Source organism: Schistocerca piceifrons, chromosome 9 (assembly GCF_021461385.2).
Source record: "Schistocerca piceifrons isolate TAMUIC-IGC-003096 chromosome 9, iqSchPice1.1, whole genome shotgun sequence".
Classification (NCBI taxonomy): Eukaryota; Metazoa; Arthropoda; class Insecta; order Orthoptera; family Acrididae; genus Schistocerca; species Schistocerca piceifrons.
In genome coordinates, this window is record NC_060146.1 from 212,227,644 (window position 1) to 212,299,732 (window position 72,089).

Sequence of the window (72,089 nt, forward strand, 5' to 3'; positions counted from 1 at the left end):
GTTTTTTATTTCTTCTCCACGGATTTTAATACCTACTCGTAACTTTTCTTTTGTTTCCTTTATTCCTTGCTCAATAAACAGATTGAATAACATCGGGGATAGGCTACAGCCCTGTCTCACTCCCTTCCCAACCACTGCTTCCCTTTCATACCCCTCGACTCTTATAACTGCCATCTGCTTTCTGTACAAATTGTAAATAGCCTTTCGCTGCCTGTATTTTACCCCTGCCACCTTTAGAATTTGAAAGAGAGTATTCCAGTCAATATTGTCAAAAGCTTTGTCTGAGTCTACAAATGCTAGAAACGTAGGTTTGTCTTTCCTTAATCTTTCTTCTAAGGTAAGTCGTAGGGTCAGTATTGCCTCACGTGTTCCAACATTTCTACGGAATCCAAACTGGTCTTCCCCGAGGTCGGCTTCTATCAGTTTTTCCATTCGTCTGTAAAGAATTCGTATTAGTATTTTGCAGCCGTGACTTATTATTCGGTAATTTTCACATCTGTCAACACCTGCTTTCTTTGGAATTGGAATTATTGTATTCTTCTTGAAGTCTGAGGGTATTTCGCCTGTCTCATACATCTTGCTCACCAGATGGTAGAGTTCTGTCGGGACTGGCTCTCCCAAGGCCGTCAGTAGTTCTAATGGAATGTTGTCTACTCCCGGGGCCTTGTTTCGGCTCTGGTCTCTCAGCGCTTTGTCAAACTCTTCGCGCAGTATCATATCTCCCATTTCATCTTCATCTACATCCGGAAACCAATTCGATACCCTTCTCTCTCTGTCTCTCTCTATCTCTCTCTCTCTCTTTTTTTTTTTTTTTTTTTTTTTTTTTTTTTTTTTTTTTTTTTTTTTTTTTTTGAGTCGGCACTCTCCTTGCTGGTTTGTTGCTGCCCACAACGAAATCTTCTCCTGTGCCAACATCTCCATCTGATGGTAGCATCAGCAACCCATACGCTGACTCATTTTCTCGATATATTCCAGTCTCTGTCCTCCTCCACACATTTTATCCTCTACAGCTCCCTCTAGAACCTTGGAAGTTATTCTCTGATGTCTTAAGAGGTCTCGTGTCATGCTGTCCCTTCTCTTTGTCAGTGTTTTCCTCATGTTACTTTGCTCCCCGATTCTGCGCATGGTCTCGATTTCCTCATTCCTTACCTTATCAGTCCACCTAATTTCCAACATTCGTCTGTAGCATCACATCTCAAACGTTTCTATTCTCTTCTGTTCCGGTTTTCCCACAGTCCATATTTCATTGCCATACAATTCTGCGCTCCAACCGTACATTCTCAGAAATTTCTTCCTCAAATCAAGGCCTATGTTTGATACTAGTAGACTTCTCTTGTCCAGGAATGCCCCTTCTTGCCAGTTCTAGTTTGGTTTTTACATCCGCCTTCCTCCGCCTGTCATGGGTTATTTTGCTGTTTAGGTGGCAGAATTCCTTAACTTAATCTACTTCGTGATCACCAATCCTGATCTTAAGTTTCTCATTGTTCTCATTTCTGGTGCTTCTCATTACTTTCGTCTTTCTTCTGTTTAACCTCATTACATATTCTGTAATCATTATACTGTTCATTCTATTCAGCAGATTGTGTAATTCTTGTCCACCTTCACTGAGGATAGAAATGTCTTCAGCGAATCTTATCGCTGATATCCTTTCACCTAGAATTTCAATCCCACTCCTGAATGTTTCCTTTACCTCCATCACTTCTTCTTCGATGTATATGTCTTACACCCTTCTTAATCGGAGCACTTTGTTCTTGGTCTTATACTCCTGTTATTTCCTCTTGGCACTTGTATGTGTTGTATATTACCCGTGTCTCCCTTCAGCTTACCCCTATTTTGCTCCCAATGTCGAACAACATGCAGATTTTACTTAGACGAACGCTTCGTCCTGATCTACAAAACGTATGGACGTGTCTTGATGTTTCTTTAGTCTTTCATCCATTATCTACCGCAACGTCAGAATTGCCACTCTGGTGTCTTTACCTCTCCTAAGGCCAAACTGATCCTCATCTGACACATCCTCAGTTTTCTTTTCCATTCTTCTGTATATTATTCTTGTCAACAGCTTGGATGGACTAGCTGTTAAGCCTATTGTGCGACGATTCTTGCACTTGTCGGCTCTTGCAATCTTCGGAACTGTGTGGATGATATTTCTCCAAAAGTCAGATGGTATGTCGCCAAACTCATACATTCTACACACCAACGAGAATACTCTGTTTGTTGCCATATCTTCCAATTATTTTAGAAATTCAAATGGAATTTTGTTTATTCCTTCCGTCTTAAATGGTTCAAATGGCTCTGAGCAGTATGGGACTTAACTTCTGAGGTCATCAGTCCCCTAGAACTTAGAACTGCTTAAACCTAACTAACCTAAGGACATCACACATCCACGCCCGAGGCAGGATTCGAACCTGCGACCGTAGCGGTCGCGCAGTTCCAGACTGTAGCGCCTAGAACCGCTCGGTCACTCTGTTCGGCCCTTCCGTCTTATTCCATCTTTCAGTACTCCAAAGCTTTCTTAAGCTCTGATTCTTATACTGGATCCCCTATCTCTTCTAAATCTACTCGTGCCTCTTGTTCTATCACATCAGAAAAAATCTTCCCCCGCAGAGAGACTTTCAATGTACTCCTTCCAGCTACGTGCTCTCTCCTCTGCATTTAATTGTGGAGTTCCCTTTGCACTGTTAATGTTACCACCCTTGCTTTTAATTTCTTCGAAGGTGGTTTTGACTTTTCTATATCCTGAGTCAGTCCTTAGGACAGTTTTTTTTTTAATACATTGTGGGAGTGAACAGTGATCAATGTGTTACAAATATTTACTATCAAAAACAGTCTTGAACACAATTTATTTATTACCGTGACCGGTTTCGACCACTACTGTGGTCATCTTCAGACCAATGAGTAAGAACCTACTTCTGGTGGCAGTGATTTACCACCAGAAGGAGGTTCTTACTCATTGGTCTGAAGATGACCACAGTAGTGGTCGAAACCGGTCACCGTAATAAATAAATTGTGTTCAAGACTGTTTTTGATAGTAAAAAAAAAAAGCATTATTTCTTCGATTTCTTCATATTTATGTACAGGAGATTTTCTGCCTCCCTCTCTCGTGCTCGCGCGAACTCAATGTTGTCTTATTCGGAGAACAGAGGAGGAACAAAGGAAAGTTCCAGACTCCAGAGACCAGCGTAGTGCCGAGAGGCCTGTCAAAATTGCAGCACCGCCGGCGCGTTATCGATCTGACACTTTATGGAGAGCATCGCGGGGCGCAACCGATGGCGACGGGCTGCCATAGCCGGGATGCTGTTGCCATGGCAGCATCGATCGACTGTTACCAGAGGCCGCTGTGGAGGGGCGCCGCTGACCATTCGCGGCCGCCCATTTCGCGAGCGGAATAAAAGAGGTTATGCGATCGCTGGCTGAATGGCCGGGCGCTGAACTGGGGCGCGCTCTGCGCAACAGCGCGGGGACACGGGTCCAGGCCTGCCACGTCACGTCTGCCCACCAATGTTTTCGCCACTCCAACCATTTACGAATACGCCGTGTAGCGGCCAGAGTCTTCACAACCTGTTCATCGTCGCTGCCAACGTCTTACCCATACAAGAAGATGTGAGCAGGAGTGTTTTTGTTACTGTTTTATATGCGTCTACCAAGGAGAAGGACAGGTAATACCGAAAAGTGGATTCTGTCCGACAGGAGCTATTCCTGAGCTACACTGACTGGAACATGAACGAAAGTTGGTAGGAGTGTTTCTGCGTCTGAACGGTGATGTCTCGTCAAATTTCGCACCAGTCGCACAAGAGTGCTATAAACACACACTGTGACGGTCTTGAGAGTTAGGTACCTTTGAGATTTGACACGGTGAGTTGACGTTAGTCGAGAATGCCTATAAGGCGACAACGACGCCACTGTCAACACCCCAAAGACTTCGAATGAGGTCTTGCGACGGGGCTGCGAGAAGCTGGATATTCCTTCTGTACTGAACATGATTGCTGCCAACTGTGGTCACCAAAATGTACAGTCGCAAGAAGACCACCCGCTTGGTGCTATCGTCAGGAAACAACACCGTGCTCGGCATGTGGCTCCGGCGCATCATACTGCCTCTGCAGCAGTAACTTTTCTTACCAGTCAGCACCACAGTGGCACACAGGTAACTTTTACAAATCGGTTACTTCGAGGATAGCTTCGAGCAAGATACTGTCCCGTGCATTCCACTGATCCTAAACACCGCCAATTGTGACTTGAGTGACGTCACGCGAGGCATGTGTATAGTATCCGCAACAGCACTTTTTTATGGGGTGGGGCTGTTAGCCTCACGCCCGACCCCCGACTTGGAGGACCTGGATTTTTTTAGGGTTTACTCCCTGTGGTGTGCGTACTGTAAGACCTTCGGTACACACACCATCAGTTTATTCGACTTGTCGCTCTAACGAAGTAGGCAAGTGTCAGCAATATGCCTCGTGGTCTTATCGTGGCGTGTTTCTCTTCTGCCGTTAGGTCAGACGATAGAAATGCCACTTGCATGCTTAGAGTAGCAGATTGACGGTGACCAACTTTAAACAGAACTTGATTAATTTTCACACACATTTATTAAAATAATAACTATAAAAATTACTTAACTTGCTTCTGGATGCTATTTACAATTGACAATGTGAAGTTCCTTTGGTTTTGGTACGTTAATCTTATTCTCACATATCTCTGATACTTGACAAAAGTGTCTATACATTTATCTTCATGGCTATGTACAGGAATATGATAATCTTATTAGGCGCAGACTGAAACTTGACTATAGGCTGGTACAGACTAATGCAGACTGGCACAGACTGGTGCAAAAAAATGCAGACTGACTAATCGGAGGTCTGTACACTCGTTATATTACCTCGTGCGTTCAGGTATCACTGCGCGAGTGTGATCCGCGAGGAGAAAACATTCTACGTTAGCAGCAATCTCATTGGCTGCGTTACATATTAATACGCGGATCGGCGGAAGCAGAATTTGATCCGTCTCTAAGGCAGCGCCATCTCGTAGTGCGGAGACGGACGAGCGCTGCGCCTGCGCTGTTGTGCTTAGCGGGGCGCGCTCTAGTGGGAAACTTGTGTACGCGCTGACTACGCGGAACTATGTACACAACATTCCCCTAGGAGGGTTGCCTTCCCTACGCCTATAGAGCCCCCCCCCCCCCCTGCCCTACGTTACGACCATATTAAGACCTATAGTAATATATGGATCAGAAGGCTCGGTACTGACGTTAAAAGAGGAGAACTGGTTACTGAGATGGGAAAGAAAGATACTGAGAAGGATTTTTGGAAAGGAAGATGGCTGGGCAGTAAGGACAAATGTAGAACCACAAACACTTCTTTGGACAGATGGATATTGTAGTTAAAATGAAGCAGGGAAGAATAAGATGGGCAAGACATGTACAGAGAATGCCAGAAACTCGGAGTGTCAAAGTTTAAATGGGAAAACCTGACAGGAGAAGGAGAAGAGGTAGACCCAGGAAAAGGTGGCTGAACGATATGGAAGGAGATCTAAAGGCGATGGGAATAAGAAAGTGAAGAAAGAAGGTGATGGACAGAGAAGAATGGAGACAGGTTATACAGGAGGCCAAGGTTCTTCAAGGACTGTAGAGCCATCCAAGAAGAAGAAGAAGAAGAAGAAATTGTGTCAAGCGAGAGTTCATTGAAGATCTGGTGTGTTACCTGATGAAAGTTGGAGCTGCCCTGGTGCCAATGATGGCAGTGTTTTGGTTAGTGGGGCGTTAAGTTGTAGCCCTTCGACCAACCTCTCTGCAGGCTAGACGCACTGGAGGTCCACGAGGAACCATAGTCTGCGGTTGGATTTCGTATGACTGCAGCAGTGCACTCACGGTTATCCCACGCACCCTGACTGCAAATTTGTACATCACTCTGGTTATTCGACCTGTTGTGCTGCCACTCATGAACAGGGGATGTTCTCCAACAGGATAACGCTCTCCCACATACCTTTATTGTAACACAAAGTAACAGAGTGTCGACGAATCGCCTAGGTCTGCACGATCACCAAATCTCTCTGTAATCGAACACATGTGGGACATTATCGGTTGACAACCCCAGCGTCATCCACAAGTAGCATGACCTGTCCCCGTGCTCACCGACCAAGTACAACAGTCATGAAACTCCAACCCCCAAACTGACATTCGGCACCTGTACAACGCAAAGCATGTACGTTTGCATGCTTTCAGTCGACACTCTGACGATTATACCAGTTATTAATGTAGCAGCATTTCACATTCGCAATGGCTTATCTCGCGCTTACACTAACCTGTCAGCCTGAAATGCTAATCATGTAAATGTACCCTACTGTCCATTAAAATTGCTACACCAAGAAGAAATGCAGATGATAAACGGGTATTCATTGCACAAATATATTATACTAGAACTGACATGTGATTACATGTTCCCGCAACTTGGGTGCATAGATCCTGAGAAATCAGTACCCACAACAACCACCTCTGGCCGTAATAACGGCCTTGATACGGCTGGGCATTGAGTCAAACAGACCTTGGATAGCGTGTACAGGTACAGCCTGCCCATGCAGCTTCGACACGATACCACAGTTCATCAACAGTGGTGACTGGCGTATTGTGACGAGCCAGTTGCTCGGCCACCATTGATCAGGCGTTTTCAATTGGCGAGAGATCTGGAGAATGTGCTGGCCAGGGCAGCAGTCGAACATTTTCTGTTCCCAGAAAGGCCCGTACAGGACCTGCAACATGAGGTCGTGCATTATCCTGCTGAAATGTAGGGTTTCGCAGGGATCCAATGTAGGATAGAGCCACGGGTCGTAACACTTCTGAAATGTAACGTCCACTGTTCAAAGTGCCGTCAATGCGAACAAGAGGCGACCGAGGCGTGTAACCAATGGCACCCCATACCATCACGCCGGGTGATACGTCAGTATCACGATGACGAATACACGCTTCCAATGTGCGTTCACCGCAATGTCGTCAAACACAGATGCGACTATCATGATACTGTACACAGAACCTGGATTCATCCGAAAAAATGACGTTTTGCCATTCGTGCACCCAGGTCCGTCGAGGAGTAGACCATCGCAGGCGCTCTTGTCTGTGATGCAGCGTCAAGGGTAACCGCAGCCATGGTGTCCGAGCTAATAGTCCATGCTGCTGCAAACGTCGTCGAACTGTTCGTGCAGATGATTGTTGTCTTGCAGACGTCCCCATCTGTTGACTAATGGACCAAGACGTGGCTGCACGATCCGTTACAGGCATGCGGATAAGATGCCTTTCATCTCGACTGCTAGTGATACGAGGCCGTTGGGATCCAGCACGGCGTTCCATATTACCCTCCTGAACCCACCGATTCCATATTCTGCTAACAGTCATTGGATCTCGACCAACGCGAGCAGCAATGTCGCGATACGATTAACCGCAATCTCGATAGGCTACAATCCGAGCTTTATCAAAGTCGGATACGTGATGGTACGCATTTCTCCTCCTTACACGAGGCATCACAACAACGTTTCACCATGCAGCGCCGGTCAACTGCTGTTTGTGTATGAGAAATCTGTTGGAAACTTTCCTCATGGGAGCACGTTGTAGGTGTCACCACCGGCGCCTACCTTGTGTGAATGCTCTGAAAAGCTAATCATTTGCATATCGCAGCATCTTCTTCCTGTCGGTTAAATTTCGCGTCTGATGTGTGTGTGTTTAAGTGTTCGTTCCTGTGTATGCGTTTTGTTTACGTCGGAGACATGGTTATGCTAAGACATTATGATTTCCTTGGCAGATATTAAATCCAGATCCAAATTTCAGCAACCTCCTCCCTGACCACTCACATTCACACGTGCCTTCAAAATGTCTGAACAGAAACATGAGAGAGAGAGAAAACAGAAACGAGCAATCGTTAGGTTAGGATAATTTACCACGTTAGGTCGGCAACACCGACCTAACAAATAAGAAAAGAGGCACCAACTGATCGAATAGTTTTGTCATAAGTCACTTGATATGTTTCCTGTCTCCTCCAACTAAGCATCGTGAACGCAGTTATGTGCAATCTCAGTTGCAGTCGCATCGTGAACCTCAGGAAATTAATAGTTTGTATTGTCTTTAAGATCTCGTCTTCCACGCATAATCGTCCTAGCTAGCCACACAAGCCGCTGCAGTACTTGGCCCGTGTGGAGACGCGCTACAACCTAGACTTAGCATTCTTTGAATAGCCAATCAAAAGATCAAAAGACGAGTGAGAGAGGGAGACAGAGACCGTGTGTGCGTGTGTGTGTGTGTGTGTGTGTGTCCGCAGAGGCGCTCGCGAACTTGTTCAAGCGACTCACACAAGGCGGATGGTCTTAAGGAGTGAGCGACGAGGTGACGGTCGAAAAACCTCTAAAAACTTTTTATTGCCGAATTCGCATGTATATACATTGAAGAATTATTCCCCAAAATGTTTTGCGCTAACTATAAAATGTGACATTCTGTGAGCGTCTGAAGCCAAGTTGCGCATAACACAAAACGCCATTTCCACGAGTCTTCACCCCTATTTATACCGATTTGAGAAAACCTGATTAGCTGGAGCACTGTTTGGGGCGGTTTCAGTCAAAATATGAACGAGAGTTTGAGTAATCTCATTTGGAGATGCGTTTCAAAAATAACATCCAGCTGAAGCGAAATTGTCAACACGGCTTCATATTTGCCCAGTAGGCCGTACTGCATTAATGCCTGTGGCAGATGCCCTTCGAATCTAAATCGGCGACGAAATACGACGACTCTATAAAGACAGGGACGCCAGGGGCGTTGTGCTCAGCGACGGCTTTCAAGACGAAAATGGGGGCTTATCAGGTCAAAGTAGCAGAAAGCGGCCACCCAACTAGCCGGGGCGACAGTTATTATGGAACAGGCATCGATGCTATCCCGTAAGTTTCAACCTTTGTCCCTTTCTTTATATGATAAATACTTTCCAAACTTTAACACATTGACTGCCACGTGAGTTAAATATAACTCACTGGAAGTGTTCTCTTCGGGCCACGTGTAGTAAATACAACTCACAGACATTTTTCCGTTTAAAGCTCCGTGGTGCAGTTGTAACTCACAGGAGCTTGCTGTGACTCTGTGTTATAGTAGGTTATGGCTCCAGTAACGAATCACGTACGCGACCTACGGTTGTCAAGAGCTCAAGAGTAGTTATTGACATTTGAATTCGTGAGTTATATATAACTCTCATGGCTCAGTCGTATTGGACTTTTCTTCTTTTTGCGATTTATTTATTATTTAGTTTGACATATTACTTACACAGTAGATTGCAAATCACATACAGTTTTATTTACATTCTTCAACTCTAATTGCAACAACAATGAAACTGAAAACTTTGATGTCATTCCACTTTGTTTCTCTAACACCTGTATGCACTGTGCTTTATGAAAAAACACTCTACGCGAAAATATGAGTCACAGGTCTTACATTTCGATGCAGTTTGTTTGCATTTCTTGACAGCTTGGTCTCGTCCAAATTCATTCATTTTTTCGTAGCACACTGTACACATACGTCTGGCTGTGCTCCCATGTACAAATTAGTTTGTTGAGTCAGATATTCTAAAATTTCGTCAGTTACAAAATATTTGAAGAAATCGTATGGTCTCTTGCCTTTGAGAGTTAGTGCAACAGAAGCATTTACACCAGAACTGGAATGAATAAATGTAAAGTTTTTCATATTTTTATACGTAACTGGCGCCCAGACAATCTCATTAGAATTTGATCTAAGCGTGTCATCTTCATCCTCAGAACTTTCTGATATTACGCTTGCTTCAGTTGAACCTGAATCAACTGCAGTAGTTACGGCACTAACACGGTTAGAGGTGCATTGTTGCCTGGTTTTTTTACAGCTGTGAAGTCTGGTTCTTTGACTGAATGTGGACATGAACCTCTTCTTCCTACCTTCACTGATGTGATTTTATCATCAGAACTTCCGGTTTCGCTTCTGGTCTCCTCTGGTAAAAATTCGCCTGAGCTATCACCAAATAAAGACACAGAATATCCATCACTTATGTCCATAACTTCATCTAAAAGCTGCTGTACATGCCTTTGTTCATCTTCATAACTTCTTCCTGACATTTTCTTCTGCCTCAATATCACTTTGTTACGGAGCAAAGAACACTGAATACAGACTGTACCAACAATGCAGGAAAGCAATAATGGAACTGTACACAAATAATGCTGTGGAATGAAAAACTGACAGGAGTACAAACCTAAAATTATTAGTGACATAGCAAATGACACACCTGGTACCTTTACTGGAAGCAGGTTTGGATGGGGTTGGGATTGTTTGGGGAAGGAGACCAGACAGCGAGGTCATCGGTCTCAACGGATTAGGGAAGGATGGGGAAGGAAGTCGGCCGTGCCCTTTCAAAGGAACCATCCCAACATTTGCCTGGAGTGATTCAGGGAAATCACGGAACCGTCTTCCTCCCGAATGGGTACCTTTACTCTGCGGCCGTGTGAATCACATGTAATTCACCCAAAATAATTTCAATAAAGGTACTGAAATGCCATATTTTCACTTTATTTGCACTTAACAAGTTTACTTGGAGCAAACTAAAGCAGGACTATACCATGGCAGTCAATGTGTTAAACTCGTTTGTCTCAAACCCTCTTTTTCGGCATGGCTGCCGTTGCCCACGCTACAATTTTCATCTGATTTTAATGATTTCTGGTCTCCCTTAAAGCAAACAGAATTCTCTTCAGTTCATCCTAGCCGATTTTTTTAATGTTGATATTTAGTATTTTTTCGGCCAAAAAAGAGGGTTACAAAAAATGGCAATTTTTTGACATATTTATAAATTAGGAAATGAGACACTTAAAGTAGTAAAGGAGTTTTGCTATTTGGGGAGCAAAATAACTGATGATGGTCGAAGTAGAGAGGATATAAAATGTAGGCTGGCAATGGCAAGGAAAGCGTTTCTGGAGAAGAGAAATTTGTTAACATCGAGTATAGATTTAAATGTCAGGAAGTCGTTTCTGAAAGTATTTGTATGGAGTGTAGCCATGTATGGAAGTGAAACATGGACGATAAACAGTTTGGACAAGAAGAGGATAGAAGCTTTCGAAATGTGGTGCTACAGAAGATTGCTGAAGATTAAATGGGTAGATCACATAAGTAATGAGGAAGTATTGAATAGGATTGGGGAGAAGAGAAGTTTGTGGCACAACTTGACAAGAAGGAGGGACCGGTTGGTAGGACATGTTCTGAGGCATCAAGGGATCACCAGTTTAGTATTGGAGGCCAGCGTGGAGGGTAAAAATCGTAGAGGGAGACCAAGAGATGAATTCACTAAGCAGATTCAGAAGGATGTAGGTTGCAGTAAGTACTGGGAGATGAAGAAGCTTGCATAGGATAGAGTAGCATGGAGAGGTGCATCAAACCCGTCTCAGGACTGAAGACAACAACAACAACAATAGTTTCACTTTTTTTTCTTTTGCAAATCCCTACGATGAGTTAAAATTACATCTGTAAGGACCAGAGTGATGTGTTAATTTCATGTTCCAAATAAACACAACCGGAGTTACGGCGACAACCGTCGATCTACCTCCTTTCAGAGCTGCCTCGGGAAAATCCCTATTACACAGTGAAAATATTAATATTTTTCAATAAAAAAATACCAATTAAAACTTCAATGTATGCTTTTATCATTGCAGCGAACCTCATTTGTCTGTTGCAGTCCGGTAAGGAGGGTAAAAACCCTGAATGTGAGCAGTAATTTCGTCCGTCACCTTGTCGTTCCCCCTCAACGCCCGTCTCTCTCTCTCTCTCTCCCTTGTCGATCGTTCCAGCTCCAGGGAGACGGCTCTGTGCCGCCTGTCTCTGACTGCCCCGTGTCTGAGCTCCACTCCAGGGCGGAGGGCTTAAGTCATCCGCTGCTCCTGTCCCCTCCAGCTGCGCCCCGCCACGGACAGTCTTAAGCCGTCCGCACACATACGTTGCTTTCGAACGTCAACGTTGAGCGTCGAATGTGGTGCTGGCCGCTGAGGAACCATGCGACTTCGACATGGTGGCGCAGCTAAAAATAGCGCGCCTCCCTTCCGAATGCGAATGCAATATTCCGACTTCTGAGTGAATGGACTACAACAATAGACAGTTTTACGCAGTAATCGATTGTTAGCATTCATCTGTCGGCATTTCAGTTTATTTCATCAGTGAAGTTAGACGTTCCTCTTGCTCGCCTACAAAATGACTTTCTCGACAGAAGAAACAACGGAAACTGTGGATACATATGTGAAAACAGGTTCGATTAAGGAAACTCGCAAAATTTTCGGGCCCAAGTATTCGGACAGAGAACTACCAACAAAGAGGGCAATACGGAGTATGTATCAAATTTGGTGCACCTAAGAATCAGTGCAAAATGTAAAACGGCAAAGAATTCCTTCAGTTGGCACACCAGAAGTTATTGTAGACATTCCCCGAAGAAGTAATCAAAGCTCAGAGAAGTCTACTCGTAAATTGGCCCAACAGGCGCATGTGAGCAGGAGGAGTTGCTAGCAGAAATAGGGAGTCTTAATTTGAAGTCATATCGAGTGACGATTGTGCAGCACTTACAGGAGGTGGCAGTCAGAAACGTGTAGATTACGGTACCTGTCTTTTGAATAACACCAACGATGGTTTTTTACACCCTTTCGACTACGTCATGAGTAATGAAGCATGGTTTCATCTTTCCGACCATATGAATTCACAGAATACGAGGTACCGGGCGACGGAGAACCCAAACATTGTGTGTCAGCAACTACTCCATGATGAAAAAATCGGCGTTTAGCACCTAAGTTACCACTGGAACGAGTACACGATGTCTTCGCTGAGGAACGAACTGTCAGCAAGCATTTATGGCCACCAAGTTCGCCGGACCTAACAACATGAGATTTTTTCCTGTGCGGACACTTGAAGAGCAAGCTGTATGAAACAAATCCACACACAGTACAGAAGCTGAAAGACAACATCAGCCCTCAAGTTGCCGCCGTCTATATCAGAACTTTACGCCGGGTGTATGTGAATAATATGCCTAGACGCGCACAGCTGTGTATCGATGTTGCAGCGGGTCACTTTCAGAATCATGTATAAATGTATTTTTTGCTGTATCTTTCACTGTAAATAAATGGTAAGGTCATTTCAGCTATTCATTTCTGTAATTTCACTGCATTGCTGTTGTACTTACATGGACTTCTCTTATCTGCACCCATAGTATTACAACATTAATGTAATTTACTAACCCTTGTTACAAAATGTAGACACAGAATTTGAAACTGACTACCCCTGTAATCTGCATTTGTGAAGCTATGTTAATTCTGTGTCAAAGTTCATATAGTAGGTGATCCATTATGTGTGTGGATACGTGTGTGTGTGTTTGTGTGTGTGTGTGTGTGTGTGTGTGTGTGTGTGTGTGTGTTCTACATCTCCTGTTAACCCCTAGATCAATTTCAGCCCAACTTGGTACACATAACACTTATTGCCTGGAAAGAAGTATTGGGGGGGGGGGGCGGTGGGGAGGGAGGTTATAAGTACCACATATCTCCAATTGGATTGCAGGTGACATATAAGGTGGAGACAGAGATTAGAGGAAGAAGGACTCAGACAAGACAGATTCACAGAGAAAGGTAGGAGAAGGAGATGAACAGACAGAGGAGGACGACATGGAGAGAGAGGTGCGGGAGGATCAGATGGATGTAGAGAGATGTGACGAGGAGATGAACAGAGAAAGGTGGGGGAGGAGAGGGACAAAGTGAGGATGGAGTAGGAAGTAGAGGGGGAAGGGCAGATGGACAGAGAGATAGGGCGAGAAGGAGCTGCAGAAAGTGAGGGCGGAAGAGGACAGACAGAGAGAGGGGCAGAGGAGATAGGCAGATACAGGACAAACAGAGAGATGGGAGAAGAAGATGGAGAGAGAGGGGAGGAGGAAATAGAGAGAGAGGGAAGGAAGAGATGGACGGAGGCGCGTGGGGGGAGCGGCGGAAGATGAACAGAGCGGCGATGGAGGGGGGAAGAGGGGATGTAGCAGGTGGAGACGTAGAAGGCAGGTGGAAGCTGAAGAAGGCTAGTTGGCAGGTGGAAAAGGATGTCAGGGTGTAGAGGGAGAGGTGTGCAAGATGAAAGAGAGAGGATGTGAGGAAGCGGGGATGAGAGAAGAGAGGCATGCGGAAGAAGGACAGAGTGTGATGAAGCAAATGGAGGAGGAGAGAGAAGCAGAAGAGGAAACCAGGATATCATCATCATCATCATCATCATTTAAGATTGATTATGCCTTTCAGCGTTCAGTCTGGAGCATAGTCCCCCTTATAAAATTCCTCCATGATCCCCTGTTCAGAGCTAACATTGGTGCCTCTTCTGATGTTAAGCCCATTACTTCAAAATCATTCTTAACCGAATCCAGGTACCTTCTCCTTGGTCTACCCCGACTCCTACCCTCTACTGCTGAACCCATGAGTCTCTTGGGTAACCTTGCTTCTCCCATGCGTGTAACATGACCCCACCATCTAAGCCTGTTCGCCCTGACTGCTACATCTATAGAGTTCATTCCCAGTTTCTCTTTGATTTCCTCATTGTGCACACCCTCCTGCCATTGTTCCCATCTAGCTACTTTCACATCCGTAACCTCAACCTTATTGATAGGGTATCCTGGATCCACCCAGCTTTCGCTCCCATACAACAAAGTTGGTCGAAAGATTGAACGGTGCACAGATAACTTAGTCTTGGTACTGACTTCCTTCTTGCAGAAGAGAGTAGATCGTAGCTGAGCGCTCACTGCATTAGCTTTGCCACACCTCGCTTCCAGTTCTTTCACTATGTTGCCATCCTGTGAGAATATGTATCCTAAGTACTTGAAACCGCCCACCTGTTCTAGCTTTGTTCCTGCTGTTTGGCACTCAATCCGTTTATATCTCTTTCCCACTGACATTACTTTCGTTTTGGAGATGCTAATCTTCGTACCATAGTCCTTACATTTCTGATCTAGCTCTGAAATATTACTTTGCAAACTTTCAATAGAATCTGCCATCACAACTAAGTCATCCGGATAGGGAAGACATTAATTTTTCTGCAGATTATTTTGATGAAACCATAGCCAACACGTACCATAATGGAGTTAGATGACACGGCACATTTTAAAAGAATGTGTTGGGTCTAAACAAGGCAGCCTAGACACAATGAGAGGAAGCCGAACGGCACGCGCTAAGCCAAAGCAGGGTGCGTGAGGTCTGAAACAGGATACGTAATGAATGCTATAAAGAAAAGTACGTAGCTTCTGGAATACTTAACTTTAATCCATCCTTTTGGTACATCTGGAGATTGTGGCGATACAAGTGAGACTCTTTAGATACATGCAATGTTACTAATGGCGCCTTGCTAGGTCGTAGCCATTGACTTAGCTGAAGGCTATTCTAACTATTGGCTCGGCTAATGAGCAATGCTTCGTCCATGTAGTAGCTAGTAAAGTGGGCTGTACAACTGGGGCGAGCCTAGTCCGTATCTCGAGACCTGCCTTGTGGTGGCGCTCGGTCTGCGATCACTGACAGTGGCGACACGCGGGTCCGACATGTACTAATGGACCGCGGCCGATTTAAAGCTACCACCTAGCAAGTGTGGTGTCTGGCGGTGACACCACAGAATGAAGTGCAGTTTACCTTTTACTTGCGTTGTTCAGTGTGTCAACCAGGTCGGGAGAATGTGCACTACAGCTAGCAAATATTTTTTGTCGGCGTTTTTCGGAAGCAAAAACCATGCTGCACGGCTGAATACCGTTGATAAATTCAGTAGACTCTCTGGAGTCGTATGGTTTAAAACGACAGAGACTCAGCCGTATACGCGTGTAATGTAAGTGGCCGACGTGCACGCATCCGAAGCGACGGGTAAAAAGCTAAAAATTCGACTGAAATCCGCGGCGCGCTTGATTCTGGAAGCACGCCGGCTTCGGGACGCAGTTTGACGACCACTGCCCTTCGCAGTAACGTTTAACGCGACTGGGTTACGTGAAGTGGCCGCGCTGTGCGACTGGGTTCCTCGCAAATGCATCAAATGCTCTGTGCAATGCGAGACGTCTTGTGCCGTCTGTAGGGGCACTGCTCCCTAACACTGTGCCAGCTGCTCACGAGACTCGATGAGGTGTGCCCACCGAGCTCCGCCGCAGAGTTTCGTTGCCTTTCGAGACTTCTCTTGGGAAGGGGTGGACGGGTCAAGTTAAAGTTTACGTCACATAATAACAGCTACGGTCCCTTGGCGGTATAATGGTTCAATGGTTCAAATGGCTCTGAGCACCATGGGACTTAACATCTATGGTCATCAGTCCCCTAGAACTCAGAACTACTTAAACCTAACTAACCTAAGGACATCACACAACACCCAGTCATCACGAGGCAGAGAAAATCCCTGACCCCGCCGGGAATCGAACCCGGGAACCCGGGCGTGGGAAGCGAGAACGCTACCGCACGACCACGAGCTGCGGACACGGTATAATGAAAATTAGCTTCTCTAAGTCATTGGAATCAAAAGATACGGCCATTTATGTCAAAGAGTTTGATACAAACTCACTCATCGAAATCTATAGGGTACTTCTCCTTGACGCATAATCATGAAATTTGGCAAGAAACAACGTTTCGCAGTACAAGCAAAGGTGAAAAAAATGAGAAAATAGTTAATTATTAATTATATCACACGAGAAAATATTTTTTGTGTTATTTCTTGTCCGACTTTAAACCTGAAGACGGGCCACTGTGGCCGAGCGGTTCTAGGCGCTTCAGTCCGGAACCGCGCTGCTGCTAGGTCGCAGGTTCGAATCCTGCCTCGGGCGTGGTTGTGTGTGATGTCCTTAGATTAGTTAGGTTTAAGTACTTCTAAGTCTAGGGGACTGATGACCTCAGATGTTAAGTCCCATAGTGCTCAGAGCCATTTGAGGCTTTTTTAAATTTTTTTGAAACTTGAAATTAAATATTTTCGCAGGTCTTGGAATCCCTGAAAAGCGGCATTTGAAGCTGACTGTGGAACGAGTCTACTGCCGCCAACATACATTGCGCGGAAGGACCACGAAGATAAGATACCGGACAATAAGGCTGATACGGAGGCATATAGACTGTCGTTTTTCCCTCGGTCAATGTGCGAGTGGAACAGGAAAGGAGATATATGTGAAGACAGTAACTTGTTCTCGAAAGAACAGTTACTGTTGGTGAACGTGCAGCTTTTCCCTGGAATAAATGATGACTAACTAACAACCTCAGCTGCCGACAGGTGCTGTTGATATACCTCGATGTGAACAGCTGAAAATGTGAGCCCCGACCGGGACTCGAACCCGGGATATCCTGCTTACATGGCAGACGCTCTATCCATCTGAGCCACCGAGGACACAGATGAATAGCGCGACAATACATATGTAGAATTGTGGACGGTTGGGAATGTGAGTCTCACGGGGAGCGTGCAAGGGATAAGTCCCTGCAGTCGCGCTATTCATCTGTGCCCTCGGTGGCTCACATGGATAGAGCGTCTGCCATGTATGCAGGAGATCCCGGGTTCGAGTCCCGGTCGGGGCACACATTTTCAGCTGTCCACATCGAGGTATATCAACAACACCTGTCGGCGGCTGCGGTTGTTGGTTAGTCATCATTTATTCCAGGAAAGGAAATGACTAGTATTGACCCAAGGTACCCTCCGCCACGCACCTTGCAATGGCTTGCGGAGTATCTATGTAGATGTAGGTGTAGGTGTAGATCGACAGATTGCCAGTATCACTGTCGATAGGAGGTTAAAAGAGGATCACTGTCTACACACCCAAGTAAGTTTGTACCGAAACCTCAGTTTGCGAGTCTTACTCGGATCTGGATAATTTTTTACTTATATAAACGCGTGTGATCTGTGATGTCGATAAGTACACTACTAGCCATTAAAACTGCTACACCAAGAAGAAATGCAGATGATAAACGGGTATTCATTGGACAAATATATTATACTAGAGCTGACATGCGATTACATTTTCACGCAGTTTGGGTGCATACATCCTGAGAAATCAGTACCCAGAACAACCACCCCTGGCCGTAATAACGGACTTGATACGCCTGGGCATTGAGTCAAATAGAGCTTGGATGGCGTATACAGGTACAGCTGCCCATGCAGTTTCAACACGATACCACAGTTCATCAAGAGTAGTGACTGGCATATTGTGTCGAGCCAGTTGCTCGGTCACCATTCACCAGACGTTTTCAATTGGTGAGAGATGTGGAGAATGTGCTGGCCAGGGCAGCAGTCCAACATTTTCTGTATCCAGAAACGCCCGTACAGGACCTGCAACATGCAGTCGTGCATTATCCTGCTGAAATGTAGGGTATCGCAGGGATCGAATGAACGGTAGAGCCAGGGGTCGTAACACTTCTGAAATGTAACGGCCACTGTCCAAAGTGCCGTCAATGCGAACAAGAGGTGACCGAGACGTGTAACCAATGGCACCCCATACCATCACGCCGGGCCATACGCCAGTATGGCGATGACGAATACATGCTTTCAATCTGCGTTCACCGCGATGGCGCCAAGCACGGATGCGACCATCATGACGCTGTAAACAGATCCTGGATTCATTTGGAAAAACGACGTTTTGCCATTCGTGCACCCAGGTTCGTCGTCGAGTACACCATCGCAGGCGCTCCTGTCTATGATGCAGCGTCAAGGGTAACCGCAGCTATGGTCTTCGAGCTGATAGTCCGTGCTGCTGCAAACGTCGTCGAACTGTTCGTGCAGATGGTTGTTGTCTTGGAAACGTCCCCATCTGTTGACTCAGGGATCGAGAAGTGGCTGCACGATCCGCTACAGCCATGCGGATAAGATGCCCGTCATCTCGACTGCTAGTGATACGAGGCCGTAGGGATCCAGCACGGCGTTCCGTATTACCCTCCTGAACGCACCGATTCCATATTCTGCTAACAGTCATTGGATCTCGACCAACGCGAGCAGCAATGTCGCGATACGATAAACCGCAATCGCGATAGGCTACCATCCGACCTTTATCAAAGTCGGAAACGTGATGGTACGCATTTCTCCTCCTTACACGAGGCATCACAACAACGTTTCACCAGGCAACGTCGGTCAACTGCTGTTTGTGTGTGAGAAATCGGCTGGAAACTTTCCTCATGTCAGCACGTTGTAGGTGTCGCCACCGGCGCCAACCTTGTGTGAATGCTCTGAAAAGCTAATCATCTGCATATCACAGCATCTTCTTCCTGTCGGCTAAATTTCTAGTCTATAGCACGTCATCTTCGTGGTGTAGCAATTTTAATGGGCAATAGTGTATAACGTAAATGGTAGATATATTTTCATTTTCAACACAGTACCGAAAGGGAATTACATGCGATAAAAATAATAAGAAATTAGCACTTGAGAAATGAGTCATCAGACACGAATACCACAACAGGCAAAAAAATAACGAGAAAATTGGCAAAAAAATAAAACCAACATTGACGTAAATTAAAATTGAATTTGGCAAAGAATAACACCTTAATTCGCCAAAAATAACACCGAAACTGACCATAAAATAAAACGATTTTTCGTGTCACCTTGACAATAACGCATAAATATCGCTTGGCCAATGGCTACGTCACATTATGCTAGGAGTCAACATTTCATTGGTAGTGGAGTAGCAGAGTCCTGTCAGCAAAATTTTGATTCTTGTACGAAATGGTTCAAATGGCTCTGAGCACTATGGGACCTAACTTCTAAGGTCATCATTCCCCTAGAACTTAGAACTACTTAAACCTAACTAACCTAAGGACATCAGGCAGGATTCGAACCTGCGACCGTAGCGGTCGCGCGGTTCCGGATTGTAGCGCCTAGAACCGCTCGGCCAGATTCTTGTACGTTTCTAGGCAACCGACACATAAGCAGTAGTTGTAACCTACTGGTAATGGTTAGGCAGGGGAATCCGGCATAGCCAATAAACAGTTTTGTGACCACTGACGGAAACTTCGTAGTGACCAAGGTCTGGCGCTCCAGATTCTGCACGGGCACAGTTGCTGCTGGACTACCTGCGGACTCGTCTCGAGTGGAGTTCGCCAGGCCGCTTCGAGAGTCGCCCATTAGCGCCCCCGAAAAGATAATTGCCCCAGATGGAAAGGGCCCACCGCAATTGGGCAACGCGTCGGCGGCCCCTTCCTGGACTGTCGTAACGCGCGCTGGAGGAAAGCTAACGAGCGTGGTTCCGGTGCGCTCGGCCGTACCATCCGCGCCGTGGACTCTCCAGACAGAGGCTCCAGTGTGTGGGAGGGAGAGAGCTGCGGGCGGCCGCCGGGTGCTTGGCACCAACCGGGCTATAAAGGGGCTCTCCAGCGCTGGAGCGACACACTCCAGCACGGGCCACACTCCGCACGCTCCGCAGACCAGCTCGGCCGCTCGACCAACCCAACCATGAACGGTCTCTTGGCACTGGTGAGTACTTGCGTATTGCGTCCTCCTGTAGTTCAAAGCACCAAATCATCTGTTGGTTGCGAGGCGGGCAGACACCAATACACCCCTCCGTGGGTCTTCTCTGGTGACGATATTATTCAGCAATACTGGCCCGTGTTTTGATCAGAACCGAAGTGGAATCTTCCTGTACGTCCGTCAGGGATCTGAAGATGACGTACTAAATCGCTGAAACTGGTAGTTTGGAAACTAGACGGCTGAAAGGTTTTTTAATTTGACGTCCTGTATCGAACGGCCGAGTCCCGCAACCATCTCTGAAGAGAAGGACATACAGGGTCTCATACATTGGGTTCTACAAGGTGGTTCAGCCGCCCTCGCATCTGGGTGTTATGCAACCTGTGACGCCTTCAAACAATATGCGCAAGATTTTCATATTCCGTTGCTCGCAATGCCCAAACTATTTTACTCCCACAGAATAAAATGAACGGGACCTTTTTTTGTAGCGAATTTTGTACTGGGAAACGTTTTCACTGGAAGCCACGGTTTTCAAGTCATTCGAGAAAAACGCTTTTGAAGGTCACTTTGTACGATTTCCTTCAACAATTCGAAAACTACGGCCTCTAATGAAAACGCATGTTGGTATAAAATTTAACTATATAAAATGTCCCACAAAAAGGACCCAGTTATTTTTTCTGCAGGACTAATAGGCAGGGCGTAGAGAGCGAGAAAATATGAAAATCTTTCGTGTTGTATTTGAAGGTGTTGCAGGGTGCGTTAAAACCCAGTGGAGGAGGCAAGAGAATCATCCACTATAAGTCTGCATCTAAACCCATGCACCGTAAGTCACTGCGAAGTGCATGGCAGGGAGTACTTTTCATTGCACCGCATAACGCAATTTATCCTCATTCCATTCGCGTGCTGATCACAGGAAGTCCTGCGGGCGTCATTTCAGAAGTTCTGCACACTGTAAGATTGAAGAAAATAATTATTTTCAGAATACCTGTACAGGCATTAAATGTAATCTCCATTGTTGCTTATGACAGCTTCCCAAAGTTATGACAACTTCCGTATTTCCGAATAGGGCAGCGTTATTGTTGAACTGTCTGATTACTCGCGTCACCTCACTAGAAAAAAAAATGGCTCAAATGGCTCTGAGCACTATGGGACTTAACATCTACGGTCATCAGTCCCCTAGAACTTAGAACTACTTAAACCTAACTAACCTAAAGACATCACACAACACCCAGTCTCACGAGGCAGAGAAAATCCCTGACCCCGCCGGGTATCGAACCCGGGAACGCGGGCGCGGGAAGCGAGAACGCTACCGCACACCTCACTAGAAGTTTCATCAGTTGTGTCAAAACGTTTTCCACTTAGTTGTTCCCTCAATTCCGGAAACAAATCAAAGTCTAGTGGACTTATATCAAGAATGTATGGTGAGTGGGGAAGTATTTGCTACCCATATTTGTCGAGCGTTTCTTTCACTGGTAGGGGAATAAGTGGTCTTGCATTAAGGTGCAAAATGAGGATATCAGGTGCAAGCATGTGAGGCCTTCTTTGGCGAATTTTCGGGCTCAAAACATTTTGGAGAAACAGCTTGTAGCACGCACTTGCTACAGACGTCCCCTAGGGCACTGTATCAGCTAATCGCGTTCTCGCTTCCCGAGCACGGGGTCTCGGTTTCGATTCCCGGCGGGGTCAGCGATTTACACCTGCCTCGAGATGATTGGGTGTTTGCGTTGTCCTCATCATTTCATCATGATTCCTGATAGTGGCGAGTTTGGACTGAGCAAAGGTTGGGAGTTTGTACGGGCGCTGATAACTGCGCAGTTGAGCGCCCCACAAACCAAACATCATCATCATCATTATCATCATCTACATCTACATCTACATCCACACTCCGCAAGCCACCTGACGGTGTGTGGCGGAGGGTACCCTGAGTACCTCTATCGGTTGTCCCTTCTATTCCAGTCTCGTGTTGTTTGTGGAAATAAAGATTGTCGGTATGCTTCTGTGTGGGCTCTAATCTCTCTGATTTTGTCCTCATGGTCTCTTCGCGAGATATACGTAGGAGGGAGCAATATACTGCTTGACTCTTCGGTGAAGGTATGTTCTCGAAACTTCAACAAAAGCCCGTACCGAGCTACTGAGCATCTCTCCTGCAGAGTCTTCCACTGGAGTTTATCTATCATCTCCGTAACGCTTTCGCGATTACTAAATGATCCTGTAACGAAGCGCGTTGCTCTCCGTTGGATCTTCTCTATCTCTTCTATCAACCCTATCTGGTACGGATCCCACACTGCTGAGCAGTATTCAAGCAGCGGGCGAACAAGCGTACTGTAACCTACTTCCTTTGTTTTCGTGTTGCATTTCCTTAGGATTCTTCCAATGAATCTCAGTGTGGCATCTGCTTTACCGACGATCAACTTTATATGATCATTCCATTTTAAATCACTCCTAATGCGTACTCCCAGATAATTTATGGAATGAACTGCTTCCAGTTGCTGACCTGCTATATTGTAGCTAAATGATAAGGGATCTTTCTTTCTATGTATTCGCAGCACATTACACTTGTCTACATTGAGATTCACTTGCCATTCCCTGCACCACGCGTCAATTCGCTGCAGATCCTCCTGCATTTCAGTACAATTTTCCATTCTTACAACCTCTCGATACACCATAGCATCATCTGCAAAAAGCCTCAGTGAACTTCCGATGTCATCCACAAGGTCATTTATGTATATTGTGAATAGCAACGGTCCTACGACACTCCCCTGCGGCACACCCGAAATCACTCTTACTTTGGAAGACTTCTCTCCGTTGAGAATGACATGCTGCGTTCTCTTATCTAGGAACTCTTCAATCCAATTGGACTGTTAGTCCATATGCTCTTAGTTTATTCATTAAACGACTGTGGGGAACTGTATCGAACGCCTTGCGGATGTCAAGAAACACGGCATCTACCTGTGAACCCGTGTCTATGGCCCTCTGAGTGTCGTGGACGAATAGCGCGAGCTGGGTTTCACACGATCGCCTTTTTCGAAACCCATGCTCATTCCTACAGAGTAGATTTCTAGTCTCCAGAAAAGTCTATCAGCTAAGACTCCACTCATACACACATAAAGGTCATCATCACTTTCACCTTCGATTGTTCGCATGGAGAGTTGATACTTTTTCATTGTGCTGACCGAGTCTTCAGTTCTGGCCCAAAAAGTTAGTACCCAGGTTCCAAGCGCAGCAAACCTTTCCAGAAACTGTCCTCCTTCTGTTCGATAACGTTGAAGTAGTTCTTGTGCGATTCTCCTGCGACCTGCTTCCTGCTCTTCACTGGGACTGTTTGGAACCCATTTGGCAGCAATTTTTCTCATTTTTAACGTTTCAGTTATGATTCTCTAACCTGAAGTGACACGCATCCTGCCCTTTTATGGAATTTCGTCACTTGTGTTTCGTCGATCCTGTCCCGAACTGTCATTAACAATAACCTGAGAGGCGTAGTCTGTTGCAGTTGATGGCCTTCCAGTTCTTGGGTCGACCTCAGTGCTTACCCGACCTTCACGGATACAAGCAGACCAGCGTGATACTGTGCTACGATCCGCTACACTGTTCGCACGCAACTCTCTCTAAGCATTCTAAATTCCCCTTGGGTTCCTTCGACGCAGCGATTCGATTTTGATGTAGGAAGTGTGGTCAGTACGTGGAATACGGTTTCAGCTTTATGCTGGTTGATTTACTTGCCGCTTCCTCTGGGTTTTAATGCATCCTGAAACACCTTCAAAAACCACACGAAAAATTTTCACATTTTCTCGCTCTCTACGTGCTACGTATTAGCCGTACAGAAAAAAATAAATGGGACCATTTTGTAAGAAATTTTATGCAGTTAAATTTTATACCGGGATGCGTTTTGATTAGAGGCCGTAGTTGTGAAATTGAGCCGGCCGGGGTGGCTGAGCGGTTCTGGGCGCTACAGTCTGGAACCGCGCGACCGCTACGTTCGCAGGTTCGAATCCTACCTCGGGCATGGATGTGTGTGCTGTCCTTAGGTTAGTTAGGTTTAAGTAGTTCTAAGTTCTAGAGGACTGACGACCTTAGAAGTTAAGTCCCATAGTGCTCAGAGCCATTTGATTTTTGTGAAATTGAATTACTCACGACATAGTCAGGAGAACCAGCAAACACATGTACGACCATCACGCCTGAAGTCTCACTGACAATCAACACGAATTTCAACCTGACCAGGCCACCATAAAGATCGTGCATGCACAGTATGCAGTACTTTTGAAATGGTCCTCGTGAAAATGCCTTTTCTCCCGCTGCAGTTAGTCTAATCTTGTTTCTGCAGACCCTGTTGAATACATTCGCCACTGAAAACATTAGTCACCCTCTTAAAATACGGCTTTTTAGCGCTGTTAGCAAGTGGACCTGTGACTCCCCGTTGCTGAGGTAATGCATCGCAGTGGAACGGTGTGTATATGTCCCGATTGACTGTATGAAATGAATGCAGTAAGATTGTTTGATGAAGAGACGCGACACAGTGTTTAAGGACGTCTCCATGATCACATCTTGATGGAAACAGCCTGATCTGTTGATGTGTCAACGTGGACCATCCAATGCGTATACAAGCAATTGTGGGCCACCACGCAATGTGTGTACAAGGTGTGTCTCCTAAGAGCCGTCAGGCGCATTTTCCCTGGTGTTTCGCCGGCTTTTTTTTTTTTTAACAGTGTGTCCCTGGAGTCAGCCGAACCAACGTCTCCCATGCGACGCCTGCAGAAAGGTTAGGTTTTACTGATCGGCGACTCCATGGAGTGTTCTGTGCACCACGACCAAATATTGGATAAAATTGGAAGGAGAATCAGCATTGGTCGTTTTTTTTTGTTTTATCATCCGCAAAATCGATTTTCGGTCACTTAGTGACCATCCTCAGTGCTAGAAGTTAAAAATTTCACATAACGATCAGAGAGTATAAAACAGAAAATCACAACTACACCTGTGTATGAACATAACAGTTGGTAGGAACATACCTGTAACATACAATTAAAATTGGTAGGCACTGGTATCAACAAGCTTAGAGCGATCACATAAACTGAGGCCGCTGTTTACATGCACCTGTTCGAAATGGTTCAAATGGCTCTGAGCACTATGCGACGTAACTTCGAGGTCATCAGTCGCCTAGAACTTAGAACTAATTAAACCTAACTAACCTAAGGACATCACACACATCCATGCCCGAGGCAGGATTCGAACCTGGGACCGTAGCGGTCGCGCGGTTCCAGACTGACGCGCCTAGAACCGCACGGTCACACCGGTCGGCCATGCACCTGTTCAGCAGACCTCGGTGTGACAGGGCTTGGAACGCCCTCTATGTGACATGTGTCACGTGAAGACTTAATATTACTGCTTTTGCGAGATATTAACACAAAATAACTCTTGTGCATTTGTGAATCATGAAGTAATTCAAATTTAAAATGTACGTAAAACACATAACAGACGAAGGGGGAAGGAAACATCTAAAATACGCTGGCGTATTGTTTTTAAAAAACCAACTTACAAAACATAAAAAAGATCGATAATAAGTTGTCAGAGTGCAGGACAAGTAAAAGAGAAAAAGAGAGGGAAAAAGAATAATATATGAATAATATGAAATGAGGTATAACACAGTTTTTTAAAAAGCATGATACCCACCATCTGGCATGGGAAGTTAGAAGTACAACGTACGTAATTTACGTAAAATTTTACGTTAAGACTAAGGAGTCGAATATATAAAAAAATAGTAATAGTACGAAAATGCCATTACGTAATAATTAAAATGCCGTGAAACACAGTATTCATTACAAAAAAGTCTGTAGGTGTGGATAAACACGTCTCGGTCACCTCTTGTTCACATTGACGGCACTTTGAACAGTCGACGTTAGATTTCAGATGTGTTACGACCCGTGGCTCCACCTTTCATTCGATCCCTGCGAAACCCTACATTTCAGCAGGATAATGCACGACCTCATGCTGCAGGTCCTGTACGGGCCTTTCTGCATACAGAAAATGTTCGACCTGCTGCCTTGGCCAGCACATTCTCCAGATTTCTCACGAACTGAAAACGTCTGGTCAATGGTGGCCGAGCAACTGGCTCGCCACAATACGCCAGTCACTACTCTTGATGAACCGTGGTATTGTGTTGAAGCTGCATGGGCAGCTGTACCTGTGCACGCCATCCAAGCTCTGTTTGACTCAATGCCCATGCGTATCGAGGCCGCTATTACGGCCAGAGGTGCTTGTTCTGGGTACTGGTTTCTCAGGAACTATGCACCCCAATTGCGTGAAAATGTAAACTCATGTCAGTTCTAATATACTTGTCCAATGAATAGCCGTTTATCATCTGCGTTTCTTCTTGGTGTAGCAATTTCAATGGCCAGTAGTGTATTTGTGGATGTCATCGAACTGTGTTTCTGGGCAGTTACGTATCACTAGAAAGTTACTTCCGTCTTTACGTTTTGCACGCACGTGTACTTAAGGGTTCGCGGACATTGCGAGCGGACGTCGCCACTTTATGTTTCGCTGACCACGCCGGCAGAGCGGAAAACGAAAGCGGAACGGAGCGGTCGGCCGCAAGAGCGCCCCCCCCCCCCCCCCCTTGACACCGTCTCGCACACGCACGTCACACAAGCACGGCAGGGCACGCCACGGCTCGCGGCGGTAATTAAGTAGGCGCGACGTACCGGGCACCCGCCAACTGCCGCCCCGCCTCGCAGCAAAGCACGCGCTTCTGGAGAAAGCCGCCCAACAATGCCGCCGAATGTGCCAATTCCCTCCTCCCACACTTTCTCTGTGCGCGGCTTCCCAGGCTGTCTGACATTTGCCTGACAGCTTCCGCGCTCCGAGTACCTTCGCCACTCTTGGTCTAGTGCCGCACAAGGCAACCAGAGACAGGAAGCCTTAAAAAAACAATACCTCGCCAGCTGGTATTTTTGTGTGCTCTTTCCAAGACGTCTGATCATGTAGGTCACGTTACTCTCTTAGAAAAACTAACATTTTATGGAACTGATACCTTTACGCACAGCGTGTCTGAACCATACTTAACAAAATGGTTCAAATGGCTCTGAGAACTATGGGATTTAACAGATGTGGTCATCAGTCACCTAGAACTTAGAACTACTTAAACCTAACTAACCTAAGGACATCACACACATCCATGCCCGAGGCAGGATTCGAACCTGCGACCGTAGCAGTCGCGCGGTTCCTAACTGAGCGCCTAGAACCGCTCGGCCACAACGGTCGGCCATACTTAACAAACAGAACGCAAAAGGGTTGTGCTAAATAATTCAGACAGACAGTGTCAGTAAGGTAGAAAATTTTAGTGACAGAGGAGAATAAGGGAGTCCCACACGGTTTAGTTTTGGGGCCACACCTGTTTGCTATGATATGACTTCTCAGTTAACAGTTTGGATTCCTTAGAAATATTGGAACACGTGAGGCAATACTGACCCTACGACTTATCTTAGAAGAGAGATTAAGAAAAGGCAAACGTACATTTATAGCATTTATAGACTTAGAGAAAGCTTTTGACAATGTTGGCTGGAATACTCTCTTTCAAATTCTCAAGGTGGCAGGGGCAAAATACAGGGAGCGAAAAGCTATTTACAATTTGTACAGAAACCAGATGGCAGTTATGAGTCGGGCGGCATGAAAGGGAAGCAGTGGTTGGGAAGGGAGTGAGACAGGGTTGTAGCCTCTCCCTGATGTTATTCAATCTGTATACTGAGCAAGCAGTAAAGGAAACAAAAGAAAAATTTGGTGTAGGTATTAAAATCCATGGAGAAGAAATAAAAACTTTGAGGTTCGCCGATGACATTGTAATTCTGTCAGAGACAGCATAAGACTTAGAAGAGCAGTTGAATGGAATGGAGAGTGTATTGAAAGGATGATATAAGATGAACATCAATAAAAGCAAAACGAGGATAATGGAATGTAGTCGAAATAAGTTGGGTGATGCTGAGGGAATTAGATTAGGAAATTAGACACATAAAGTAGTAAATGAGTTTTGCTATTTGGGGAGCAAAATAATTGATGATGGTCGAAGTAGAGAGGATACAAAATGTAGACTGGCAATGGCAAGGAAAGCGTTTCTGAAGAAGAGTAATTTGTTAACATCGAGTATAGATTTAAGTGTCAGGAGGTCGTTTCTGAAAGTATTTGTGTGGAGTGTAGCCATGTATGGAAGTGAAACATGGACGATAAATAGTTTGGACAAGAAGAGAATAGAAGCTTTCGAAATGTGATGCTACAGAAGAATGCTGAAGATTAGATGGTAGATCACATAACTATGAAGGAGGTATTGAATAGGATTGTGGAGAAGAGGAGTTTGTGGCACAACTTGACAAGAAGAAGCGATCGGTTGGTAGGACATGTACTGAGGCATCAAGGTATCACCAATTTAGTATTGGAGGGCAGCGTGGAGGGTAAAAATCGTAGAGGGAGACCAAGAGATGAATACACTAAGCAGATTCAGAAGGATGTAGGTTGCAGTAGGTACTGGGAGATGAAGAAGCTTGCACAGGATAGAGTAGCATGGAGAGCTGCATCAAACCAGTATCGGGACTGAAGACCAAAAGAACAACAACTGTTAACATTCAACAAGCAAAATTCGAACTTTTTACAAACGATAATAGTGTTACAATAAACCCCATTGAAGAGAAACTAACACAACAATTAGTAAGGGGTTTCAATTTTTTTTGTAAAGTATTATTAAGTTCAGTACCACGAAAAACTAGTCAAAAGTTGCAAATTTTACTGTTTTTATTCACTCGATTACTAGTTTCGGCCAGATATCTTCATGCGCCGTAATGGTTCGTTGCACGTTTTTGACATGGTTTTCACATCTTCGGAAACGCCATTTTTGACTATGCTACGGTGATCTGAAAATGTATATCGACCCGAAACTAGTCATCGAATGAAAAAAAGAGTAAAATTTGCAACTTAGGACTGGTTTTTGGTTGTGCTGATTATCAGAAGTTGCTGACTCACAGCTACCCCAGTTGTTCTCTGAAAACGGACTCTCTCAACAATTGATGTAGCACATGGGCAGGAGCTAATACGTAAGGTAGAATGCTCCAAAATTTTTGGGTGAACATATTGATGAAAGTTTGAACTGGAAAAAGCGTATTACTGAGCTTCAAAAACAATTAAATTCAGATGCTTTTCCTTTTCGTATAATTGCGAATCTTGGAAACAAATGTATCAACTGCCTGACATATTTTACATATTTCCACTCAATAATGTCTTATGGAATAATTTTCTGGGGTAAATCACCACTTAGAAAGAAAGTACTGATTGCACAAATACGAGCAGTAAGAATAATATTGGTGTTTACATACAGACATCATGGATCTACCTGTTAAAGGAGTTAGGCATTTTAACTATGCTTTCACGATACATATATTCGCTTGTGAAATTCCTCATAAGTAATCCACCACTATTTGAGAAGAACAGTGATGTCAATGCCTACAACACTAAAGGGACAAATTACCTTTATTACCACTTGTTAAACATTCTGTAGAATGTCTGATAGGTAGCGAAGAAAGTATTATATCTAATTTAAAGTCAGTTCTCCAGGAAAACTCCTACTATTCCTCTGGCATATTTCTGCTTAAACACTGGTATGTGGTAAAAAAAGTAGAATTGCATGAGTATGACAAAAATAGTAATGTATTCATTAATGTCAACACTAATAATGTATGCATATCCTGTAAAATGCATTGTTTGAGATCATTTCGATAAAAAAAAGGATCTTTCAAATGATCAATGGAACATGTGAGTAGCTAACTAACATCTACACCTACTTCTACTGAATAGTAATGTAATTATTATTTATTAGATTCTCCATGTTCAGTTAACATTTATTCTGCAACTGTTGTTCAGTTAATGAAAACCCATACCAGCTACTTGATTAGAACTGTATGAAGTCCATACACAACTGGTTTCATTCTTTATATTCAGCCATTATCAAAATGTAAATACATCATATGATAAATACATAGATGTCTATAATAGGAGATGAGAGACAATGCTTATATGAGGGACATTCAATAAGAAAAGCAATACTTTTTTTCTAAAAGTATGTGGTTTTATTCAGGATTCTATTACACCACATTATTCCCCAGTCCTTCGCTACAAAACCCTATTTTTCAACATAATCTCCTTGCAATGCGACAGCCTTACGCCACATTACTGGGAGGGTCTGTACGCCCCCATGGCACCACTCTAGTGGTCTACGCCGGAGCCAAAGTCTTGATGCATCAAATACCTGTCCATTATCCACATATTGGTTCTAATGGAGTGCATCCTTCATCAAACCAAACAGAAGGAAGTCAGAAGGTGCGATATCTGTGCTTTAGGGTGAATAAGGAAGAATAGTCCAATGAAGTTTTGTGACACCCTTCTAGCTGTGCAAAACTGTGTGAGGCTTTGCCTCTAATGAGGGTGTCCACACGTTCCTACAGTGCGGGAGTCACAACTGTGTGCGGACGGTTGGCACGCCGGAGATCGGACAAGTTTGCGCCACCTTCTTGCGATGATGACAGGTTCCTCGCCTAATGACTCACTGTGCTTTTGTTCACTACCATATCTGCATACACATAGCGCAAGCGCCTTTGAGTGTCTGCAATGCTCTGGTTTCCCATCAAAATGAACTCAGTGACAGCTCTCTGGTTGGAATGCACCTTTGTTACGCCATTTTCCAGGGTACATATTGCACCACCAGTTACTGGAACTTCATGAAACTATATGGGCTGAAGCAGGAATATTCCAAGACGTCCCACAACAAATTCTGCAGCTTTCCAACTCAGATTGGCCGAGAAAAAAATTGTTGCATTGCTTATTGAATGCCCCTTGTACACTGGTGAACGCTTTTTCCACATCGACAAATCCTGTGATGGGTTCTTGATTTCTCCTAATTCTCCCTCCTATTATCAATGGCAACGTCTAACTGCCTATCCAATGCGTTTATGTTACTTCAGATGAAACTGATAGTTTGTGTTCAAGTGCTCGAATGTATGTGAATTCCTGAGGGACCAAACTGCTGAGGTCATAGGTCCCTAGAATTACACACTACTTAAAGTAACTTATGCTAAGAACAACACATACACCTATGCCAAAGGAAGGACTCTAACCTCCGGCGGAAGGGGCCGCACAATCTGTGACATGACGCCTCTAACCGCACGACCACTCCCGCCCCAAAAACTGATAGTCATCCAACACATCCTCAGTTTTCTTTTCCATTGTTTTAGTTATTATTCTCGTCATGAACTTGTATGTGTGAGCCATTAAGCTGCGTTTGCAACAGTTCTCGCTCTTACCCTCCAATAATAATACACTCCTGGAAATTGAAATAAGAACACCGTGAAATCATTGTCCCAGGAAGGGGAAACTTTATTGACACACTCCTGGGGTCAGATACATCACATGATCACACTGACAGAACCACAGGCACATAGACACAGGCAACAGAGCACGCACAATGTCGGCACTAGTACAGTGTATATCCACCTTTCGCAGCAATGCAGGCTGCTATTCTCCCATGGAGACGATCGTAGAGATGCTGGATGTAGTCCTGTGGAACGGCTTGCCATGCCATTTCCACCTGGCGCCTCAGTTGGACCAGCGTTCGTGCTGGACGTGCAGACCGCGTGAGACGACGCTTCATCCAGTCCCAAACATGCTCAATGGGGGACAGATCCGGAGATCTTGCTGGCCAGGGTAGTTGACTTACACCTTCTAGAGCACGTTGGGTGGCACGGGATACATGCGGACGTGCATTGTCCTGTTGGAACAGCAAGTTCCCTTGCCGGTCTAGGAATGGTAGAACGATGGGTTCGATGACGGTTTGGATGTACCGTGCACTATTCAGTGTCCCCTCGACGATCACCAGTGGTGTACGGCCAGTGTAGGAGATCGCTCCCCACACCATGATGCCGGGTGTTGGCCCTGTGTGCCTCGGTCGTATGCAGTCCTGATTGTGGCGCTCACCTGCACGGCGCCAAACACGCATACGACCATCATTGGCACCAAGGCAGAAGCGACTCTCATCGCTGAAGACGACACGTCTCCATTCGTCCCTCCATTCACGCCTGTCGCGACACCACTGGAGGCGGGCTGCACGATGTTGGGGCGTGAGCGGAAGACGGCCTAACGGTGTGCGGGACCGTAGCCCAGCTTCATGGAGACGGTTGCGAATGGTCCTCGCCGATACCCCAGGAGCAACAGTGTCCCTAATTTGCTGGGAAGTGGCGGTGCGGTCCCCTATGGCACTGCGTGGGATCCTGCGGTCTTGGCGTGCATACGTGCGTCGCTGCGGTCCGGTCCCAGGTCGACGGGCACGTGCACCTTCCGCCGACCACTGGCGACAACATCGATGTACTGTGGAGACCTCACGCCCCACGTGTTGAGCAATTCGGCGGTACGTCCACCCGGCCTCCCGCATGCCCACTATACGCCCTCGCCCAAAGTCCGTCAACTGCACATACGGTTCACGTCCACGCTGTCACGGCATGCTACCAGTGTTAAAGACTGCGATGGAGCTCCGTATGCCACGGCAAACTGGCTGACACTGTCGGCGGCGGTGCACAAATGCTGCGCAGCTAGCGCCATTCGACTGCCAACACCGCGGTTCCTGGTGTGTCCGCTGTGCCGTGCGTGTGATCATTGCTTGTACAGCCCTCTCGCAGTGTCCGGAGCAAGTATGATGGGTCTGACACACCGGTGTCAATGTGTTCTTTTTTCCATTTCCAGGAGTGTAGATAATTGAAGATTTTCCAGACGGGCAGTAGCGCTGACGGTGTTTTCGCTTTGTAGACCCTGGTCGCGACGCTGGTGGCGGCGTGCAGCGGCGGCCTGCTGAACCACGGCGGGCATTATGGCGGCGCCACGTCGTACCAGAACGTGCACATCGAGAGCCACGGCTCCGTGCCTGTGCCAGTGGCGTCTGGACACCACGGAGGTTTCGGCGGCGGACACGGCATCGCTCTCGCTGACGGAGGTAACCTCGACACGCAGCTGCCATCGAGAATTAATTATACTGCAGGGGATAGGCAATATAATGTGACCAGTGGTAGTAATGGGATGGTTGCTTGACGGTCTACAACGCAGGTAAGGCACCTGTTGCCCTGGACTGTGCGTGTTCAGTATGGACTAGGCACCAGTGCACGATCTTTACGAGTAGTGCACATTTCCAATTTGCGTTCAGAGGCCGAGGTCGAAGTGCAATGAAAGACTTAACAGAGTTCCAAAGAGGTCGGATTGTGGAGGTCCGATTAGCTGGAGCGCCAGTAAACAAGACAGCCAACTTACTGAATGCTTCGAGACCAACTGTTTCAACAGTCATGATAGCCTACACAAAATATGGGAAGACATCATTTTGTAAACGTCACAGTGGGTGCAAATCACAACTAAATGACAGAGATCGTCATATGCTGCAGAGCTCAATAACCATCTTATCGACACTGTCCGTCAAAAACTCCATACAGCGAATATTCGTGGACGAGCTGCTATACCAGAACCATTAGTGACGACAACCAACGCAAAGGCGCGAAAAAAATGGTGTCAGGAGCATAAATCCTGGAGGGCTGATCAGTGGAAGTACGTCATACGGTCCGACGAGTCAACGCTTTCGTTATTTCCAACAACGGGCCAGGTTTACGTCTGGAGGACGCCAAAACAGGCCTATAATCCTGATTGCTTGATTCCAGCTGTTAAGCATGGCCGGCCGGTGTGGCCGTGCGGTTAAAGGCGCTTCAGTCTGGAACCGCGTGACCACTACGGTCGCAGGTTCGAATCCTGCCTCGGGCGTGGTTGTGTGTGATGTCCTTAGGTTAGTTAGGTTTAATTAGTTCTAAGTTCTAGGGGACTGATGACCGCAGATGTTAAGTCCCATAGTGCTCAGAGCCATTTTGTTAAGCATGGAGGTGGAAATGTGACGGTGTGGGCAGCCATATCACGATATTCTGCTGGCCACATCGTTGCTCTCAAAGGCCGTGTTACAGCCGACGATTATGTGAACATTTTAGGTGATCAGGTGCACCCCATGATTCAAATGTTGTTCCCCAACAGCGATGCCATATTTCAGGACGATAATGCACCCATTCAAACAGCCAGGGCAGTACAATCGTGGTATGAGGAGCATACGACAGAATTGCGACTTCTTCCCCACCAAGCACAGTCCCCGGACTTGAACATTATGGAACACTTGTTGGGCGGTATTGGAGGGCAGACTCCAGAGCAGATTTCCGCCTCCCTCGCCACTACAGGAGTTAGAAGAGGTTCTGTTCGAAGGGTGGCGTAACATTCCACTGGAAACTATAGAGTCATTATATGCCACTATTCCAAGAAAAATCGCAGCTGTATTACAGGCAAATAGGGGTCCAACTCCTTATTAATAAACCATTCCAAAGTGAATACACGTGTTCACATTATGTTGCCTATCCCTGTATGTGAATAACGGCTTTTGCAGTGAATGCTATTGGTGAGATCTTCTCGGTTTATGAGCCGAGTCGTGGTGTCGTGTTGTCAAAGCATTTCGACGAGTTTCCCACACTTCATCTTTAGGCGAAGTGTCAGGTACATGACCAGTTCGCTTCTTTTACACACTGTTTAAAATCAAGAGTATACTTGTTTCAGCTAAACGTCGACATGGCTACAGGCTGCTGGTGTATACAACAGCAGATGCGACTGTGCTATGCAGTATATGAACCAGACACAGCGATGGATCTCTCAGTGCTGTTTGGAACGTGGCTGGAGCTTTCGCCACATACAAATTATCAGGTCTACAATGGCAGAGAATGGCATCAACAAAGTATACATGTCTTTGAACAGATAAGGTCCTGAGCCAGGCCTTTGGGTTCTGGGAGTCAGTCATCAAACTATACTATATACTCCGTTTGAACAAGCCTCAGAAGGCCAAATTATACTGGTCAACCACCATGTCATCCTCAACCAAAGAGACGTCACTGTATGTGGATATGGAATGGCATGGAATGTGGTGAGCACACTGCTCTCCAGACTGTTGTCAGTTTTCGTGACCAGACCCACTACTTCTCAGTCAGGCAGCTCCTCAATTAGCCTCACAAGGGCTGAGTGCACCCCTCTTACCAACAGGCCTCGACAGACCCAGACGATTAGCCATACAAGTGCTAGCCAGGCGTGACAGTGCTGAACTTGAGTGATCTGATTGGAGCCAGTCTTACCACAGCATCGAGGCCATTGGCCTAGACCATCTAGACACTATGGAAATACATAATGATCTTGTCAACTGGGCAGCTGTTTCCAACTGACCTCCACATGGAATGTGGCTTTAGCAAAAATTTGTCAGGAACGCTCTGATGTGACAGTGGGGGAGGCAGTAGTTGGAATAGTCAGGCAGCATCAGGATTCTGTGTGAGGATCCCGCTCCTCCCCGGCCAGCCAAAGTGGCCGTGTGGTACTAGGAGCCGCAGTCTGGAAGCGGAGACCACTACAGTCACAGGTTCGAATCCTGCCTCAGGCATGGATGTGTGTGATGTCCTTAGGTTAGTTAGGTTTAACTAGTTCTAGGGGACTAGTGGCCTCAGAAGTTGAGTCCCATAGTGCTCAGAGCCATTTGAACCAACCCACTCCACCCCACCAGGAGAACCCACACCCCACCCCCTACTCCTGTCACGATATCTCCTCCAGAGGTAGGCGATTGTCCTATCAATTTGGCATTCTACGTTCAAGCAGCTGTAAGGGAAGATAGAGAACATGAACCCAACACTTTGTCTGGTTTTATACATTCTACCTCCAGGACAGAAAAATGTCTAAGACTCCTCAAGAGTCTCTCGTCCAAGTGAAATACACTACCGTTCATGAAAATCCCAACACCAAGACAGATCATTAGAATGTTAGTATTCCACAGATTAGGACATGAAATTATGCTGATGACCATATTTACAGAATTGCACATGTGCTTTGACCATGAGAATTCACTATGGCGTGAAGCTGCAGTCGGAGCCTGTAGACGTCGTCGCATGAAATTAAACAGGGACTGGATATGCTGCCGGGGAAACACACTGCTTCCCAGTTCGTAGGCTCGTCCACAGGTCACTGACAGTGGTTGTATGAGGACCAGGGTGAAGAAGCTGCTGACTGAGCATACCCCAGACATTTTTGATGGCAGACATGTCAGACGAACGTGCAGCTCAGGGAAGCAGTGGTAAACGTTGACCTTCGAAGATGGCTTGTACACATGTCATTGTAGCCAGGCATTGTCCTGCTGAAATATGGCATGCAGAGGGACAGTGCATCAAGCTCTAAAACATCCCTGATGCACCAGTCGATGTCCAGATACGTAGGAGACGAGTTCACGTACTGTTGCCAATGGAACCACAAACCATCGCACTCGGTGTCTGTCAATTATGCCGCTCAGCAATTCAGTATGCCCGATCATGTTCGCCATGCTACCTTCACACAAGCACGCGACCATATCTGTAAGACAAACTGAAGCGAGTTTCGTCCGAAAACAGTACCTTTCGCTACTCAGCACGCCAGTGATTCTGTTCGCGTGCCTATTGCAGTCTGAGGCGCTGGTGGTTCTGGTCAGTGGAAGCCGACGCAATGCCATGCGTGCTGATGGTCCAGCCCGCAGCGGACAATGTTGAGCTCTCGACGCAGACATGTGCACACTCGTTGCAGTGCTGCATCATCGAGTCAACACTGATACTAAAATGTAGACTTTCACGGCCGGAAATGTCATGTCCATTACAATTATCCGGGCTGTTATGCCGTGGTGGGTTGGTAAATTCTTTGTCAAATCCCAACGTTTCGTCCCCGTCTACGGGAGACATCTTCAAGGGGGTCTGTAGCTCGATGCAAGGTCCAACACACCCACTGGCTGGCTACTGTAGCATGTCATGGTACGACAAACCCATTTCCCAGAGACCACTTGTTCTGCCCCATTGGAGCTCACTCGCAGGACGGTATTACACCCTTTGATGTCGACCAAGAAAACCGGACACTTCTCGCACGTTTCCACTCCGTTCGATGGCTCTCCACTGACCAAGCCTGGCGTAACACTGGCATGTCCCGTCACACAAAAGAGGGCATTTCTGATCTACATGCACACCATCTCTCTGTGATCTTAACCAGCCTTTATGGGTGAAGTGGCCTACACGTCCTCCGATTTTGGAGTGATTCATACCATATCTTCTAGGTGCTCCAATTTTCCCAAACATTTGTAATGTAGCTATCCAAAATGTCCATTATCTTAGTTTTATGTTGCAGCCACCAATAATAGCATTCACACATTTCGTTAAGCACACGACTCCATTCTTGTTTAAGTTCGGCGATTTCTGCTGTGTCACGGAAAAACCGCATAATTAGTAATGATTTGCTGTCCCTGAAAAAAGATACCTACATCTTCCCTGACTGGATCTTCAACTTGCGAATCAGTTATCAGTTATGACAATGGGCACATCTGCATTACACATTTCCTGTTTTACCAGTCGCTTGCACCAATCTGTCATTGCTGTCAGCTGTTGGTGAAGTCAGTATTTACTTAGCACAGATCAGCGCACTTTATGACCTGCCCAAAGGTCCCAGAAATGAGTTACTGCATAGCAGCAACTCCCTGCATGGTGAAGAGTATTTAAACCGACAAACTCTGGGAGGTTGTAGGGGACATAAAAACAAATATTTTTCCCTAATGTCATTTTTTTGTATGTGGAGTAGTTAAACCGGTAGAGGAAGATTTCTCTGGCTGCAAATTAATTAAACCAACAAACGCTTTTCATGGTGTGGGTTCCTGTAGTCATGTCCTAGTTCATGAACCACAGGCAACGTATGAGTGGCCAAGTAAGTGGTCCCGACAGTCGGGATACCAGTTACTCTGGAATAAAGCTGGGCATCTCGGACATATTCTGAGGCGTGGTCACCTTTGCGCTCATACGGCAAAGACTACCAAATCCACCGGTTAGTCCCTCAACCGTTAGGGGTAAAACCCAATGGGACTCGGGGCAAGTAAGGCTAGCAACCTGCTTCCCTGGTACTTTAAATATGATGCTGGCAACAATCAGAGCAAAATGCCTCGGACCTTTGGAGGTGACGGAGTCCCACCTCTAACTGACAAACCAGGGACTCCTAAAATACGACTTGGCAAACAAATGGTAATGAGATGGGGAGCTATTAATATCAATGGAGGCTACTCTGGGAAGAAGGTAGAGCTGGCAGAGGCTGCAAGTAAGATGGGGCTGGACGTTTTAGCTGTTAGTGACATTCGGGTAAGGGGTGAGAAAGAAGAGGAAGTGGGAGAATACAAGGTCTACCTGTCAGGAGTCAAAGCAGGAATAGCACAATGGGGTGTAGGGCTTTACATCAGGAAAGAAATGCAACCCAGTGTAGTTGCAATAAGGTATGTAAACGAACGACTGATGTGGATAGATTTGACAGTGTCTAGCAAGAAAATTAGAATTGTGTCAGTATATTCGCATTGTGAAGGGACAGATCAAGATAAGATGGATAGTTTTTATGAGGCACTCAGTGATGTAGCTGTTAGAGTAAAGGACAAGAACAGTGTTTGCTCATGCGTGATTTTAATGCCAGGATTGGAAATCGAACAGGAGGGTATGAAAAGGTTATGGGTAAATTTGGAGAGGATATGGAGGCCAACAGGAACGGGAAACAACTCTTGGATTTCTGTGCCAGTATGGGCTTAGTAATCACAAACTCCTTTTTTAAACATAAGAACATTCACCGATATACTTGAGAACGCAGGGGAACCAGATCTGTCATTGACTATATAATAACAGATCAGGAATTCAGGAAGGCTGTGAGGAACACACATGTATTCAGGGGATTCTTTGATGACACTGATCATTATTTAATCTGCAGTGAAATTGGGATTGTGAGGCCGAAGGTGCAGGAGGTCAGGTCCATATGTAGGAGGATAAGAGTGGAGAAACTTCAGGATAAGGAAATCAGGCACAAGTACATAACAGCGATCTCAGAAAGGTACCAGTTAGTTGAATGTAGTCAATTACAGTCATTGGAAAAGGAATGGACTAGGTACAGGGACACAGTACTAGAAGTGGCTAAAGAATTTCTTGGAACAGTAGTGTGTAAAAGTAGGATGAAGCAAACAGCTTGGTGGAATGACACAGTCAAGGCAGCCTGTAAAAGGAAAAAGAAGGCGTATCAAAAATGGCTACATTCTAGAATTCAGGTAGACAGAGAAAGTTATGTTGAAGAAAGAAACAAAGCCAAACAGATAATTGCAGCATCCAAGAAGAAATCTTGGGAAGACTTTGAAAACAGGTTGGAGAGACTATGGGTCAAGCTGCTGGAAAACCATTCTGGAGTGTAATTAGCAGTCTTCGAAAGGGAGGTAAGAAGGAAATGACAAGCAGGTGTATTTTGGACAGGTTAGGAAAACTGCTGGTGAATCCTGTGGATGCCCCTGGCAGATGGAGGGAATATTTTGAAGAGTTGCTCAATGTAGGTGAAAATACGATCAGTAATGTTTCAGATTTCGAGGTAGAATGGGATAGGAATGATGATGGAAATAGGATCACATTTGAGGAAGTGGAGAAAATGGTCAATAGATTGCAGTGCAATAAAGCAGCTGGGGTGGATGAAATTAAGTCGGAACTCATCAAATACAGTGGAATGTCAGGTCTTAAATGGCTACACAGGATAATTGAAATGGCGTGGGAGTCGGGACAGGTTCCATCAGACTGGACTAAAGCAGTAATCACACCAATCTTTAAACATGGAAACAGAAAAGACTGTAACAACTGCAGAGGTATCTCTTTAATCAGTGTTGTGGGTAAAATCTTCTCAGGTATTGTTGAAAGGAAAGTGCGAGTATTAGTTGAGGATAAATTGGATAAAAATCAGTGTGGGTTTAGGCCTCTTAGAGGTTGTCAGGACCAGATCTTTAGCTTACGGCAAATAATGGAGAAGTGTTATGAGTGGAACAGGGAATTCTATCTATGCTTTATAGATCTAGAAAAGGCATATGACCAGGTTCCTAGGAGGAAGTTATTGTCTGTTCTACGAGATTATGGAATAGGAGGCAAACTTTTGCAAGCAATTAAAGGTCTTTACATGGATAGTCAGGCAGCAGTTAGTGTTGACGGTAAATTGAGTTCATGGTTCAGAGTAGTTTCAGGGGTAAGACAAGGCTGCAACCTGTCTCCACTGTTGTTCATATTATTTATGGATCATATGTTGAAAACAATAGACTGGCTGGGTGAGATTAAGATATGTGAACACAAAATAAGCAGTCTTGCATATGCGGATGACTTAGTTGTGATGGCAGATTCGATTGAAAGTTTGCAAAGTAATATTTCAGAGCTAGATCAGAAATGTAAGGACTATGGTATGAAGATTAGCATCTCCAAAACGAAAGTAATGTCAGTGGGAAGGAAATATAAACGGATTGAGTGCCAAATAGGAGGAACAAAGTTAGAACAGGTGGACGGTTTCAAGTACTTAGGATGCATATTCTCACAGGATGGCAACATCGTGAAAGAACTGGAAACGAGGTGTGGCAAAGCTAATGCAGTGAGCGCTCAGCTACGATCTACTCTCTTCTGCAAGATGGAAGTCAGTACCAAGACTAAGTTATCTGTGCACCGTTCAATCTTTCGACCAACTTCGTTGTATGGGAGCGAAAGCTGGGTGGATTCAGGTTACATTATCAACAAGGTTGAGGTTACGGATATGAAAGTAGCTAGGATGATTGCAAGTACTAGTAGATGGGAACAATGGCAGGAGGGTGTCCACAATGAGGAAATCAAAGAAAAACTGGGAATGAACTCTATAGATGTAGCAGTCAGGGCGAACAGGCTTAGATGGTGGGGTCATGTTACACGCATGGGAGAAGCAAGGTTACCCAAGAGACTCATGGGTTCAGCAGTAGAGGGTAGGAGGAGTCGGGGCAGACCATGGATAAGGTACCTGGATTCGGTTAAGAATGATTTTGAAGTAATAGGCTTAACATCAGAAGTGGCACCAATGTTAGCACTGAATGGGGGATCATGGAGGAATTTTATAAGGGGGACTATGCTCCAGACTGAACGCTGTAAGGCATAATCAGTCGTAAATGATGATGATGATGATGAACACTTTTCCATTTTTTATGACCAGGAGACAACACATTAACACAACCCAATTTCAATTACAGTAGATTTTCAAATATGCCTCCATTGACACGTAAACAAAGGTTACACCGTCGGATCATGTTCTGACACGGGCAAAAACCCCAGGAGTATCCTGAATTGTTCCTGCTGCCGCTACTATCCGGGCAACCAGATCCTCTTCTGATGCAACAGGAGTTGCGCATCTCTCCCCACACAAAAAAGTCGAGAGGGGACATATCTGGGGATCGAGCAGGCCATGGTACAGACCACCTCTACCAATCCACATTTCTGGGAAACGTCGGCCCAGGAATCGACGCACACGACGACTGAAAAGTGCCGGCGCCCCGTCATGTTGAAACCACATGCGTTGTCTTGTAGGGAGCGGGTAGTTGATTAACCCACTATGCAGCTCGTCCGTTGTGGTGCGCTACGTAGTACGCTCCAACCATATCAATGTTTTCACTCCAGGTGTATCGCTCCATTAGTAAACAGAGACAATGCACTACTACACTGGTGGACAGCAGTTGCCTACAACTGAAGAGCGTAATACACCCTCTAACAACTGAAGATCGTAATACGGCCTCTAACAACTGAAGAGCGTAATACAGCCTCCACCGGTTTAAATAATACTCATAGGAAAAAATTACATTAGGGAAAAATATTTGTTTAGATGTCCCCTACAACCTCCCAGAGTTTGTCGGTTTAAATACTTTTCATCGTGTGCCATCACATTCCTTGTGCAAACCTTTCAGTGATCTTGCAGATAAAGATTACTCTGCAATTCTCACTTATGTTCCTGCCAGAAAGTTCATCAAGCCATCTTCAGACTATTTATCTTCCATTCTACTCTCTAACAGCGCACGGGAGAAACGAATACTTAAACCTTTCCGTGCAAGCACTGATTTCTTTTATTTTATTACAGTGGTCATTCCTCCATGTATAGGTGGGTGTCAACAAAATGTTTTCGCACCCGGAGGAGAATGTTGAGGACTGAAATTTGGTGTAAAAATCTAGCCACAACAAAAAACTCCAAATCGCATATCATATCGTGACAGTCTCTCCCCCCTGTTTCGCGATAGTAAAAACGAGCTACCCTTCTTTGAACTTAATCGACGCACTCCGTCAACCATATCTGGTAAGGTTCCCATATCGCAGAGCAATTCGCTGTCAGTCTCTTTAGTGGACCGGTTGCCTCTTTTAAGTGTTCTGCCAATAAAATGAAGACTTTGGGTTGCCTTCCTAGCAACATTATCTATGCGATCGTTTCAATGTATGTCGTTCGTAATTGTAATTCCTAGGTATTTAGCTGAACTGAAAACCTTTAGCTCTATTTGATTTCTCGTGTAACCGAAATTTAACGGATTTCTTTTAGTACTCACGTGGATGGCCTCGCATTTTTCCTTATTTCAGGTCAATTGATAGTTTTCGCGTCATACAGATATCTCGTCTAAATAATTTCGCAATTGGTTTTGATCTTCTGATGGCTTTACTAAGCGGTAAACGACAGCACCATCTGCAAACTGCATAAGACGGCTGCTCAGCTTGTCTCTTAAATCTTTTATATAGATTAGGAACAGCAGAGACCGGTAACACTTTCTTGGGGAACGCCAGATATCACTCCTGTTTTACTCGAATACTTTCCGTCAAGTGCTACGAACTGTAACCTTTCTGATAAGAAATAACGAATGCTCTCGTGCATCTGAGACGATACTCCACAGGCACTCCCTTTGAGTAGAAGTATGTTGTAAGAAACGGTGTCAAAAGTCTTCTGGAAAGTCAGAAATATGGAATGAATTTGCGATAGCCTGTCGGCAGCACTCATTACTTCGTGAGAATAAATGGCTCTGAGCACTATGGGACGTAACATCTGTGGTCATCAGTCCCCTAGAACTTAGAACTACTTAAACCTAACTAACCTAAGGACAGCACACACATCCATGCCCGAGGCAGGATTCGAACCTGCGACCGTAGCAGTCGCGCGGTTCCGTACTGAGCGCCTAGAACCGCTAGACCACCGCGGCCGGCTGAGAATAAATCTCCAGCTGTATTTCACAAGAACGATATTTTCTGAGTCTGTGCTGACCGTGTGTAAACAGATCGTTCTCCTTGAGGTAATTGACAATATTGGACACAGTATATGTTCCGAAACTGTGCTGCAAAACGTCTTTAGTGATGTGAAACTGTTGTTCATCGGACTATTCTTACATCCTTTGAGTAGTGATGAAACCTGTGCGACTTCCGGATACGTGCGTTTGCATACGATTGTCAAATACGGAGCTACTATACATCAGCATACACTGAAAGGAATCTAACTAGTACACAATCCGGAACGGAATAATTACCCTTATTAGATGAATTACGTTGCTTTGCTACAGGAAGGGTATCCACTTATAAGTTTCTCCTGCTGGCAGAAATTCTTGATTCGAATTCTGGAATATTTGCTTCGCGTTTGGCGTAGCAATTACTGAAAACCCTATTTACTAACTTCGCTTTAGTGGCACTGCCTTCGGTAACATTTCCATTGCTATCCTGCAGTGAAGGTATTGACTGTCTCGCTGCTGAAAGAATTTTGAGACAGAGTTTTGTTGTGGAAAATATTGAAAGCATTCGATTGAAGTTCCCGCTAAATTTAGAGCTTCTGTAAAACTTCGCATTCGTGCAATATTTTAAATTTGGCATGAAGTTTTCTGACTAGTTTTGTGTGCCATTAGGTCAGTTCCGTCTTTTATTAATTTATTTGGTGTAAATCTCTCCATTATTATCGATACTATTTCTTTGAATTTAAGCCGCATCTGGTCTACACTTTCATACGTGGATCGGAAGGAATGGGAACTGTCTCTTGGGAAGGCGTCAAGTGAGTTTTTACAGGGTGTTTCAAATATTTGAAACGGCAATAAAAACTAAACGAGCAGCGATAGAAATACACCGTTTGTTGCAATATGCTTGGGACAACAGTACATTTTCAGGCAGACAAACTTTCGAAATTACAGTAGTTACAATTTTCAACAACAGATGGCGCTGCCGTCTGGGAAACTCTATAGTACGACATTTTCCACATATCCACCATGCGTAGCAATAATATGCGGTAGTCTCTGAATGAAATTACCCGAAACCTTTGACAACGTGTCTGGCGAAATGGCTTCACATGCAGATGAGATGTACTGCTTCAGCTGTTCAATTGTTTCTGGATTCTGGCGGTACACCTGGCCTTTCAAGTGTCCCCACAGAAAGAAGTCACAGGGGTTCATGTCTGGCGAATAGGGAGGCTAATCCACGCCGCCTCCTGTATGTTTCGGATAGCCCAAAGCAATCACACGACCATCGAAATATTCATTCACGAAATTAAAGACGTCGGCCGTGCGATGTGGCCGGGCACCATCTTGCATAAACCACGAGGTGTTCACAGTGTCGTCTAAGGCAGTTTGTACCGCCACAAATTCACGAAGAATGTCCAGATAGCGTGATGCAGTAATCGTTTCGGATCTGAAAAATGGGCCAATGATTCCTTTGGAAGAAATGGCGGCCCAGACCAGTACTTTTTGAGGATGCAGGGACGATGGGACTGCAACATGGGGCTTTTTGGTTCCCCATATGCGCCAGTTCTGTTTATTGACGAAGCCGTCCAGGTAAAAATAAGCTTCGTCAGTAAACCAAATGCTGCCCACATGCATATCGCCGTCATCAATCCTGTGCACTATATCGTTAGCGAATGTCTCTCGTGTAGCAATGGTAGCGGCGCTGAGGGGTTGCTGCGTTTGAATTTTATATGGATAGAGGTGTAAACTCTGGCGCATGAGACGATACGTGGACGTTGGCGTCATTTGGACCGCAGCTGCAACACGGCGAACGGAAACCCGAGGCCGCTGTTGGATCACCTGCTGCACTAGCTGCGCGTTGCCCTCTGTGGTTGCCATACGCGGTCGCCCTACCTTTCCAGCACGTTCATCCGTCACGTTCCCAGTCCGTTGAAATTTTTCAAACAGATCCTTTATTGTATCGCTTTTCGATCCTTTGGTTACATTAAACCTCCGTTGAAAACTTCGTCTTGTTGCAACAACACTGTGTTCTAGGCGGTGGAATTCCAACACCAGAAAAATCCTCTGTTCTAAGGAATAAACCATGCTGTCTACAGCACACTTGCACGTTGTGAACAGCACACGCTTACAGCAGAAAGACGACGTACAGAATGGCGCACCCACAGACTGCGTTGTCTTCTATATCTTTCACATCACTTGCAGCGCCAACTGTTGTTGAAAGTTGTAACTACTGTAATTTCGAAAGTTTGTCCGCCTGAAAATGTACTGTTGTCCCAAGCATATTGCAACAAACGGTGTATTTCTATCGCTGCTCGTTTATTTTTTATTGCCGTTTCAAATATACCGGTCATTTTTGAAACACCCTGTATCTGCTTTTTTAAACAGACATATTTTACGTTTGTTTTTGGTGGGTTTGGATGTTACGGTATTCACTTTCGTTACAACGACCTTCTGGTCACTAATCCCTCTATCCGTCATGATGCACTCAATTTTTCTCAGGATTATTTGTTCAAAATAATTTTCGGAGAAAGCATTCAGTACGGTGTCGTAAGATGTGTTACGCCGTCACCGACTGTAAACATATCGAAGGTAGATTGAAGTCACCAAACCGCATAATTTATGAGTGAAGTACCTACTGGAAATGAAACAAGTCTTCTTCGAACTGTTCAGCAACTGTATCACCTGGGTCGGGAGATCGATAAAAGGAACCCATTATTAACGTATTCCCGTATAACCTCTGCACATACTAACTGGTTCAATGGTTCAAATGGCTCTGAGCACTATGGGACTTTAAGTTCTGAGGTCATCAGTCCCCTAGAACTTAGAACTACTTAAACCTAGCTAACCTAAGGACATCACACACATCCATGCCCGAGGCAGGATTCGAACGTGCGACCGTAGCAGTCGCGCGGTTCCACACTGTAGCGCCTAGAACCGCTCGGTCACCCCGGCCGGCTGCACATACTAACTCACACGAACTATCTGCTTCCGTTTCGCTACAAGACAGACTGTAACAACACACACTAAAGAACTTGTTTGAATTAATGTTTGTATCCACGCACTAGTGTTACCAACTTGCGTCTTATTTGGTAATGCGATAACATCAAGTTTTCTGCAAATGAGATGGCCTTAATCTCTGGCGTAAGGACCACTACTTCTGAAGAAGGTATTTTTACAAATATCGAAACTTAGGTCAAGGGCTAGTCAACCTTTGTTTGCAACTGTTTGGTTGATTTCTCAACCAGCAACTCAGAGACTTCAGGGATTTTTTCCATCAGATTAGAAAACCTTTTTCAGACACCTCCCACGGTTTGGAATAGCTCTTATTGAGTTTTAGTGTCTTGGCAGAAGATTCGGTACTCTGGTAACTGTGACTGCATTACTGCACCACAAAGTTAGGCCCCTTCTAGCACATTTGAAGGCAGTTCCCTTTCATCGCAGAGGTGTTCGCTGTAATCCTCTTATCTATCTGCGCTTTTCATACACAACACAGATTACCCATCCACACGCCATGCTCATACTGTTTTCTGTTCTGCGTTTGCAATTAATCTTCATTTTGCCCAGATTTTCTTTATGATTATCTCTTCTCGACTATCTTTATTTTGATATTACAGTAGCCCGTCACAGCTGGAACTTGTCGTCCACAGGTCACCACGGACTGGAGCTAGGAGCTGGTCTTCTCCAGCACGATGGAGGCCTGGGCTTGGCAGCCATCGGGGGCGGACACGACTTTGGAGGACACCTGGAAGGCGGCTTCGACGGCGGCTACGGAGGCGGTCTCCACCACTAACCCTTTCACACTCCAGCCCTCCATCACTAGACATCAACTACCCTCACCAACACATATTCCCAGCCCTCGACTGCTAGTTGCGCACTTCTGTGATCAACGTCGTCACCACATCATTCACCTTCCATCCACATCCAAACTTCTATGCACCCTCATGATTCAACAACATGAGCGACACGGCCTTCTCTCATCACATGCCAGCACTAAACATTCCTTTCGCCTTCCATTGTTCATTACATCCGACGTGTCTCGGCTGCACAGTGTCAAGAACGTACACCTCTCCCATCTCGTGAAGTCACAAAACTCATGCTTAAGCCACTCGAACATCAACGTATTCACCAACTGGCTTCAATCCCATAACTGATGTGAGGATGCCCAAAAGCAGTATTACCATTTTGTAATGAAGATTTGTAGAAAAAATAGTAATAAAAATCTTTTATGTCCAGAGTTGAATTGTTTATCTGTAACTCCTGTCACCTGAATTTCCACTACGTCCCATAGCCCTATCACTTCTTATCCCACACACTACTTAAGGCACTGTCATGGATCGACAGGAGACTCACAAATTAAAACCAGTAAATAAACAAGGTTCAAAATGGTTCAAATGGCTCTGAGCACTATGCGACTTAACTTCTGAGGTAATCAGTCGCCTAGAACTTAGAACTAATTAAACCGAACTAACCTAAGTACATCACACACACCCATGCCCGAGGCAGGATTCGAACCTGCGACCGTAGCAGCAGCGCGGTTCCAGACTGAAGCGCCTAGAACCGCACGGCCACAGCGGCCGGCAAATAAATAAGGACTTAAGTTGTTTAGTACTACTATAATTGCTCTTCATTGTGTAGAAAGGTAAATAACTAACTCTAATTTCCACAGTTCCGCAGGATACACATTGAAAGGTAACTTGTTTGGCGTATTTAATTGACTGAGAATGTTGGCAAAATTTCGTGTACTAACAACATTTATTTTACTAAACAAGTTATAGACTGGATTCCCTAAACAACTTACGGAACAAGTTATAGATTGAATTCCCTAAACAACTTACAGAAGGGTAGAAGGCAAAACTGTACAGGTTGCACAGAACAAATATTTGGGGAGCATGGTAACTAATAACCGGACGAGTGAAAAAGAAATAACAGCTGCAATGGAAACGGTAGGTTTAAAAAAAATGAGTTAGCGGAAAGAGTGAAGGAGCGAAGGTTAGCCTGGTTAAGAAAAAAAAAGCAGACTGGGTGGGACATACACCGCGAGGAAATGGAATTTCGACAGAAAGTAGCGATGATACAGTGGAAGGACAGAAGAAAATACGAAGGTGAAGAATAAAACTTGTAGATGAAGTGAAAAGATGAAAATGTGAGACTGCATCTACATTTGTACATCTACATGATTATTCTGCAGTTCACAGTTAAGTGCCTGGCAGAGGTATCAGACTACTTCTCCACTGTCCCACACTCGATCGGCGCACGGGAAAAGTGAACACTTAAAGCTGTCAGTGCGAATTTTGGTTTCTCTTATTTTATGCTGATGATGGTAGTAACTCTTGCAGCTGCCCATTACATCATTAAACATACACTTCGAAGAAAAGAGTATGGAGAAAACTGGTGGAGCAGTACATCCCTAAGATAGAAAATGCGTGCCGCCTACAGTGTCAAACGATTTTGAACCCAAAGTTCATGTCCGTCAGTGTATTAAGCTATAACATATGTAGAGAGACTTTAAACAGCTGATTCGAGCTTCACGTTATTGCTATGTCAAGTCAACAAATGACCAGGTTTCATTTCCGAACTTTTCTTCTTTATTTCACGGAACGAATTTTGCAATCCACTACCAACTGTGTGGCTTAGTGACCTACAGGTCTGTACGACAATATATATATATATATGCAGCAGTAATACCTGACGATGAATAGTACATAAACGAAACGCAGTTGTACTACAATGTTAGAGCATTTGCCTGAGGGAAGTTTGGAGAGTAAGTGCAATACTAAGAGAGTCTTCAGTTAAACTATAATAATACCTGATTACGATATATACCACTGGCCATTAAAATTGCTATACCACGAAGATGACGTGTTACAGACTCGAAATCTAACCGACAGGAACAAGATGATGTGATATTTAAATGATTAGCTTTTCAGAGCATTCAGACAAGGTTGGTGCCGGTGGCGACACCAACGTGGTGACATGAGGAAAGTTTCTAACCGATTTCTCATACACATACAGCAGTTGACCGGCGTTGCCTGGTGAAACGTTGTTGTGATGCCTCGTGTAAGGAGGAGAAATGCGTACCATCACGTTTCCGCCTATCGCGATTACGGTTTATCGTACGGCGACATTGCTGCTCGCGTAGGTCCAGATCCAATGACTGTTAGCATAATATGGAATCGGTGGATCCCAACGGCCTCGTATCACTAGCAGTCGAGAAGATAGGCATCTTATCCGCATGGCTGTAACGGATCGTGCAGCCACGTCTCGATCCCTGAGTCAACAGATGGGGACGTTTGCAAGACAACAACCATCTGCACGAACATTTCGACGTTTGCAGCAGCATGGACTATCAGCTCGGAGACCACGGCTGCGGTTACCCTTGACGCTGCATCACAGACAGGAGCGTCTGCGATGGTGTACTCAACGACGAACCTGGGTGCACGAATGGTAAAACGTCATTTTTCCGGATGAGTCCAGGTACTGTTTACAGCGTCATGATGGTCGCATCGGTGTTTGGCGACATCGCGGTGAACGCACGTTGGAAGCGTGTATTCGTCATCGCCATACTGGCGTATACCCGGCGTGATGGTATGGAGTGCCATTGGTTACACGTCCCGGTCACCTCTTGTTCGCATTCACGGCACTTTGAACAGTGGACGTTAGATTTCAGATGAGTTACGACCTGTGGCTCTACCCTTCATTCGATCCCTGCGAACCCTACATTTCAGCAGGATAATGCACGACCGCATGTTGCAGGTTCTGTACGGGCCTTTCTGGTTACAGAAAATGTTGGACTGCTGCCCTGGCCAGCACATTCTCCAGATCTCTCAGCAATTGAAAACGTCTGGTCAATGGTGGCCGAGCAACTGGCTCGTCACAATACGCTAGTCACTACTCTTGATGAACTGTGGTATCGTGTTGAATCTGCATGGGCAGCTGTACCTGTACACGCCATCCAAGCTGTGATTGACTCAATGCCCAGGCGTATCAAGGAGGTGGTTGTTGTCGGTACTGATTTGTCAGGATCTATGCACCCAAATTGCGTGAAAATGTAATCACATGTCAGTTCTAGTATAATACATTTGTCCAATGAATACCCGTTGATCATTTTAATGGCCAGTAGTGAATTTTTCTATATTGCACGTATCTATGCAAATTTAAAAAATCGGAAAGACTATTGATCGTAAATTACGATTGAAATATCAGTGAATGGATAATTCTTATTCTCTTAATCGGAGTTCTATTACATACTGCAGCATTTTTAAGCCATATTCGCTGAAGAGCCAAAGAAACAAGCACACCTACCTAATATCGTATAAAGCCCCTGCGGGCACGCAGAAGTGCAGCAACACGACGTGGCAAGAGCTCGACTAATGTCTGGAGAAGTGCTGGAGGGAACTGACACCGTGAATCCTGCAGGGCTGTCCATAAACCCGTAAGAGCACGAGGGGGTGGAGACCTCTTCTGATCAGCATGTTGTAAGGCATCCCTGATACGCTCAGTGTCATGTCTGGGGAGTTTGGTGGCCAGCGCAAGTGTGTAAACTCGGAACAGAGCCACTATATAGCAATTCTGGACGTGTGGGGTGTCGCATTGTTTTGCTGAAATTGCCCAAGTCCGTCGGAATGCACAATGGACATGAATGGATGCAGGTGATCAGACAGAATGCTCACGTACGTGTCACCTGTCAGAGTCGTAGCTAGACATATCAGGGGTCCCATATCACTCCAACTGCACACGCCTCACACCATTACAGAGCCTCCACCACCTTGAACAGTCCCGTGCTGACATCCAGAGTCCGTGGATTCATGAGGTTGTCTCCATAGCCGTACACGTCCATCCGCAGGAAACAATTTGAAACGAGACTCGTCGGACATGTTTCCAGGAATCAACAGTCCAATGTCGGTGTTGACAGGCCCAGGTGAGGTGTAAAGCTTTGTATCGTGAAGTCATCAAGGGTACACGAGTGGGCTACGAAAGCCCATATCGATGACGTTTCGTTGAATGGTTCCCGCAATGACACTTTTTGATGGCCCAACGTTGAAATCTGCAGCAATTTGCAGTAGGGTTGCACTTCTGTCACGTCGAAAGATTCTCTTCAGTCGTGGTCTGCCCGTTCCTGCAGGATCTTCTTCCGGCTACAGCGATGACGGAGATTTGATGTTTTACCGGATTCCTGATATTCGCGGTATAGTCGTGAAATGGTCGTACGGGAAAATCCCCACTTCACTGCTACCTCGGAGATACTGTGTGCCATCGCTCGTGTGCCGACTATAACACCACGTATAAACTCACTTAAATCTGGATAACCTGCCATTGTAGCAGCAGTAACCGATCTAACAACTGCGTAAGACGCTTGTTTTCTTGCATAGGCGATGGCGACTATAGCCCGTATTCTGCCTGTTTACGTATATCTGTATTCGAATACTCACGCCTATATCAGTTTCTTTGGCACTTCAGTGTACCTGGCTCGCAAGAGCTCTTTGTAACGTGTGTTGCATTCGCCTTAACCTTTCTTTCGCCACATAATAAAGTTAACGCGACCCTGTTCGGCTGCTCCGATCCACTAAATTCTGCTGATGTCTGCTGTCTGGTTCGCCAGAAACGCCGATGTTGTGTTTTGTCCTGACCCACTCTCGGTGGCGAAATGTTTTCATTGCGGCCGCCTTGTGTCGACATTGCCGTAATGTAGCGAGAGAGCTTCGCTCCGCTCCTTTCGTAATTTTACCCGTTTTGCTGCCCTTTACAAGGTTGGCATGCAGCAGCGTGCAGTAAGGGAAACCGAAGAAAAATTTGGAGTAGGATTTAAAATTCAAGGAGAAGAAATAAAAACTTTGAATTTTGCCGATGACATTGTAATTCTGTAGAGACAGGAAGGGAATTGAAAGAGTGGTTGAACGGAATGGAAAAGGTTTGAAAGAAGGGTATAAGACGAACAGCAACAAATCGTAATGGACACTAGGCTGCAAGGTTGTATTAGAAGGAGTTTCCAAACGGAAGACACCCGAATCACCCAATCTTTACTGCTGTGTATCAACGCGTTGCCGATACGGAATCCATAGCACCACAGACTACCGATCGAGTAGCTGGCCGAAGTGGCCGAGCGGTTCTAGGCGCTACAGTCTGGAACCGCGCGACCGCTACGGTCGCAGGTTCGAATCCTGCTGCGGGCATGGAAGTGTGTGATGTCCTTAGGTTAGTTAGGTTTGGGTCAAATGGCTCTGAGCACTATGGGACTCAACATCTGAGGTCCTAAGTCCCCTAGAACTTAAAACTATTTAAACCTAACTAACGTAAGGACATCACACACACCCATGCCCGAGGCAGGATTCGAACCTGCGACCGTAGCAGTCCCGCGGTTCTGGACTGCAGCGCCAGAACCGCTAGACCACCGCGGCCGGCTTAGTTCGGTTTAAGTAGTTCTAAGTTCTAGGGGACTGATGACCACAGCAGTTAAGTTCCATAGTGCTCAGAGCCATTTGAACCACTTTTTACTGATCGAGGAAGTCCACGTGTTGCTCGTACACCTGACCAGGAAAAACCACGTCCTATGGGCTTCGAAGAAGAGACAGGTATGAGTGCAAAATAAGTAGCCCAGACATGTGGTACACGGCCAAATTCAGCATGGAGGATACCTCGCCAGTTACTTCTGTATTCACGTCATCTTCAATGTGGTCAGATGCCGGTCAAATGCCCCCCCCCCTCCTCACCCCAATGGGAGAAATTATGGGGCTGGTTTGTTACACAAACTGCCACTCCATTGTTTGTCTAATCAGTTTTGTGTACAGACGAGACACCGTTTGGAAGAGATGGCATAACAAAGGTCCACAACCAACAAATGTGAGCCGACTGCAGTCCTCATGCTACAGTACAGGCTAGCTAGACATCAGCACCAGTTTAATATGTGGGCGGAATTCTAGGTGACTGTCTGGTAGCGCCATACGTCCTCCCATCAAGTCTTACAGGTGCTGTCTACAGGGAATTTGTTCACAACACCCTCCAGAACCTGCTAGAAGATGTGTCAATGTTCTGAAACATGTGGAGAACATATTGCTTTCGTTTCCTATATGATCACAAAATTGTTACGTCCTTAAACTACCGGTTTCAGTCAGCGATGACAATCTTCAGGTATGCAGCAACACATGTGAAAAAACAAATGTAACTAGTGGACTGTCTCCATCTTAAAACAATACAATAGGCCTTAATGAGAAGGATTACTGACATACATGTGAAAAACATATGCTTAAAATATGAATGAGGATTCCTTTTTTTAAAAAAAAAAAAATCTGATATACTGAAGCCATAGTGGCATACTCAAAAGATACTCACAAAATCAGTAAAGTACCGTCCTACAGCTTTTAAATATGGTATGTACTAGGTTACAGTGTCGGCTGAATAACCTTGTTCACAGCGTTACTGTCCATGACGAAACGCGCTACAGTAGCCACCGAATGTTTGTGTCGTAAGTTAGCTAGACGTTGCTACTGTAAACCTACACACATTAGTCATTTATGTGATGGTCAAAATGCTATAAAAAGAAGAATACAAAAGGTGAAACCTGTGGTTGGCTTACGAGGTGTATAAGCTGTTACAGTGATGAAATGCAATAAATTCAAAACACAATAAAAATTAAATTTCGACTGTTAAAAGGATATGGTTAAGGGAAGATATATATTTGTGAGACAATCTTGTGGTGATTTTAGATTTAAAAAAATAAAGACATAAATAAGAACAAACCTACAGAGGTAACGGATAATATAAAAATGATAGAATAACTGCGACAAGAAGTAAAACGGATGAAACAAGACAGTCAGCGCTCTCTGTTGACGTAATCGCCATAATGCCGCATGGGCGAGAAGTGGTCGGAGGTACTCAACCGCCAGAGGGCACCACGTAAGACGCCCATGGCCAAGGAATTTATTGCTAGCGGACTGGAGCAGATGTAATTTCGATGGACTGCTCACGCGCTGCCTGCGATATGTAAGCTATAAGAGAATCTCAGACCAGAGAGTAGTGTTGTGAGCAGTAGGAACTGTGTGGCAGTAGGAGTAAGTACTAGCGAGCAGTCGTGCGTATGGAGTTGGCTGGGCCGGTCTTGGTGAGCGATGGCGGTGCCTGAGCGATGTAGTACAAGGTAAAAGCAGCCTCGCGCATATGTAGCATTGTTATATCAAGTCCCATGTAAAATGTTTTTAAAAGGAAATCTCTTAATAATAATCTTTCTTATAAAAAATTAACTTTGACGATCATTCATCTCAATTTAAAGAATTTACTAATTTCTCCAACCCATGGTCATCCCAATTACTGTAAAGAAAAATCAGTTGTTTCCTTTTATACATGACAAATCTATCGGCCAGCATTGCACAGGGCTGTGCCAGAAAAATTTCTTATAGGAGCAGACATATATATGCGTTATCCGACGACTTCCTTGAGATAAGATTTTTCGATTTATTCAGTATGATCTTTCAGGGCCGTGACGCAGCATTGCTGACGTCCAGATTTACCAGTTTAGATTCACAGTCAGTTAATTATTGAAAGGTTATATATGAGTCACATTTTTTATTAGGAGGTTAGTCACATTTTATTATTCAAAGGTTACGGAAGTAAAGTGTTGGTAGGTTACGCTAAATGTCAATTATATACATATATTCTTATCTGTGAGAGGCATTTTTTTACTGTGGGGAGGTTACACTAAATCTGAATGATACATAATATTATTTATCTGTTGGGAGGTTACATGTGAATGCTATACATAATTATTATTTTTTTTTATTGTGGAGAGGTTACAACCTCGTACCCTGCGATACGCTGTTCGAAGGAAAGAATGATGGAACACCGTACCACTCAGTTAATAAGATTACCTAGTTAATGAAATGTTACGTAAACTGAGAAGGGACAAGTCAACACGAAGATAATGAGCTCAACGTAACAAAGCAAAGGCAAGTATGTAATCTACTCTGTACTAGGGAAAGACAAACATCAGGTATACCTAAGAAAGGCGTCGAGCGACAACAGTAGGAAATTTTCAACTACTTCTATTTAAAGCGCCTCTCTCCCCCCCCCCCCCCCCCCCCAACAAACCGACAACCTGTGACAAATACAACTCCGGAAACATTACATTAAAGAGTGTTCGAATTGTCCGGTATAACATTTATCAAAGTCAATATTCCACAGCCATCATATGTGTCATACGCACTTGTCAATTTATTTTATTTTTACTCGAAGTATTACGGTGTTGTTAAGCTGAAAGCCACATCTAAGATCACACTTTCTGAAACATTTCTCTATTTGGTGGAACATTTTGCTATGAAATTTTATTAGAATGATTTTCATTTTCTCTTTATTAGTTGTATTTTCTGGTTGAGTGTGCGATTGCTTGCAGTTCATTTCCCGCTTCTGTAGCATGTTGTAACAGATTATGACATCATTTACATAAAAACCGTCGGCTATTTCAATTTTGCTTTAAAATACCAAGTCCTTTACGTATTTCACTTACGGCCTAAGGTAGACGAAAGATGCGGTGAATCAGTGAGACAGAGCATAACATGAACTGGCACTATTTGAACACGCAGGTTTTCTGAAAATCGAAAGTTTAATTTTGTTCCCATATTTCTTAATAATAAGGTCAAGGTAGTTAATGGAGTTTCCTTCTTCTACTTCCGTAGCAAAATTTATTTTTGGGTTCCTACTACCTATTGCTCGGGAAAATGCTTTAATCTCACTGATGTCACCCTCTATCAGTCAACATATCGTTTTTAATATGTAGTTTTATCTTTCAGCAGTGGAAAATTAGCAATGAATTTGCATTCTAAATCGTTCACAAAAGTATCTGCTAGAGCACCAGCCAAGCTATTACCCACCCCAAGACCATTGATAATATATTTTGTCATTGGACTAAACTAAACTCAGCCCGAATGGGCCATGAAGGCCCAGCGCTACCGACCGGCCGCCGTGTCATCCTCAGCCCACAGCCGACACTGGATGCGGATATGGGGGGTCATGTGGTCAGCACACCGCTCTCCCGGCTGTATACCAGTTCACGAGAAAGGAGCCGCTACTTCTCAGTCGAGTAGCTCCTCGGTTTGCCTCACAAGGGCTGAGTGCACCCCGCTTGCCAACAGCGCTCGGCAGTCCGGACGGTCACCCATCCAAGTACTAGCCCAGCCCGACAGCGCTTAATTTCGGTGATCTGACGGGAACCGGTGTTACTATTGCGGCAAGGCCTTTCGCATTTTGTCATTGAGGGTAAAAAAAATATAATCAAAAAATCCAATTCTGGAGTACTGATCTTGTTGTGGGTTAGCAGAGCAAATTTAATAATTTCAATAGTTCCTTTATTGGGACATTACTGTAGAGGTTTTTTTACATCGAAGGAAGCTGACACCCTTGATTGCGTTTGCAAGCTCAGAACGGTTTGTAATCCCAGAGTAAGTACCGAACGTGAAAACTGCTTTAAGTTTATTGTTAAGAAACAAATTTATTTTACAAACAGTGAGGAGATCGGGTCAGAAAAGGATGGGGAAGGAGGTCGGCCGAGTCCTTTCATAGTGACCATCCCGGCAACTGCCTGCAGCGATTTAGTGAAATCACTGAAAACCTACATGAGGATGACCAGGCGGGGGATTGAACCGCAGTCCTCCCTAATGCGCGGCCCTCTTATGTACAGGGTGATTATAATTAAAGTTAAACTTTCAAACCGCTGTAGAACTAACACCACTGGTCAGAATGACGTCATATTGTAACCGAATATTACCGGAGAAGGGGGAAAACGTATGGCAGAAGAAAAATAAATAGCTACAAAATGCAGCAATAGATGGCGCTGTAAGCATCATAATTTAATAGTGGTCGACTACAAATGACAAATGAATCATACAACAATGCCTAATGTGTTCGTTTGACGTTAAACAAACTGTACTACTCAGATTGCATGGATGAACAGGTGTGATACTGTTAGTCACGTAAGCCCATCCACCACGACAGTCATATCACATCGGATGGGAAAAATCAGTTTTTAATTGTTCTGAGGCAAAAACCGCATAAAAAGCATCAATCAAAATTAAATCGGGTTATTAATTTCTGTGTTACTGGGGCAAAACATGTTCAGTGTGCTGTGCACCGTTTCCTGCAACAAATTGAAATCGAGGACCAGCATGTTCCACAACTGATCGAAGTGTTTCTGGGGTTACGTTCACAATGTGTTGCGCAATGTGTGCCTTCAATGCAGCTAATTTTGCAATCGGAACACCGAACACAGCATCTTACAGACAGCCCCACAGCCAGAAGTCACACGGATTAAGATCAGGTGATCGGGACGGCCAGGCTGTACGGAAATGGCGGCTGATAGTTATAGCATTTCAGAAATGGCGCTTCAGCAGCCGCTTAACTGGATTTGGAATGTGCGGAGGTGCGCCATTTTGCATAAAAATGATCCCATCCACACATCTACTCTGTTAGAGAGCTGGAATGACGTGGTTGCGCAAAAGACACTCACAGCGCTTACCAGTGACGGTACAGATAACAGAACCGGAAGCACCTGCCTCTTCGAAAAAATATGGCCCTGTGATAACTGATGCCGTAAACCCGCACCACACAATGACCTTTCCAGCATGAAGTGGTACTGGTTGATTTGCGTGTCGATTTTCCGTCGCCTATATTCGACAATTCTGTGTACTGACATATCCAGTCTGTCCATAAAATCTTAAACGGCCAATCATTGTCCACTTCCGTGCGAGCAAGAAATTCTAAAGCAAAGGTCTCTCTTGCTGGCCGGTTAACAGGAAGCAACTTGTTCACAGGAGTAATTTTGAATGGATACAAAGAAGGAAGTTTTGTAGGATTTTACGCACCGTGCTCACGGGTATGTCCAATGTTCGGGCAATTCTCAGTCTACTACACGTTTGCACAGCAATACTCGTCTGCTCCAGCATTGCCGTCGCCACTGCTTCCACTGACTTCGAATCAATTCGTTTCCGCCCTCTACCAGGTTTCACACCAAAAGAACACGTCTCTTCGAATTTCCGAATCGTTTTCTCCAGACACACGGCAGTCACCGGACCAACGCCTGTTTTCAAACACTTCAGTGTCCGGAACTTCTGCAGAGCGACGTTTGTACAGTCACCATTCTTGTAATACAGCTTTACAAGCAGAACGCGATCCTGCATTGAGACAGTCAAGACGAACGTCGCAGACGCGAAAGGGGGAAAACCCGTGTACCCGAAGTGTTAATACCAACTTCATTGGGTCGTGCGCATGACAGGTGTTTTCATTTACGTATTCTGAAACATACAGCGCCATCTATTCATCAATTTTCACACTATTTATTTTCCTATGCCATACGTTTTTCCCCTTCTCCGATAACAGTCCGTTGCAATTTGACGTCATTCTGGCCAGTGGTGTTATTTCTACAGCGTTTTGAAAGTTTAACTTTAATTATAATCACCCAGTATATCTGATCTTTATCTTTGCCAAGTACAGAGTAGATTACATATTTGCTTTTGCTTTCTTACACTGAGTGTATTACTCTCATCCTGACTTGTCCTCTTCTGCCTCACCATTTATGGCCATCCTATCCACCTCAGTCCTACCCTCAAATACCTTGGCCTCACCCTCGACCGCCACCTCCCCTGGACTCCCCATCTCCTCACCATCCAACACAAAGCTCTCAACAGACTCCGCCTCCTGAACCTCCTGTCCAGCGGGACATGGGGTCTGCGTTCTTCCACCATCCTTCACACCTACAAATCCTTGATCCGCCCCATCCTCTGTTATGCCAGTGTAGCTTGGATTTCCGCCCCTCCCCGGTTCTATAAAGCCCTCCAAATCCTCGCATGCCATGCACTCCGCCTCGCCTTCCGCATCTGCCTTCTCTCACCCACGCGCATCCTCTACGGCCTCATCCCCTTCCCCCACCTTCTCCTTTTCCTTGAACACATCCGCACACTATATACTGTCCGCCGCCTCGATCCCCCTCACCCCCTGGTGTCTCCCTTCCTCTCCACCCCCAACCAGTTGCCACGCCTTTACCGTTGTGTCCCACCGTCTCTCCATCTCCACACCACCGACTTCCACCATCTACCCCTCCCGGATGATGAGCTTCACCCTGACATCTACCCTTCCTACCAACTCTAACCCCATCTTCCTGCCTCCTCCTCAGGGCTCCCTCTCCTCCCCCTCGCTCCTCTTGAGCGGCTTCCCCCTCCTACTCCCCCTCCATCTCTTGTGCCACCTTTCAGTGTCTCTGCACTCCCTCCTGCCCTGTCTTCCCTTTTCCTCTCCCGCCCCACGTCTCTCCTGCCTCTCCGTGTACCCACTGATGCCCCTACTCTGTTCCTCCCGCCGCATCCCCTGCTGCCCCCTGCTCTCCCCTCCTTTTCCATCCTCACTGACCTTTCCCTCGGCAGGTCCCACCTGACAGTTTTATTCTTTGTCGTGTGTGCTCCAAGTGGGTTTTAAGTGTGTTGTTCCGGAGTGTTCTTAATACTGTGGCCGACTTTTAACCTGTGGATGCGCATTCAGTGTCTTCTCTGTGTTTTAAGACACACCAGCTGTGTTTTTTTATCTTTCTGGTGGCTTTTTTAACTGTCCCCTATGAACATCTCTATGTCAGTGTATTTCTACCTCCATTTTCTCCCCTTACTCTGTATTATATTCCCCTTTTTATCTCCTTATGTATGTACTATTTTATTCTTGTCTTAGTTGTCATGTCACTCGGCTGAAGAGCGGCGGATTGTGCCGCTGACAGCCCTCCCCTGCCCATGTGGGGCAGGGGAATGAAATTACAATAAAGAAAAAAAAATCCCTTCTCTGTTTTATAGCACATTTCATTAACTAGGTGGCCTTATTAATTGACTGTTATGGTGTCCTATCATTCTGTCCTTGAAATGGCGTGTCGCACAGTACGAGGGGCCCCCTGGCGGTTGCGTTCCTTTGACCATTTCTGATTGTGGCGGACACGCCTATCGAGGGTGTTGATTGCTTCCTACAGTCTGCTGTTCCTTCCACTTGGCTTCCTTCCTTACTTATCTTATCATTTCTATATTGTTAGTTAGCTCTGTAGGCTTGTTCTTATTTACGTCCTTATTTTTTTAAATCTAAAATCGCCACAAGATCATCTCAGAATTATACTTCACAACTTAACCATTTCCTTTTAATAATCTAAATTTAACTTTTTTTATGTTTTTAATTTTATGTATTTCATCACTGTAATAGCTTATAGAGCTTGTAAGCCAATCATAGACTACCTCACACCTGTCCGCTGAACTGCGAGTTCTCCGGATCACGGAGCACATCAGCGAGGGTTTCGATTCCAGCATGTCGACGGCAGCAGTCTTCTTTGCCGTGCGCAATGCTTATCATAAGATTTGGCAGAACAACCTGGTGTATAAGATGCTGACGCCAACCTCCATCCCTGACACCTACGCTAAGAATGTGGATGAATTCCTTCACCAGAGGGCCTTCCTCGTTGCTCAGCGGGAAAAGCGCTAGTGGGTACCCCTCAGGGCTCTGTGCTGTCCCCTCTTATTTTTAATGTCTACATCAATGACATGCCCGTCATCCGTCACTGCCATTTGGCGCAATACGCCAATGACACGCCGCTTTATACGACCGGCCGCAATCCTGATCAACTCATTGCTCGCCTCCAAAGGCAAGTGGACACAACGGTCACCTGGTGTCGCTCGAATAAAATGGCCTTCAATGCCGCCAAAACTACGGCCGTGTATTTCACTAAACGGCGCCATATACTCCGCCATAACATGTCAGTCGGAGGCGTCCGGTTCCCGTGGGCCCAAGCTGCCTAGCATCTCGGGGTCTGGTTGGATAAGAAACTTTTCTTCCGCCGCCATGCAGGATACATCAACCACAAAGGGTTAAAGTTGACGAAGGCCTTGTACCCGCTCTTCTCCAGCCGAAAGCTGAATTTAGATACCAAGCTCCGGCTATATCACTCTGTTGTCCTACCCTCACTAACATATGGTTCCTCTGCGTGGGCCACGATTAGTAAGTCCCGGATGCTGACGCTTCAACGCCTACAGAATAAAGTTCTCAGGTGGAGTCTTCACGCCCCTCCGCTCACCAGGGTTGTCATTCTGCATGAGGAGACAAATACGGCCCTTCTCAAGACGACCATTCGCCGTAAGGTTCGCCAGCTATACAGTAAAGTGGATGCCCTCCGTGAGACGGTCACTGGACGACAAACCATCGGCACCACAGTTGCACAGCGCTGCCACCGACACCCAGTTTCGCCCACCGTCGTGGAGGACTCGGATTCGGGCTATGACTGACGGTTGGCCCAATACGACCATGTTTTTCTGTCCGTTTCGTACACTCACTAGCAGTGGTCTGTTCTCGTCCAGCCACCATTTTCCTTCACCATAGAGTTGGCGCATTACTGCACCCCTCCTCTGTCCTTCCACCGTCGGAGGGTGGCAGGGAACGTAAAATTCCACCGCCGCCACACCTTCAATGTGCTACGCTCGGCTCTTATTCAGCCATTGCTTTGAGTCTCCTCTCACTTGCCCAACGAGACAGTTGGACCGGATCTGAACCGGTGACGGTGTGTATTAGTAAACTGCCACAAAAAAATCATAGATATCACCTGTTGTATTCTTAATTGTATTGCATTTTGTACAATTATATAATTGACGAATATGTGTAGGCTTACAGTAGCGATTTCTAACGAGCTTACGGCACAAACATTTTGTAGTACTGTAGCGCGTTTCGTTATGAACAGTAGTGCTGTTAATAAGATTATTCCGCCGACACTGTTACTTTGGGTATACCATATTTCAACGCTGTGCGACGGTGCTTTACTGATTTTGTATCTTTTGAGTATGCCACTATGGCTTCACTATATATTCCTTTTAAAAACAGGTTTGCCCCGTCATATTTTAAGTATATGGCTCTGAGCACTATGGGACGTAACTTCTGAGGTATTCAGTCCCCTAGAACTTAGAACTACTAAAATCTAACTAACCTAAGGACGTCACACACATCCATGCCCAAGGCAGGATTCGAACCTGCGACCGTAGCGGTCGCGCGGTTCCAGACTGTAGCGCCTAGAACCGCTCGGCCACCCTGGCCGGCTTAAGTATATGTTTTTCACATGTATGTCAGTAATACTTTTCAGTATGGCCTATTTTATTGTTTCAAGATGTAGACAGTCCACGTCTTGTATTTGTTTTTTTCACGTGTGTTGCTGCAGATCTGTGGATGATCACCGCCGACCTAAACCGGTAGTCTAAGGACGTAACAATTTTGTAACCATAGGCGGAAATAAATGAAATTTGTTCTACACTTTCTCGATCACCGTTCTATTCGCGACCGTTTCGCAGCCTGTTAAAAAAAATTCTGGTTTATGCATGATGGAGCTCGAGCACATTCCAGTCTCGGTATTCGAGAAGCGCTTCTTAAGCGATCGTTTTTTCCTCGACTGTCCCACAGCGAATATGAAATCAGAATATAATACCCATTAGATCGGACAAATTTAGTCAACGCTGACAGATGTAATACTTATCGGTACCAATGATTGTCAGTAGTTGATTAATGTAATTTACATTTTTAGTCGAAATTGCGAGGTCTTTTTTTACTATTAAGAGGGCTTTGAAAGCACATTGGGATGAGGTGACAGTGCTGAGGCTAATAGCGCAGTCACCTAGGTGGAGAGGCGCACCGCCTTGCAGGGAGTTCTCAGGACATGCCTTGGAGGGGCACTGACAAATGACCACTGGTCCACTGGTCTTTCTTTTGTAGAGCTGCGACTGGGCATCGGACGCACCACAGGCAACACAGATGTGATCTCACACAGCCACCCTTCTGCGACTCAAAAGTGAAAAGACAACGGACGTTGTTTTCAGCAAGGTCCAGGAAGGCCTATTGTGCACGAAACACACAAAGCCGTGTCCCTTTGGAGCGCACCTCGTGCTATAGTTAACGTATAGAAAATAGAGCGAGACTAGGGCTGCTAATAAAGATGTACCGATATATTGGTATATCCATATTTTTTCCAAGAAATATCGATATCTATTGTGAAGGCATTGCTAATTACGCGTATAAATTTTTTTTCGTGATTTTCTTTAGATTTCTATTCTTCTTTTGTTCATATGGGCATTTCTAATCGTGATTATGTAACATTTTACTGTCGTTTTTCAATGTAAAGATGTGTTTATTTCGTTGCCAATGGATAAATATGTTTCTTGCTTTGTACCTGTGGTAAAGTTTGTAAAGTTCTCTTTTGGAATATTATTAATTCTGAAAAATGCAGTCAATAACATTTATAAAGATTTATGTAATTTACGATAACGTTATAACATCTACAGACAGGGGACATCTATAGTGATATCGATAGTCGAAAGGTTGTTGTGTAGTAGAGGGGATGGTGGATGGTGTGTCTGTGAAGCGTACGCGGAAAAATAGTACTGTGTTTTATGAAAAGCATACGTAATTGTGTGGACAGTGATACCGAACTATCAGATTGTTAATTCTCTTTACCACTGCGGTATGTAATGCCATCGGCAGCGAACTTTAAGAGCAAATAAACCCGACTGTGAAAGTGCCTCTAACAATACTTTGTTGTGTCCGACACGAACAGTTCTTTTATGCGAATGAACTTTGCTGGTATTGGTTTTGGGTGGTGGAACTGTTGTCTATCACATTCTATCAAGCCGTGAAAGTGAAGACTTTAATTAACTGTGCAATACAAATGACTTTCAGTGACGTTGTCCAAGTTTGAAATGCGAGAACAGAGTGGACATTGTTTACGGCGTGCTTCACACACATGAACAATTCTATGAACTCTGTATTTGTGGCTAAGACTCTATGAATGTGACGAGCTCTGTAATTATGGACGATAGCGTCACGGACAGTGCATAAAGTGTAAAAAACGAACGATGTCTACGTAATGTACTTTGAAAGAGAGGACATGTCAACAACGTTCGTATACTGGTGTCTTGTGGTTTGTTAACCACCACGGGGTTAATGATAGAGCTGTGCCGGAACTCTATTTGCGTTTCGCCGGAGAAGATTAACCAGCGGAACTGCCTGTATCCTGCTCTCATCATCGTAACCCGCCGACATTGTGGTGCCCAACGCAACGTTCGTATGCAACAAAAAGTTAAGAGATTTCGCCGAACGCTATCCTCTGACCTAGAAACTTTCTTTCTCTATTAAAAGTATAAGAATTACAAGAATTACAGACTCTATTCAAATAAATTCTTTGTTTACTCTATGTTTGCTTTCTGCTAAAGAAAATAACATTACAATCAGTGAATTAAAAGTTGCCTGGTAGTCATTGTTGAAACACCAGTAAATATAAACTTCTTCCTCTCATTAACTAATTCTCCTTGCATGTCAAAATTATTGTAGTTATTTTATGTATTGTTATGAGACTAGATGTATGACAGTGACTAATAAGAGTGTTTTGTCGCTAAATATGGCGTCGCGCGAGAATTACGGCGACCGCCATAATTGCTTGCGTTCTGACCAATAACGTAAAAGCTGCTAATCACGTAGTGGTGCATTTCTTGACGTGAGCGTGAATTATAAATGTCACCTGTCAAATCACGTAGGGACGGTTTACCCAGTAATAAAAGTTTTTGATATTGTATTGCTACGAGTCGTAGTATTAAGAGACACTGGTTATACTCAAAAGTGGGTAGATGTGTGGTGAACCCCCGCAGTGTTCATGCAATTATTAACAGTATTGTGTGTGACTCACGAAATTTTGTCACGTTTTCTAATTCCTTTCAGATACTGTCTTAGATGTCTTTGAAGTTTCAGAGAATATATACACAATTTTGTCTGTTCAGGTTAATTTCAGAGCAGTTTCTCGTGAATATTGAAGTTTTCAGTTCATAAACAAAGTAGGATCGTGACCAATTGGGAAGTATAACAAAGAGTGTGGTTTTCCAACTAGAATTTTGGATGACTTCACAGTTCAGATTTTAATAATTATTTTTCCTGTGGGTTGAGGTTATCACAATATGGGCCTTATTTTCCTCACCGATATATCGATACCAAAAAGTAAGTATCGGTTGCTGATATTTTTATTTTATATTTTTTTTCACAATTTTTGGTAGATATTTTGAAGTTGTTTCTTTGAAATTGTAGTAGAAGATAATTTTACTTCCACCGTGTGCAGGTGTCTTACGACTTTTTGAGCTTCCATCACGTACAATCGTTCTGTCTGACTGTGTGAACACAGTACCGGGTGACAATAACCTAACTGTATGAAATAAAATCGTCATAACTGCTGAACGGTTTGTGTTACGACGTTCAAACTGCACGGTTGCCCGCGGCGCGTGATCGTAATTAGTATGGCTTAGTTTAGCGACGAAGCCCACTTTGATTTGGATGGGTTCGCCAGTAAGCAAAATTGGCACCTTTGCGAAATGAGGACCCACTTTTCGCGATCGAGAAATCTCTTCACCCTCAACAGGTGACAGTGTGGTGTGCAGTGTCCAGTCACGGAATAATCGGTGCGATGTTCCCTGGTGGCACGGTCATTCTTTAACTGCTGTGAGGGGTCCACTTGTACGTGGAGCCCGATTTGGTAAAATATTTCATGAAAAATGACATGTAATGGTTATCACATGTAGAAGAGGTTGTATCTTTGACACCACTGAACCAAAGATGTTGTCTGAGTGGCAGAATCGATTTAAGTTGGAGCGCGCGAACCGCAGAAGCTGTTGCCGCTGCTCTCTGTTAAAGGAAGGACTTAAAGACTTTAAGCTAGCGGCTAGCTGTGAGAATTTAGCTGTTGGCCCATGGACACAGCATAATACAGTTTTGTAAGGTAATGAAATTTTGTATGTTTAGTTTTAAGTATGCAGCAACGCAATGTGAATTTTGTTAATTCTAACAGTAGGGCCCTTGAATGTAGAAACCGAGTATCTTCTAACAGATTTAATGTATAGGTTGATTACGTATACGCGATTTGTAATATTTTGTGTCCTTTGTAAACCTAATACAACGAAGTTAAATTTTGGAAGCTCTTTTGTCAAACGATGTCAGACCTTTTGCCATGCAACAATCCAAGTATTGTTAACTACGTCAGTAAGTGAGAATTGTAGAACAGTTGAGAAGTTCACTGATTTTGAAGTCAACGTAAAATGTTTCATATTAGATTTTGTGAAGGAGAAACTTTATTTTGAATACAATTTTCGAACTGAAGAATTCGGTCTTAGCATATCCCGCTATCAGTACCTCATCCTCTACCATGTCGTGTGACATTCTTTGTATGAAGCTACTTTACGGCCTGCATTGCACTTTGCTGAGCCAAGATTGAATATTTTGTATGCCTGCTGTGGAGAGAACATGACACCAAGATTACATCCGTTGCGACTCAAGAGCTAAGGAAACTGGATTTCATTGTTTATTTGCGTAGGGAATTTTATTACTTTATTGCACAGGGCCATTGACTTCGGTACTCGCGAGACTGAGTAAATTTCAGATGAAGGAATGTATTATAGGCCTTACATACTAGTTTTCCAGATTTTGCTTAATTTTTCTTTGGATTACAGTAAAACGGATTAAGCACACCATTTGCTCAAAAACACATCACACAGTAAGTTTGGATAACACAAATATATTTTTAAAGAACGTTATACTGCTGTATGAGTTTTTAAGCGACCTAGTCAGCTGGACGGCAGATCTAGGCGTAGTTATTCATCTACTGTGAAGGCCACGAACGTGTTAGAAATTGTGATTTTTGTGATAAGAGACGAACAGCACAAAATTCGGGGAGTTATCTGTCAGTGAAACACGTGGCCGTTCTGAAGCAACTAATGTCTCAATTTGTTAAATGAACCCGGGTTGGTAAGCTACAGCACCAAACGGAGAACCATAGCATGTCCGAGGCAGAGGAAGGATGGTCCTATGATCGCAGATTAACCATAGGTTTTGAAACAACCTATTTTTTCTTGTTACTCCAAACTTTAATCGGGTTTTTGTCGAAACAACATTTTTCTGCGCGCAAGTGCTCTAGAACCTCGTTAGATTAACAGATTCATTTTATTTTTTAATGAAAGACAATTCAATTTTGGCGGCTTCATCGAGACCTTTTTTTGTATTCGGATTGCATATATTTTCTTAGACATTTAAACTTAGAAAAGCATGCCAAGAAACTGACAGGTTTTCCAAATATCTACCTTTTTTTTTCGAGATATTTTTTCAAAATCCCATCATGATGGTATACCAGGTTCATTCTAAATTATGAATTTAGTGTTTTTAAGGATTTCAAAAACAGCCACGATAGTGCTCAACTAAAGTTACGCTTTATCAAAGTAGTGGTTAGATATTTTTGGTTCACTACGCAAATGACGTAGTAAATGGTAGTATCACCGCTCCCATTGATTGAGCCATCACATTTTAATTTTGTTAGTTTTTTTATTTTTATTGGCAATTATGGTTTGCAGTGGTAACGTATGTCAAAGCATATGGGACATGTGATACATCTGCGGTAATTTTTCTGCAGTTGACGATGGTTTAAGAAATTTGAAATTTGTGGTAAGTTTCTATGGGACCAAACTGCAGAGGTCATCGGTCGCTAGTCTTACACACTACTTAATCTAACTTAAACTAACTTACGCTAAGGCGAACACACACACACACACACACACACACACATGCCCGACTCGAACCTTCGATGGGGTGAGGGGCGGGGAGGGGGGGGGGAGGGAGAGCCGCGCGAACCGATGGTTTAAGACCGATATCGCTAGCAGAATAAATAATATTACGACAGACAGCACAATATTGTGCATTTTGTAAAATTTAATTACGTATTTATGTCAGATTATTTCATTCAGTTATTTTATTTATTGCTTATTGTTGTTGTTGTGGTCTTCAGTCCTGAGACTGGTTTGATACAGCTCTCCATGCTACCCTATCCTGTGCAAGCTTCTTCATCTCCCAGTACTTACTGCAACCCACATCCTTCTGAATCTGCTTTGTGTATTCATCTCGTGGTCTCCCTCTACGATTTTTACCCTCCACGCTGCCCTTCAATGCTAAATTTGTGATCCCTTGATGCCTCAGAACATGTCCTACCAACTGATCCCTTCTTCTAGTCAAGTTGTGCCACAAACTCCTCTTTTCCCCAATTCTATTTAATACCTCCTCATTAGTTATGTGATCTACCCATCTAATTTTCAGCATTATTCTGTAGCACCACATTTCGAAAGCTTCCTCTTCTTGTCCAAACTATTTATCGTCCATGTTTCACTTCCATACGTGGCTACACTCTATACAAATACTTTCAGAAACAACTTCCTGACACTTAAATCTATACTCGATGTTAACAAATTTCTCTTCTTCAGAAACGCTTTCCTTGCCATTGCCAGTCTACATTTTATATCCTCTCTACTTCGACCGTCATCAGTTATTTTGCTCCCCATATAACAAAACACCTTTACACTATCCATTCCATTCAACTGCTATTCTAATTCCTTTGCTGTCTCTGACAGAATTACAATGTCATCGGCGAACCTCAAAGTTTTTATTTCTTCTCCATGGATTTTAATACCTACTCCAAATTTTTCTTTTGTTTCCTTTACTGCTTGCTCAATATGCAGATTGAATAACATCGGGGAGAGGCTACAACCCTGTCTCACTCCCTTCCCAACCATCGCTTCCCTTTCATGCCCCTCGACTCTTATAACTGCCATCTGGTTTCTGTACAAATTGTAAATCGCCTTTCGCTCCCTGTATTTTACCCCTGCCATCTTTAGAATTTGAAAGAGAGTATTCCAGTCAACATTGTCAAAAGCTTTCTCTAAGTCTACAAATGCTAGAAACGTAGGTTTGCCTTTCCTTAATCTTTCTTCTAAGATAAGTCATAAGGTCAGTATTGCCTCTCGTTTTCCAACATTTCTACGGAACCCAAACTGATCTTTCCCGGGGTCGGCTTCTACTAGTTTTTCCATTCGTCTGTAAAGAATTCGCGTTAGTAGTTTGCAGCTGTGACTTATTAAACTGATAGTTCGGTAATTTTCACATCTGTCAATACCTGCTTTCTTTGGGATTGGAATTATTATATTCTTCTTGAAGTCTGAGGAATTTCGCCCGGCTCATATATCTTGCTCACCAGATGGTAGAGTTTTGTCAGGACTGGGTCTCCCAAGGCTGTCAGTAGTTCTAATGGAATGTTGTCTACTCCTGGGGCCTTGTTTCGACTCAGGTCTTTCAGTGCTCTGTCAATCTCTTCACGCAGTATCGTATCTCCCATTTCATCTTCATCTACATCCTCTTCCATTTCCATAACATCGTCCTCAAGTACATCGCCCTTGTATAGACCCTCTATATACTCCTTCCACCTTTCTGCTTCCCCTTATTTGCTTAGAACTGGGTTTCCATCTGAGCTCTTGATGTTCATACAAGTGGTTCTAGTTTCCCCAAAGGTCTTTAATATTCCTGTAGGCAGTATCTATCTTACCCCTAGTGAGGTAAGCCTCAACATCCTTACATTTGTCCTCTAGCCATGGCTGCTTAGCCATTTTACACTTCTTGTCGATCTCATTTTTAGGACGTCTGTATTACTTTTTGCCTGCTTCATTTACTGCATTTTTATATTTTCTCCTTTCGTCAATTAAGTTCAATATTTCTTCTGTTACCCAAGGAGCTCTACTATCCCTCGTCTTTTTACGTACTTGATCCTCTGCTGCCTTCTCTACTTTATCCCTCAGAGCTACCCATTCTTCTTCTACTGTACTTCTTTCCCCCATTCCTGTCAATTGTTCCCTTATACTCTCCCTGAAACTCTGAACAACCTCTGGTTCTTTCAGTTTATCCAGGTCCCATCTCCTTAAATTCCCATCTTTTTGCAGTTTCTTTATTGCTTAAGCATACAGTATTATGACAGCAGTACCTTTCCTTTCCTAACAAGTCAGTTCAAGAATTACGAACAATATGGTGTTCTGTTGCTGATAACGGTACTTTATGTATTTTCTTATTTCAGCGAATAGAATTTTAAAGGGCCCGCAAAAGTAGTGCCTCTGGATTCTTGCGAGAACGATCAGATAAAGATATCGCAAAGTACGCGAACTCGGTAAGATAGAAACGTGATCTGTGTAGTTGCGTTAGGAACTCTTAATACTGATACAGTGTCACACATAAAGCTTCCCAACTACTTTTTACCTTTGTATTCTGGATACATGAGCGAAGCATAGTGTGGAAGTTTAAGAAGTGTTATTTGCGATGTTGTAAGATGTAACAGCATGCGAATATAACGAATTGCTCAGATTCGAAGCTGATCAAATATTGATCGAAACAAGTCTACATAAAATAAACGGTCAAGTGAGACGGTGAAATAAAAGACTGAACAACAGTAACACACTTGCGGAATGTTCCGTTACGAATATGTCGGAAACAGTGAAGGGGACGAGATCATCTAATAGCTGACGAATTGGAGAATCACAGCACCGGTACGAAAGTAGCCAGCGCATCTCTCGAGCATTAACCGACTTCCTTTGTAGTTTTATGCCGCCCACGGAATCGATACTTCGAAGCCTTTGGCATCTCCACGGCGTGATTTAGTCACTACTTCGCTTCTTTTCTGCTGTCCGACAGTCCTTTTTTTGTGGTAAAATCGATCAGTGTGCCCCAGTAATTGACCTTCAATATTTGAGCCCATCCCGTCTTCGCCGGAATCGGTAATGTTTGGCTTTCATTCCCTCAGTGAAAGAACGCCCCTTTGGTGGGACTCTGACACGCAATTCCCCGACTCAGCCCTTCATTTAATTTCTGTCTCTCTCTCTCGGCTTCTACAGTCAACATAAGGTATCCTGTAGTTCACAAGTTTAGCGACTGAAGTCCGTTGGCGACGTTCTCTGAATGCAACACAAGACCGGCGCTGCGGCGCGATTGTTGTGGTCTGCAACGGCAGCCGTCGGTGTTGACGTGGGAGAACTCCGAATGCCGAAACCAGATGCGCGAACTGATACGGACGAATAAGCAGCCTTCCTGCTGTTTCCACAGAAGTACAGTCCCACTCTTTGAACAGGCCGGCTAAACTGCCCGTCCGGAGCAGATGAACACAGTTGCTACCGCAAAACGATGACCCTCTGCTGGTTACGTTCAGGTATCCAGTGACACAGTTGTATCGGGCCGGCACGTGCTTGCCAACTTTCACTCACTGCAGCGTTGCTTTCTGTCTCACACTGAGATATGTAATTAAGGGGGTAGACCAGGGTAGGAAATTTTTTTGAGCCTACTTTCTTTACTGGCTCAAAATGTTCCTTAGAGAGTCTGTTTTTAAGATTCATTCATATGAAGTACGTAACAAATGTTAAAAATATGTTAAAGCTGCTAGTTACTGGATGGAGGAGTGGCGCATCCGAGGGCTCGATTGCAATCGATGTAATACTATAAAATACTGACGCAAAAAAATTCGCAACACGAAAATGTAGAATAATGAAATTTTGGTAATACATTTGTCTAGGTAACATTTTTAAGTGACTAACATTGCAAGATCACACGTTATTTTAAGCATGAGATAAGCCATTGCAAATATGAAATACTAATAACCGATGTAGCCGC

At 44.7% G+C, this 72,089-nt stretch overlaps 1 protein-coding gene and 1 non-coding gene across 2 annotated transcripts; both read left to right on the forward strand.

Annotated features, from left to right (window-relative positions):
• The first annotated feature begins 3,400 nt into the window (after positions 1 to 3,400).
• LOC124716873 lies at positions 3,401 to 47,799 on the forward strand. Its single transcript, XM_047243425.1, has 4 exons — positions 3,401 to 3,603; positions 20,104 to 20,422; positions 33,236 to 33,419; positions 47,213 to 47,799. Exons 1-4 carry the CDS (start codon positions 3,401 to 3,403, stop codon positions 47,353 to 47,355), a joined length of 849 nt encoding a protein of 282 aa, XP_047099381.1. The 3' UTR covers positions 47,356 to 47,799.
• Trnat-ugu lies at positions 17,470 to 17,544 on the forward strand. Its single transcript has one exon. It is a non-coding gene; the product is annotated as a tRNA-Thr (tRNA).
• Positions 47,800 to 72,089: the final 24,290 nt, after the last annotated feature.

What these genes read in the sequence shown, in the direction of transcription:
- LOC124716873 (XM_047243425.1), top strand. Translation starts at nt 3,401, where the DNA reads ATGCGATCGCTGGCTGAATGGCCGGGCGCTGAACTGGGGCGCGCTCTG. An exon ending in TCTTACCCATACAAGAAGAT is followed by an intron (nt 3,604 to 20,103) that starts GTGAGCAGGAGT and finishes TAATTGCCCCAG; the next exon opens with ATGGAAAGGGCCCACCGCAA. An exon ending in CATCGCTCTCGCTGACGGAG is followed by an intron (nt 33,420 to 47,212) that starts GTAACCTCGACA and finishes TGTCGTCCACAG; the next exon opens with GTCACCACGGACTGGAGCTA.